This window comes from Heptranchias perlo, chromosome 10, assembly GCF_035084215.1.
Source record: "Heptranchias perlo isolate sHepPer1 chromosome 10, sHepPer1.hap1, whole genome shotgun sequence".
NCBI classification, from domain to species: Eukaryota; Metazoa; Chordata; class Chondrichthyes; order Hexanchiformes; family Hexanchidae; genus Heptranchias; species Heptranchias perlo.
In genome coordinates, this window is record NC_090334.1 from 6,971,808 (window position 1) to 7,032,755 (window position 60,948).

The 60,948-nt window shown below is 42.8% G+C and overlaps 2 protein-coding genes across 2 annotated transcripts; one reads left to right on the forward strand and one right to left on the reverse strand.

Annotated features, from left to right (window-relative positions):
* Positions 1–3,523: 3,523 nt before the first annotated feature.
* On the forward strand, positions 3,524–21,288 carry LOC137326663 (EEF1A lysine methyltransferase 3-like). The gene is made up of 3 exons (XM_067991965.1): positions 3,524–3,649; positions 8,091–8,202; positions 20,894–21,288. The coding sequence occupies exons 1-3, from the start codon at positions 3,524–3,526 to the stop codon at positions 21,286–21,288; spliced, it is 633 nt and encodes a 210-aa protein (XP_067848066.1).
* Positions 21,289–27,625: 6,337 nt separating this feature from the next.
* On the reverse strand, positions 27,626–45,259 carry LOC137326664 (EEF1A lysine methyltransferase 3-like). The gene is made up of 3 exons (XM_067991966.1): positions 45,134–45,259; positions 43,483–43,594; positions 27,626–28,020 (listed from the first exon to the last, which is right to left on the reverse strand). The coding sequence occupies exons 1-3, from the start codon at positions 45,257–45,259 to the stop codon at positions 27,626–27,628; spliced, it is 633 nt and encodes a 210-aa protein (XP_067848067.1).
* Positions 45,260–60,948: the final 15,689 nt, after the last annotated feature.

The following is a 60,948-nucleotide window of genomic DNA, read 5'->3' on the forward strand; positions in this document are numbered from 1 at the left end:
TCCTCTTGCTCTTAATGAATTCATAAAACATCTTTCGGTTTTCCTTGATTTTACTTGCCAAAATTTTTCATGCCTTCTCTTTGCTTTCCTAATTTCTTTTTTTAATTTCACCACTGCACTTTCTATATTCCTCTAGGCTTTCTGCAATATTGAGCTCTCGGTATCTGACATAGGCTTCCCTTTCTTGCCTTATCCTACCCTGGATGCTCCTTGAGATCCAGAGGGCTCTAGATTTGGGAGTCCCACCCTTTTCTTCGTGGGAACATATTTGCTCTGAACCGTCACTATCTCCTTCTTGAATGCCTCCCACTGCTCTGAGACTTTTGCTAAATCACATCTCAGCTTAGTAAAGCTGGCCTTTCCTCATTTGAGAACTTTTACTCCTGGTCTATCTTTGTCTTTTTCCATAACTATACTAAAACTAACTGAATTATGATCACTACCACTGATACACCTTCCACCTGTCGAGCTAAATTCCCTAAAACGAAGTCCAGAACTGCCCCCTCTCTTGTTGGACTTGCTAAGTACTGGCTAAAAAAGTTCCCCTGAATGTATTTTAAGAATTACAATTGTAATTAAAATATGTTGATATTATTCAGGGCAATGGGACTCGGACTTGACAGTGAGCCCCGAGTATAACCAGAAGAAGTAGGAAACGTTTTCTAAGATTGTGAAAGGAAAGTCACGGCGCGGATTAACTCTAGTCGACGGTTGCAGTTTATCACTGGGAGAGGCCTGAACTGATTGGCCGTAAGGGTCAATAATGGGGTATTAATTTTAGGGATATAGTTGAGGAAGATAAATACCGCCCCTCCTCCAAAAAATCATATCAAACTGCTCTGTCAACACTTCCAGTTCATGCTTTTTTCTCATTGGCCAACAATCATCATCTTGTGATTAAAAAAAACTCCGAGCGTTTAAATCTGGCGAGATTTTGACAGCTTAAAACCTGAGGACAAGTTCACTGTGCGCTGATCCAGTGCACTTCTGGTTAGTGGGTGAGGCACGTGGGCTGAAACAAAAGTGTTAAAGATCACTGTGCGCACAGTGAGGCATCTTTAAGTAAGTTTTACGACTTCCTTATTGTTTAATTTGGAATGATACTTTTATTCTCGCTTTTCCCCTGCGCTGCCGTCTCTCGGGAGTGCTCAATAAGAGCCGTTTACCAAGTCATTACTGTGAGTGAGAGACCTGAGACTCCTGGGAGTCCACAGTCTCGGGAAATAATGGAGGGTGAAAATATTTAATTAGTAGCATAACTATAGAATGGATAGATATTATTTGCCGTGTTAGGGCTATTAGAAGTAGTAATGTTTTTATTATTCGTATTATCGGGAGCATTAATATTATTATTAAAATGAATGTAAAATGTAATATTTCTATCAGCATTATTAAAATATATTGATGTATTAGTGTAAGAATTAGAATGAAAATGAATCATTTTATTGACAGTATTATTATTAGAATTAGTATCACTATTGTTATTATTGGGATAATTATCAATAACAATCTCCTTCCTCCGTGTAATATACTTGTTTTCGCTGGGGATGAACATTTAAGAATGAATTCTTTTAACAAACGTCTTCCCTCGTAATAACTCATCTACTGACACCGGGGGAGGCGTAAATAGATTTGAAAAAATAAATATTTTGATACGTAACTTTTTAGAGAAAGGGAAGTGTCAGATTAGAATATGTACAAGGAGGGAGAAAGATGGAATTCACCACTTTTCATTTACCGATTGGAAAGTAAAAGGTGAAATTGTTCGATTATATTTAGAGCTTATCTTCCTCAGTATCAGAATGTGGGTTATGACTGGAGGATGTGCGATTTAAATGAAGACAATTGACCAGATTATTATTGGAACCCTTCCTGTACCCAGGACCAGAGCTCAAATCACCCAGCTGCAATTGATGGATTTCTTGTAAAGTTTTTGAAATGAATTCAGTATTTGTGACCCCACTAGTCAAGATCGCAGTTTATTCTTTTCCATTTCTCCCTTTCCATTTCTTTCTTTATTTTATTTATCCTTCTATTTATCCACCGATATAATTAAAGGTTTTGCATTTCTGCAGGGAAACAAGTCTGCGGGCATAATTTCTAGGGTTTGGAAAGTGCCTGATACGTGGGGGAACACAAATTTTCTGAAATTTGAGCCAATGAAACCTGGATCTGCAAAAGCAGTAAGTTTTCGCCAACGTTTTTAAAGACATTTGAATTCACTAGCATACAAACAACGAACAACCACAACAACCCAAAAATGTAGTGAGCACATAATCTAAAATATATTGAGCTTGCTGTGTCTGGTGAGCTTATTCGGGGATCAGCCTCCTGCATCATGCAGTCACGCCTGCAGATTCACATTCCTACCACTGGACGGAGATCCATGCGACCCAGAAGCTGTTGCTCCCCCGACCAACCGCGCCATTAATGCACTTGTTGAGGCAGAAAGTCACAAAATCTATCGATCTCATATTAGAGCAACAAAATAATTCATCTCTGCGGGGGTCTCCTTTCTATCAAAGCTTCTTTCATTCACTGATGTTTTAATTCTAATTCTTTCTCATGATGTGTATATATCTGGCAAGACTGCATTTAATGCCCATCCCCTGTTACGCGGAAAAGGTTTGATGGGCCTTCCTCTTGAATCGCAGTCTGTGTGGTGAATCTGCTCCCACATTGAGCCGTTTGCTACAACTGAGTGGCTTGTCGGCCACTTCAGAGAGCAGTTCAAAGTCAACCACGTTGGTGTATCACTGGAGTCACCTATGGGCCCGAGCAGGTAATGTCAGCATGTTTCCTTCCCAATGGGATGGCTCCGTGATCACTTTTACTGATAAGAGCTTTTCATTTGCAGCTTAAAGAAACTGAATTGAAATTCATGCGGTGGGATTTAAGCTGTATTATTAGTCCAGTAACCGAACCTCTACACCACCACAGGCAAATCACAGACTCGAAGCTTAAGTACGGGCACTTGTGCAGAGGGGAGGATGAGAACATAGAAAATCAGTTGACATTTTCTCTTCAACTCGCCTTCATTATTTTAATCCATCACGGGGTCTTTGAATATTTCGATTTAATTCCCCGGCTTACAAATTATACTCTCTCTCCCTCAATCGTTTTCACATCAGCTTCTCTTTTCTTTCTTCTCTCTTTCTATCTCTCCTTTACTTTGGGAATTGGGCTACTCCCCCTCCTCCTCTACACGGGCTCCTTGTCGTTTGGCAAACCAATAAATTTAATTTAGTATCACACAGTTATCTGGGGTGTAAAGATGCCCAATAGATAAAGGTTTGTTTGGGTATGTAATGGTGTCACGGTCTTCCTGGGATATTCTGCGATTTAAAACGATTAAATAGTGCGCTGTCTTTCTATATCAGATTCTCCTTAACGTCTTTTTTTAATCGGAGATAAAAAAAACACTTGGAGTGGACACGTGGGTCTGAAACTGATAGAAATCCGCATCCGGAACTGAAGGGAATCTACTTGGACATCAGAGAGAGTCCGTTCGAAATCAGAGAGGATGAGCAGCACGGATGATAGCAGTCTCTCCTTGGAGGAGAAGCAGTATGAATTTTGTGGACATTCTTTAAAGATCGCTATGTTTCGAGGAACTTCTTTAGGCGTCTCTGCTTTTGTCTGGGGACCTGTAAGTCTAATGCCTCTGTTTCAAGTGTATTGTTTGGGTTTAAAAGTGAACTCCCGACCTATTGGAACGTATTTGCAATTGTCCGCTGTAGTTTTGACTAAACTCGCATGGATTGGAAGCGGGTATCGGTGCCAGCATATCTCCAGAGTCAGCTCCCGCTCTGATTCCGAGGCAGAATGGTACCGGCCCCTTCATGGAGCGTGTTCTTTCTCCACTTGGCAGCGTGGATCTCCTGGGCGGTGTATAATAATGATAATGGTCTGGGATTTCTAAACTGGCTTCCTTTTCAACGGTTGCGGCAGATTCATCGCAACTGAGGTATAAGAAATAAAGACTTGCATTGGTATGGGGCCTTTCACGACCTCAGGGCGCCCCAAAGCGCTTTACAGCCAATGAATTACTTTTGAAGTGTCGTCACCGTTATGGTGTAAGATACTGGACAGACATTTTGCGCACAGCAATATCCCAGAAACAGCAATGAAATAAATGACCAAATATATTGGCCAGGACTCGGGGAGAATTCCCCTGCTCTTCATCCAGTAGTGCCATGGAATCTTTTACGTCTACCTGAGAGGACAGATGGGGCCTTGGTTTAACATCCCATCCGAGGAGTGGCACTGACAGTGTAGCACTCTCTCAGTACTGCACTGAAGTGTCAGCCTCAAGTATCTGGAGTGGGACTTAAACCCACAACATTCTGACTCAGTATGAGTGCTCCCACTGAGCTACAGCTGACACCCACACTGCTTGCGATCTGAGAGTGCACATCTTAGATTCCACAGCTCATTGGTTTTTTTGCACGTGTTTTTTTATAGTAACGCTGTACACCAGGATTTCTGAAGAATTTCAATATCTCTGATCAACAGTATGGCGGACGTGTCGCAATTTGTATCCGACTGTTGTCGGCTGTAATTACTATTTACACTAGTTACTTGCACTGAAAAAATATTTGCACAGTCTAGGACCCACACAACACCACCGGCATAAAACAATATTGAAAGAGAAAAACTTGTATTTCGACAGCGCCTTGCACGATCAAAGGACACTCCAAAGCACTATACGAGCGGTGAAGTACTTTTGAAACGTTGACACTGCTGTCATGTCGGGAAACCCAGCAAGTCCCACAAACAGCAATAAGATAAAAGATCAGATAAGTGCTAGTGGCGATGGCTGAGGAATAAACATTGGTCAGAACAATTCCTCTGCTCTTTTTGAATGGCGCCATGTAACCTTTGGCATCCACCTCAAAGGGCAGACGTTTAATGTCTCATTCGAAAAAAGACATGTGACACGGGGCAACGCCCCCTCGGGGCTCTTTGAAGCGTTTGGCTGAATTATGATCTCAAGTCCTCGAGTGGGGTATGAAGCCACAATCCTTCTGAATCACAGACCAGGGGGCTGTACCATTGTGCCAAGACGCCAACTAAGCCGCTTTTGCCACCGAATATATGGAGCCTATTAAAACGGCAGCCTGCAATGACCACTTTCCCCTGTGGAAAGTAACCTTTTGATGTCCAATGACACAAATAGACCAACACCCTGTTGACCAGTGATGTCTTTCGGTTCTGTTAGGTGTCCTCTGATGAAATGTCTATCGCTGATATCATAATCCTGCTTCAACAGTACCATTCGCTCCCCATTCAGAGTCTACAGCCACTCGCCTCAGACTGGTAATGCAGTATAACTGCAGTCTAGGTCTTTATTTTTAAATTCTGATCTCTTTCCTCGGATGCCCACACTGTTCTCACCGTGTACCCAGCTGTGAAAGATGAATACATTATTTGTAAATACCGAACATCCTTTCTTACCCAGTATGTAAAAAGCCCAACAAAAGAGGAATCACTGCTGGATCTAATATTGGGAAATAGATACAGAACAGATAATAGAAGTATGTGTAGGGGACCATCTAGGCAATAACAATCACAACATAATAAGGTTTAAGATAAAGAAGGAGAAGGAGATAAGTAAGAAAAAGACCAAAGTAATAAATTGGAAAAATGTTGATTTTCAGAGGATGAGAATGAAACTAGGAAAGGCAGAGTGGAAAAAATTACTGATAAACAAAGAATCAGAACTGGAGTGGGAAACATTTAAAACAGTGATCAATACAGTCCACTCATAAGTAAGAACAAAACTGGCCAGCAGTGATACTGCATGGGTGAATAAAGAAATAATGGCATAATTGAAACTAAAGAAAAAGGCATACACTAAGTACATAAACAACAAAGGAGGATGACAAATGGGAATATGATAAGGTTAAGAAAGAAGTTTAAAAAAGCAATTCAGAAGGCAAAGAGAAACGATGAAATTAAATTATTAAGGAATATAAAAAGAAATAGAAAAATATTCTACAGACACATAAATAACAAAAGAAAAATCAGGATAGGGATAGGGCCACTAAGAGAAACACAAGATAAACTCACAGGTAATGACAGTGAATTGGCAGAAATATTAAATAATTACTTTGCCTCAGTAATTACCAGGGAGACTAACATGGTGGGCATAACATTAGATGAAGAGATCAAAAAAGATATAAAGATATTTAAGATAGAAAGGGGGGATATAATTGATAAACTAACCAAACTTAGAAAGGATAAAACCCCTGGTCCAGATGGATTGCATCCGTGTGTGTTAAAAGAAGTTTTGGAAGAGATATTAGGGACACTATTACATATATATAAAAATTCATTAGAAAAGAGAATAGTGCCAGAGGACTGGCGGACAGATAATGTTATTCCTGTACTTAAAAAGGGAGATAAAACCAGTCCAGGGAACTATAGACCAATTAGCTTAACGTCAGTGGTAGGAAGGATAATGGAATCGCTACTCAAAGATGTAATAGAATAACATCTAGAAACCGAAAATAACAAAGAAATTCAGCAGGGATTTCAAAAGGGAAGGTCCTGCTTGACCAACCTTATTGGATTCTTTGAAGAAGTAGCAGAAAGGGTCGGCAGGATAATGCAGTAGATGTAATATCTTTGGATTTTCAAAAGACCTTCAAAAACGTACCGCATTATAGACTCACGACTAAAGTCAGAGCATGCGGAGTCAGTGGATAAGTGGCAGAATTGATAGCAAGTTAGCTAGAAAACAGAGAATAGGGTTAAAGATAGGTACTCACACTGGCAAAAGGTGACAAGTGGTGTTCCACTGTTCACCATTTACATAAATGTTTTGGAAGTGCAATTTCAAAATTTGTGGATGACACCAAGTTGGGAGGTATAGTTAATATCCATAGATGGACTGTGACAAAATATAGGAAGACATTAATGAACTTGCAGAATGGGTGTGTAATTTGCAAATGAATTTCAATATAGAAAAGTGTGAGCTATTACATTTTGGTAGGAAGAATAAGGAGGCCACATGCTGCTTGGATAACAAGAGTCAAAATGGGGTAGAGGAGCAGAGAGAAATGGGGGTCCAAATGCACAGATACACAAATCACTAAAAGTAGTGACGCAGGTTAATAAGGCCTGAATAAAAAAGCAAACCAAGCACTGAGGTTCATTTCTAGAAGGATAGAATTGAAAAGCAGAGAAGCTATATTAAACTTATATAGAATCTTGATTCAACCACACTTGGAGTGAACAGTTCTGGTCTCCATTTTACAAAAATATAGAGGCATAGGAGAAGGTGCAAAAAAGATTTACTAGGATGATACCAGAACTGAGAGGTTATACCAATCAGGAAAGATTGAACAGGCTGGGGCTCTTTTCTCCAGAAAAGAGAAGACTGAGGGGTGACCTGATGGAGGCTTTGAAGACTATGAAAGGATTTTGTAGGGTAGACGTGGAAAACATGTTTCCAGTTCCGGAGGAGACCAGAACTCGGGGTCATAAATATAAGATCTTCACTAATGAATCCAATAGAGAATTCAGGAGAAACTTCTTTACCCAGAGAATGGATACAACGTGGAACTCGCTACCACAAGGAATAGTTGAGGCGACTAGCATAGATGCATTTAAGGGGAATCTAGATAAAGAAATGAAGGAGAAAGGAATGGAAGGATATGCTGATAGGATTAGTTGAAGTTGGGAGGGAGGAGGCTGATTTGGAGCATAAACAACAGCATGGACCTATTGGGTTGAATGGCCTGTTTCTGTGCTGTACATTCTATGTAATTCTATGTAAGGGGTGGGAAGGGAATGAATGGCTATAGTCGGATTGGAACACTCCATGTTCCATTATACATCTCTCATCTCCTGAATTCTCCATAGACCAACCCCTGCCCCACACCGAAATCAAGAAGTTGGGAAGGTGACCTGTGAGCAGGACTCTGTCAAGGCCGCTCTGACCTGCCCACATGAAGTTGACTGAGTGACCTTTCAACAATGACCCCATCCCCGGCAACAATCCTTTCCCCCCTCTTCCCACATTGTCCTAGTGCTTTGTGCACCTTGTAAATTGATTCGCTTTAATATGAATGTGTTTTTTTCAGGGGCTTGTCCTTTGTCGCTACTTTGAGGATGAGAAGTTTAATTTTACTGGGAAGAAGGTGCTTGAACTGGGATCTGGCACTGGGATTGTGGGGATTTTAGCGGTGCTGCTGGGTAAGTTAATTCTGCAGTTATTATTCATAGTATTTATCCCTTCAGTTAGTAATTAAAATGCTTATCCCTATAGTTATGATTCATAGTCCTTACTACAATAGTTACTGTTCACTGTGACTATTAATTTATTTACTATTCGTAGTGCTTAAAATTCATAAATATTATTCATGGTGCTTACCCCTCTAGTTGTTATTTATAATCTATAGGTACAATTATAGAGCTGACCCAAATAGTTACTATTAATCGCAGATATCCCTATAGTTAGTACTTGTAGGGGTTACCCCATAGTAATTATTTGTAGTGCATCGTGCTAAAATAACTATTTGTAGTTGTTACTCCGATCATTGGTTTTCGTCTTTCTTGCCTCTCCAGTGACTACATGCAGTCCATCCTCCGATAATTCCACTTCAAGGTGTTAACCCATATAGTCACTGTGAGGAACATAGGAACAGGAGTAGGCCATTCAGCCCCTCGAGTCTGTTCCACCATTCAATTAGATTATGACTGAACTGTATTTTAACTCCATTTATCTGCATTGATTCCATATCCCTTAATACCCTTATTTCACAAAATTAGATCAATCTCAGTTTTGAGTTTTACAATTTTACCCCCTGCCTCAACAGCATTTTGGGGAGAGAGTTCCAGATTTCCACCACCCTTTGTGTGATGAAGTGCTTCCTGACATTACCCTTGAATGGCCTCACTCTAAGTTTAAAGGTATGCACCCATGTTCTGGACTACCCGATCAGAAAAAATAGTTTCTCTCTATCTACCCTATCAAAACCTTTAATCAGAGAATGATAGAATTATAAAATAATACAGCACAGAAAGAGACCATTCAGCCCATCATGCCTGTGCCAGCTCTTTGGTAGAGCTGTCCAATTAGTCCCACTCCCCAGCTCTTTCCCCATAGATCTGCACATTGATTCCCTTCAAGTATTTATCCAAATCCCTTTTCAAAGTTACTATTGAATCTGCTTCCACCACCCTTTCAGGCAGTGCATTCCAGATCACAGCAACTCATTGCAATTTCTTTCCCTCATGTCGCCTCTCGTTCTTTTGCCAATCACGTTAAGTCTGTGTCCTTTGGCTATTGACCCTTCTGCCACTGGAAACAGTTTCTCCTTATTTACTCTCATTCATGATTTTGAACACCTCTACCAAATCACCTCTTAACATTCTCTGCATTAGCTTCTCCAGTCTCTCCACATAACTGAAGTCCCTCATCCCTGGAACCATTCTAGTAAATCTCTTCTGCACCCTCTCCAAGGCCTTGACATCCTTCCTAAAGTGTGGTGCCCAGAATTGAACACAATACTCCAGCTGATGCCTAACCAGTGTTTTATAAAGGTTCAAGATAACTCCTTGCTTTTGTACTCTATGCCTCTATTAATAAAGCCCATGATCCGATCTGCTTTTTTAACAGCCTTCTCAACTTGTCCTGCCACCTTCAAAGATTTGTGTACATAAACCCCCAGGTCTCTCTGTTCCTGCACCCCCTTTAAAATTGTACCATTTAGTTTATATTTCTTCTCCTCATTCTTCAAAGCAAAATGTATCAAAAGCAAAATGCCTTATATTTCATCTGCCACGTGTCTGCCCATTTCACCATTCTGTCTATGTTCTCCTGAAGTCTGTTACCGTCCTTCTCATTGTTTACTACATTCTGAAATTCGTGTAATCTGCAAACTTTGAAATTGTGCCCTGCATACCCAAGTCCAGGACACAATTTGCCCAGAAATTGCTGTCAAAATAACAGTGAGGCTGGTGGCATTATTTATGTGCAAAGCGCAGAGCAACTCCAGGCGAGCGCAGATGCGAGGTTAAACATGAAAATCCGGAAATTGTGCCACTCCACCGTTAGCTTCATGAAAATTGCATCTCACTCTCTGCCTCTCCATTCAAATGCATTGAACAGCATGAAGTTCCTGTACTTGCACGGCAGATATTAACTAAACTCACCATAGAAAGTTAGGGCTTGTCCATTTCTGTCTAAGTATCCTTTTTAACGGCATGATAAGTGATAATTACTGCCAAACAACCTCTCTGGCACTGAAAATTAACTGTTATAAGTGTGGAGTCACATTCCTTCAGCTTTTAATTGTTGTTAGAGATTTTTCTTAAATTTAAATAAATTATTTTAAACTGTTTTATTTGTCTCTTTTATCCCTCTCTCTCTTAATCCAATCTTTCTTTGCCTCTCTGTATTTCTCTATCTGTATCTGATTTGACATTGAATTCATTATTCTAACTTCCACTTCCTCGTTCAGACTCTGCGCTGCTCATTGCACAATCCTTCAATCTGATTGGTGAAGATGATACACAGTTGTTTCCCCTGTTTACACAGATCCCAGATGCCCTGTAGAGGGCGCTGCACCATTTCCATCTCCCACTTCCAGCAACTTCCATTGAAAGATCTCATGGAAATGAAACAGGCAACGGCAAGTCTAACTAACAGCGGGTGCCTTTCGTTGACCAGCTACAGCAAATTCTGGCCCATTATATATCAAAAAGAGCAGTAGTCCTAATACTGACCCCTGGTGAACACCAATGTAAACTTCCCTCCAGTCTCAAAAACACCATTAATCTCTCCTTTCTGTCCCCTGGCCAATTTTGTATCCATGCTGCCACTGTCCCTTTAATCCAATGGGCTTCAAATTTGCTAACAAGCCTGTTATGTGGTACTTTATCCAACGCCTTTTGAAAGTTTATATACACAACATCAACCACACCTCCCTCAACAACCCACTCCGTTACTTCATCAAAGAATTTAATCAAGTTAGTCAAACACAATCTGTGCTAACTTTCACTTATTAGCCCATACTTTTCCAAGTGCCAATTAATTTTATCCCAGATAATTTTCTATAAATGTTTCCCCATCACTGACATTAGGCTGATTTGTCTGTAATTGCCGGGTTTATCCTGCTCTCCTTTTTTGTAAAGGGGTGCAACATTTGCAATCCTCCAGTCTTCTGGCACAACCCCTATATCTAAGGAGGAATGGAAGATTGTGGCCAGAGCCTCTGCAATTTCCACCCTTACTTCCCTCAATAACCTAGGATGCATTCCATCTGGACCGGGTGACTTTTCTACTTTGAGTATTGCCAACCTTTTAAGTACCTCTTCTTTGTCTATTTTTATTCTATCCAATATCGCTACTACCTCCTCCTTTACTGCAAAATTAGCAGCATCCTCTTCTCTAGTAAAGACAGATGCAATGTACTCATTTCGTACCTCCACAAGAAGATCTCCTTTTTTGTCCCTAATCAGCCCCAACCTTCCTTTGACTGCCCTTTCACTATTTATATGTTTATAAAAGACTTTTGGGTTCCCTTTTATGTTACCTGCTAATCTATTCTCATATTCTCTCTTTGCCCCTCTTATTCCCTTTTTTAGATCTCCTCTGTACTTTCTGTATCCAGCCTGGTTCTCTACTTTATTATGAACCTTCCATTCGTCATAAGCCTCCTTTTTCTGTTTCATTTTAATCTCTATATCTTTAGTCATCCAAGGAGCTCTACATTTGGATGCCCTTCCTTTCCTCCTCATGGGAATGTGTCTACTCTGTACTCGAACTATCTCTTCCTTGAAGGCCTCCCATTGTTCAATTACTGATTTGCCTATCAATTTTTGATTCCAATCCACCAGGGCAAGATCCTTTTTCAACTCACTGAAATTAGCCCTCCTCCAGTGAAGTATTTTTTTCTGCTTGATTGTTCCTTATCCTTTTCCATAACTATTCTAAACCTGATGATATTATGATCACTGTTCCCCAAATCCTCCCCCACTGAAACATGCTCCACTTCATTCCCCAGAACTAGATCCAGCACTGCTTCCTTCCTCATTGGACTGGAAACACACTGTGCCAGAAAGTTCTCTTATACATATTTCAGGAATTCCTCCCCTTCTCTGCCCTTAATACTGTTGCTATTCCAGTCTATATTAGGATAAATGAAGTCCCCCATTATCACTGCTCTATAGTTCTTGTTTCTTTCAAAATTTGAATGCAAATCTTCTCCTCTATCTCGTTCCCACTTTTGGTGGCCTGTAGTATGCACCCAGTGGTGTAATAACTCATAGGAACATCGGAACATGGGGACATAGATATTAAAATGAAACAAAAAAGCTCCTCTATTGTTCCTTAAATATACCCAAATAGAGTCTTTGACCCCTCAACTGCATCATCCATTTCCAGTGCTATAAAAGTTTCTTTGATCAATACTGCCACCCACTTCTTTTTTTCTTCCCTATCTTTCCTGAATACTTGTAGCCAGGAAGATTAAGAGGGAAAGATTCGATAAGGACCGTTTTCGGGAGGGGGTCGCATGATGCGTTAGTACCCCGTGCCCGATGGCCCCTATGGAGGCAGCACATGAACTTCATGCTGCCTGCAACTTACCATGATATATCTGTACAGCCTCTCAGCAGCATGGGTAGCACCGGCTGCACGGACCATGATATCTCCTTGCAGCCAGCACTACCCGCGCTGCTGGGAGGCTGCACGGAGAATGAGGAACTTGGAAATGGGTTGTGCACAGCGAATATCATCAGCAGCCTGCACGTCTTAAAGGTACAGGTGCACATTTCAAATGGTAGATAAACAGCTTACTTGGAGAAGGGAAAAATGGCCACGAGGATAGCAGGACTGGCACGAGAGAGGGCTCCATGCTTCTCCGATGATGCTCTCGAGGCCCTGGTGGAAGGGGTGGATGAAAGGAGAGCCAACATACACCCGCAGGGTGGCCTGAGACCCTCCAGACAGCAGTTCCACAGGCATTGGCAGGCTGTGGCGCAGGAAGTCCACGTGGGTGCAGTGCCGAAAGAAGTTCAGTGATTTGACACGAGTGGTCAAGGTGGGTGAATGCAAGTGTCAAGTGGCACATCCTACCAACTGCACCACTGCTCCACGCATCACAGTCTCCGTCACCCACCCACCAACAAACACTGCCCATTCATACAAAATGCTGCACTCAGCATGCTGCATCTCACCCACACATAGTACCACATTTGCAGGCCACAGAACCACCGCTCACAAGTCACACAAACTGGCAGCTATTCGATTTTGCATTAGGTGGTGGTTTTATTTATGTAGTTGGCTGAGAGGGAAACAAATGTGTAATCAGATGGAGGGCGATTTGATTACTTTGTGGGAGCGGAAAGGTGGGGAGTGTAGGACTGTTGGTGAGTTGGGGGATGTAGTTCACATTATTGATAGTGAGCACGGATCAGGCGAGCATGCAGAGCCCTTGCAGACAAGGCGTGTGGTTCCTGTTGCACCTTTGTGTCTTCCTCCATCTCCTCTTCCAGCTCCACCCCCTCCTCCTCCTCAGCCTATTCCTCCTCCACCTCCTCAGCCTCCTCCTCCTCCACCTCTGGCTCAGGGTCAACTCCAATCAATAGTGGCAAAGGCTGGTCCCTCATGACGGCGAGGTTGTGCAGCATGCAGCAGACCACCACAAATCTGTCCACCCGCTCAGGGGAGAACTGCAGGGCAGTGGAAGCGTTGTTTGAGGAGGTCTATGGTGTGCTCCACAGTGTTGCATGTGGCAGCATGGCTCTCATTATAGGCCTGATGTGTACGTGTGCATGGGTTCCTGACTGGTGTCATGAGCCATGGCGTGAGGGGATAGACTTTGTCACCCTGTAACCAGCCTTTGACTTGCCGAGGCGGGTGAAAGATAGCTGGCCCGTTGGACTGCCGCATAACAAAGGTGACGTGACTGCTCCCAGGGTAGTGGGCATCGACCTCCATGATTCGATGCGTGTGGTCACACACCAGCTGCACGTTGAGGGAGTTGGTTGACGAAGACGGCTGAGTTGATGTGCGGGGCACACAGGGCAATATGTGTGCAGTCAATGGCACCCTGCACCATGGGGAAGCCAACAATGCTGTTGAACCCCCGTGCTCACTCGTTCTGATTGTCTCTGTGGAGAGGGAAAGTGATGAACCTGTTCCTCATCTGGTACAGTGCGTCTGTGACCTCCCTTATGCAGCAGTGCACTGCATACTGAAAGATGTTGCACATGTCACCAGCAGAGCCTGAAATGCTCCTGAGCCGTAGAAATTCAGTGCCATGGTGACCTTCACAGCCACAGGCAATGCTGTCCTCGCCCTGCTCTGATGCTGCAGTTGTGGCCGCACCAGTTGACAGATCTCGGTCACGGCTTCCTTGTGAACCTCAGGCATCGGATGTAATCCTCCTTGGTCACATTGAGGTAAGATAATTGGTCCCGGAAGGCTGTCATTGGGTAGGGCCTCCTGCTCAGTGCCTTATGCCTCCTCGTCCTCCATGACCTGCTATGCGTGGCCGCTCTGCATGCTCCCAGTCGTGCTCAATGCCCAGCAGACCGCCCATGGTTCCCAGGAATGTTGTTCAACCACGGTTTTAACTTTCCGAACCATAACACAATACCTGCCAAAGCACTCTCGAATGTAATGTAGGAACTCTCAATAAGAATAGGGAGCTTCAAAATCACTTCCTACTCCTCCAGCAGCAAGAAGCAATAATCCAGCAACTAACCTGCAACATCTGCATGGCCCCTTTAAATAGCGCTGGTGGGGGGTCCATCAGGCACTGTAAGACACGTTCAGATGGTCGTGGATAAAACTGTGCGTTGAGTTGAGCGTTAATGTCCAAAATTGTGTCTATCACTTTAAATCAGCGCTGGAAACGTGTGTGCGCATCCAAAGGCACCATCTTGGATGTCAGGGAGGCCGTTTAGCGCCGAAATAACGGGTGCTACACGGCCCAATTTAGCGCCAGTAGTTCCCAATCCTCCCCTTCTTTGAGTCATGTCGCTGCTACTGCCACTATATCACAGTCCAATGTGGTGACTTGTGTCTGCAGCTCGCCAACTTTATTTACCTAGCTACGTGCACATGCAATCCAAACCCATCTTCAACTGCCTCGCATTTGCCCCCTATCTGGTCCCTCCTATTTCTGAACTATTCTTTATTCTATTGTTATTTGTCTCTCCCATTTCTTTGTGCACCTTGTTTCTCCTCTCTAATGTTTTATCCTGATACCCATCCCTCTCCCAAATTCATTTAAACCCTCCTCCACAGCACTAGTTAACTTCCCCCGAGGACATTAGTCCCAGCTCTATTGAGGTGCAACCTGTCCATCTTGAACCCTCTTGCCCTAGAACTGATCCTAATGCCACAGGAATCTGTAGTCCTCCCTCCTGCACCATTTCTCCAGTCATGCATTAACCTGTTTTATCCTACTATTCCTATACTCACCAGCACGTGGCACTGGGAGTAATCCAGAGATCATTACCTTTGAGGTCCTGCTTTTTAACTTCCTCCCTAGCTCTTGAAACTCTGACTGCAGGACCTCAACCCTTTTCCTTCCTAAATCATTGGTTTTCACATGATTTCTGGCCCCCACCTCAAATGTTCTGCACCCTCTCAGTGATGTCCTTTACCCTGGCACAAGCGAGGCAACCCAACATACCGGACTTATGTTGGCGGTTGCCGAAAAGCCAGTCTGTTCCCCTAACAGTTGAAACCCCTATAACTACTGCATTCCTGTGATTCACTGTCTCCCTCCACCTCCCCCACCCCCCACCCCATGCAGTTCTTTTCCCCATGGTGCCATGCTCCGGACTGTGCTCCTTCAAGGTGTCGTCACCATCACCGGTATTTAATACTGAAAACAGGCTAGTAAGTGCCACACTACCAGAGGATTCCTGCATTGCCTCCCCCTTCCTACCCTGCCAGATGGCCAACCATTTACTGGGCGCTCTCTGTGGCTGACCACCTCCTGGAACATATGATTCAGGAAATTCTCAGCCTCCCTGAGACCTGAAGTGTCCTGGATTTCCCAAATGGAGCAGGAATTGCAGCCAATGGGTCTCAGCTGTCCCACCATTCCATTTAGAGTCTATTTATAATATATTCTTATTTATTACAATTTTGGATCACTTTAGTGTTAGTATCTCCTACTTCGTTTATTTTATCCCCTTAGATACTTATCCTAAATACTTAGCTGTAATTCCTCGGGCTCCACCCTCTGCGCTGGTCGTGATGTCACTTCTTCAGTTTTCCCCCTGTGCTGTTTATGTTCCTCAGACCTCCCTCGATGCTCTCTGCCACTCGAACTGTGCCTGTGCTGTTTATGTTCCACAGGCCTCCCGCGATGCTCCCTCTTAAATACCTCAATTAGATCACCCATTATTCTTCTATATTCAAGGAATTAGAAGCCTCGTCTATGCAACTTGTCCTCACAATTTAACCCTTTTAACCCCGGTATCATTCTGGTGAATCTGCACTGCACCCTATCTAAGGCCTGTGTATCCTTCCTGAGGTGCGGTGGCCAGAAACGAACGCAGTTCTCCAGATGTGGTCGAACCAGAGCTTTATACAACCAGAGCATAACTTCTATCCCTTTGTATTGTAACCCATGTGAGATAAAGGCTAACATTCCATTAGCCTTTTAAATTATTTTTTGTATCTGTCCACTAGTTTTTAGTGATTTATGTACATGGACGCGTAAATCTCTCTGCTCTTCCGCAGTTCTTGACTTCTTACCATTGAGAAAATACTCTGATCTATCTTTCTTAGGTCCAAAGTGGATGACCTCATCTTTCCCCACATTGAACTCCATCTGCCACAGTTTTGTCCATTCACTTAATCTATCAATGTCCCTTTGCAACTTTCTGCTCCCATCTAAATGCTTATTGTGCCATCTAACTTACTGTCGCCAGCAAACTTGGATAAACGGCTCCCTATTCCTTTCATCTAATTCATTTATAAATATTGTGAAAAGCTGAGGACCCAGTTCAGATCACTGGGGATCACCACTTGTCAAATCCTGCCAATTTGAGCACATGCCCATTATCCCTACTCTCTACTTCCTACCTGTTTTTTTATATTCGTTCACGGGATGTGGGCATCACTGACGAGACAAGCATTCATTACCCATCCCTAATTGCCCTTGAGAAGGTGGTGGTGAGCCGCCTTCTTGAACTGCTGCAGTCCGTGTGGTGAAGGTTCTCCCACAGTGCTGTTAGGAAGGGAGTTCCAGGATTTTGACCCAGCGATAATGAAGGAACGGCGATATATTTCCAAGTCGGGACGGTGTGTGACTTGGAGGGGAACGTGCAGGTGGTGTTGTTCCCATGTGCCTGCTGCTCTTGTCCTTCCAGGTGGTAGAGGTTGTGGGTTTGGGAGGTGCTGTCGAAGAAGCTTTGGCGAGTTGCTGCAGTGCATCCTGTGGATGGTACACACTGCAGCCACTGTGCGCCGGTGGTGAAGGGAGTGAATGTTTAGGGGTGGATGGGGTGCCAATCAAGCCGGCTGCTTTGTCCTGGATGGTGTCAAGCTTCTTGAGTGTTGTTGGAGCTGCATTCATCCAGGCAAGTGGAGAGTATTCCATCACACTCCTGACTTGTGTCTTGTAGATGGTGGAAAGGCTTTGGAGAGTCAGGAGGTGAGTCACTCGCCACAGAATACCCAGCCTCTGACCTGCTTTTGTAGCCACAGTATTTATCTGGCCGGTCCAGTTAAGTTTCTGGTCAATGGTGACCCCCAGGATTTTGATGGTGGGGGATTTGTTGATAGTAATGCCGTTGAATGTCAAGGGGATGTGGTTAGACTCTCTCTTGTTGGAGATGGTCATTGCCTGGCACTTTCCTAACCAATTCCCTACCCATATCAATATGTTGCCTCTAGTTCCATGCACTTTCATTCTTATGTGGAACCTTATCGAATACCTTCTGGAAGTCCATATAAATAATATCCATAGATGCTCCCTTGTCTACCACGTTCCTGACCTCCTCAAAAATTTCAAATGGTTTAGTTATACAGGACTTACCCTTTACAAATCCATGCTGGCTCTCCTGATCAGTTCATATTTGTCCAAGTGCTATTCATAGTGAATACCCCTGTAATAATTATTCATGACGGTTACCCCTTTAATTAACATTTATAGTGCTTAGTACTGTGATGAATATTGATTATCTTTACCCTACTTCTTTCTATGCGTATTGTACACTCCTATAATTACTATTCATAATGCTTATCCCGATAATTACTATGCGTTGTACATAAGCCTCCAGTCATTGTGTGTACACCCATAATTACTATTCCAGTGCATACCTCTCTAATTACTATTAATGATGGTTGCCGCTAAAATTAACAGTCTTAGTGCTTATATTGATTATTCGTAGAGTTAATCCCAATAATTACTATTTAGTTTTACCCCTACAGTTTCTATTCATAGCGACTAGCCCTATAATTACTAGTCACATTGTTTACCGCTATAAATATTATTCGTATGCTGACCTGTAAAATTGGAGTACATACCCTTTATCCATACTCTCTATCTCCTACATCCTAACCAATTCCCTACCCATGTCAACAAGTTGCCTCTTTCATTTTTGTGTACTGTCTCTTATGTGGAACCTTATTGAATGCCTTCTGGAACGCCACATAAATAATATCCATAGGCGCTTCCCTTATCAACCACGATCCTGACCTCCTCAAACAAATTCAACTGGGTTAGTTATATACATGACTTACACTTTACAAATCCATGCTGGCTTTCTTGATCAGTTCATATTTGTCGAAGTGTTATTCACAGTGAACATCTCTGTAATAACTATTCATGGTGGGTACCCCTATAATTATCATTCGTATGGTTAGTACTGTAATTACTTTGATAATCTTTACCCTTCTTTCTATTCATATTGCACACTATTCATAGTGCTCACTTTTATAGTTTCTATTCGTAGTGCATAACCCTCTGTTCGTTGTGCATATACCCATAATTACTATTCCAGTGCATAGCTCTGTAATTACTATTCATGACGGTTGCCACTAACATTAATATTCTTAGTGCTTATATTTACTATTCGTAATGTTGATCCCAATAGTTAATATTTCGTTTTACCCCTACAGTTTCTATTCATGGCGACTAGCCCTATAATTACTAGTCACATTGTTTACCACTATAATTGTTATTCATAGTGCTTACCGGTAAAATTACGATTCATAGTACTACCGCTATAATTACTATTCACAATGCTTATCTCTATAGATTCTATTCCTATATTTACAATCTTCTTATCGCAATCGTTCACTCAGGCGTTTAAAATATATTTAAGCTGAGTGCATCGAATACAAAATATTCTTGTCATTCAATAATTTGTTCAAAATATCGTATCTACAGCTCCCGTCGGCTCAGAGAATTCATCCACTGACTTACTGGGCCATATGAACAAGGAAAGCTGATTTGTTAGCATACGTCAGCCGGGGGTGGGTGAGGGTGGGGTGGGGGGGGTTGGGGTGTTACAATTGGCGCGAGTGGGGCGCTTCAGTTGACGGTGATCCGGGCGTCACAACTGGCGGTGATAAGCGCATTACAATTGAGCTCAGTGCCCTTGAGCTATGGTGAGGAAATTCGAGTTGGGCTTTCGCTTCTGACACTATCCGATGGGCCACCAACACCCACATCAACAGTGGTCGCTTAGGGCAGGTGTCAGAGCATAATCGGTCCTCCCTGGGCCCATATCCCAAAACGGAGTCAATGTTTTCAGGAGAGGTGAGAAGGATTAGAAAGAAAACTCTTGTCTTGTGGGACATGTGTACAAATCAGTGGATTTCCACATCCAGCAGCAGCACCACAGGAAATCACAGTGATCAACACAGGGATTGGTCGGGTCCAATAATACTCGTATTGCCTCAGTAACAAGGAGAAACGATGCAAACCATTACAGAATGACCCAAAAAGCATTCAATGGAATATTGTTAAGGTATAATTATTACTTGCACATTAATTCATACTAGACCCAGCTTCATATCCAAGGATCCAACGGACTGCTGGCGACCCAACTAGATTTCAGAGAAAGGATCCAAGTCGGCAATCTGCCAATAGGATGGAATTCGAAGTTGCTGGTAGATTAATGTTCCGTCACTAGATGTCACTAGCACCGTCCCTAATTGCTACACTCTACCCTAACCTATGGAACATGTCATCAACATTAAAAATTACAGCGCCAAACCTCCTGGGCTGGTCCCAGATTACGAATATTTGATCTTAATAATTTTCCCCGCAACACTCCATGGTACTTAATATAAGTGTCTTCTTAAAGCTACGTTAATGAAAAAGTTTTAACGGGAAAGCGAGTTCAGGTTCTAAATCTTTCCCTGTCCATTTTATTCTGTTCGCCTGAAAAAAAGATTGGATTAGGCAAGGCTAAATTATTCCGCGTGTTTAAAAGCTGGGCACTTTTTTTTAGCACCGAACAAGATATCTCTATATACGCAATGGCAAACTGGTAGAATTGTAACACTGTAAAATTCCCACAGACCTGAATGTTTCGAATTGATCAGGCGTTGGAGAAGATTCACGCTAAAGTAATGTGAACGCTTCCTTGCCCAACGCAGTACCCACTAGCACCGATTTCTGATCTTCCTGTGAAACCTACATTGCAGACAACGCATGTAGAACAGGCGCGTGTGGGTGATCTCAACTTACTGAATCCCCTTCAGGACATGTGCTCCGTACTCTGTGGGCCATTCTGCTTCTGTCTGGCTCTTTGGCTCAAGGCCACTGCGAATTGCCCAGAGAGATACCTTCTATTTAGAGAATTCTACTTTTCTTTCTCTTCCCGTGATCAGAATGTATGTTGCAACTCGTGCTGCGGAGAAATCGTAGGGTAAATGTGTTGGTTTTTTTTTTGCCAGGTGGAGATGTCACCATGACGGACAGAGCGTACGTTTTGAAGCAAATAGAACATAACGTGTCTGCTAACATTCCAGTCACCTCCAGACACCGTTCAAAAATCCGAGCCCTTGCTTGGGGTAACGATCAGAATAATTTTCCAACCGACTTTGATATCATCCTCGGGTCGGACATTGTGTACAACCCATCGCAATTTCTAAGACTTGTAATGACACTGTTGAATATCGCCAACGAAAAAACTACCATTTACCTGTCTTCGGATGTGAAGTACAGAGAGGGGGCCGCCAATTTCCACGAGGAGATCCTTCCAACGAGGTTCAACTGCGAGCTCATTCATACAAGCGGCAGTAACTGTATTTACAAAGTGACCAAAAAAGTTCGAAGGGATGAGGACTAGTATCTGATGCAGAGACGGAGAGAGTGCGATCAATGTCTCACTGAACACCACTCAATGGATTCACGAGGTTTATTAACTTTTTCAAAAGTCAGTTTGAATAAACAGCTTGTGTTTTCCCTCCTTTCGTTTCCTTTTCCAAGTTCCTTCCCCCCTTTCCCAAAAATTGATGATTCATACTGGCACATTACATTAATATATTTAACATGTACACTTACCCTTAGAGGAGATTAAGAATTAACGATTCATCCAGTGTTTATATAAGTAAAAGCCCATAAAGGGAGTGAGTTTGAGGCGTTAGTTTCACTGGCACCGAATAGCTCACATATTCACTCCCGGACAGCTCATACATTCACTCCCGGACAGCTCACATATTCACTCCCGGACAGCTCATATATTCACTCCCGGACAGCTCACATATTCACTCCCGGACAGCCCTTGTACTCACTCCCGGACAGCCCTTATACTCACTCCCGGACAACTCACATACTCACTCCCGGACAGCTCACATATTCACTCCCGGATAGCCCTTATACTCACTCCCGGACAGCTCACATATTCACTCCCGGACAGCTCACATATTCACTCCCGAACAGCCCTTGTACTCACTCTCGGACAGCCCTTATACTCACTCCCGGACAGCTCACATACTCACTCCCGGACAGCTCATATGCTCACTCCCAGACAGGCACATACTCACTCCCAGACAGCTCAGATACTCACTCCCGGACAGGCACATACTCACTCCCGGACAGATCACATACTCACTCCCGGACAGATCACATATTCACTCCCGGACAGCTCACATACTCACTCCCGGACAGCTCACATACTCCCGGACAGCTCGTATACTCATTCCCGGAGAAGCTCACAGACTGACTCATGGACGGCTCACATACTCCTGGACAGCTCACATGCTCACTCTCGGACAGTTCACACACTCACTCCCGGCAGCTCATATACTCACTCCCGGACAGGCACATACTCACTCCCGGCAGCTCATATACTCACTCCCGGACAGTTCACATACTCACTCCCGGCAGCTCATATACTCACTCCCGGACAGGCACATACTCACTCCCGGACAGCTCATATATTCACTCCCGGACAGCTCACATGCTCACTCCTGGACAGCTCACATACTCACTCCTGGACAGGCACATAGTTTAAATGTGAGGGTTTATTGAGTCACAGTAACAATATAACAGTACAAATTATTCGGTTCGATATTGGTGATGAACGTGTGATCGCACTGGTATGAAATTCAGTCTTTCACTGAGCTGTTCGCTGCTGTCTGTTCACCGCTGAGCTGTTCACCATTGAGCTGTTCTTCGCTGTCCGCTCACCAATGCTAAGTTTGAGTTCAGCCAGGATAACTCGGCTGCAGAGCTCAACACAGCCTCGACCCAAACATGGACTATGTTATTGATGATCATGGGGGGAAATTTCAGTTCCTGGAGACTTACCAGGGGCTGCACGTTAAAATTCGTCACTGAATTTGCAAACTCTGTGGGGGTCAGGAAGGCCTGAGTATATGGGACTCCAGTGGCATCGCCACATTCAGCAGGTGCACTGGCCTGGAGATCATTGATGCTCAGTGTCTGTGCACCCTGAAAAGAGATGTTTAAACATGTATATAGATTACTGAAACTGCATGAAATAGTTATGTGGACTGACAATCTGTCGCACCAGTCCCCACTCCATGGCACCAACTTATACCAGTTATTGTGATTCTGGAGTCATGCGTAGCACACTATCAACATGATCAGTAAAACCTCCAACCAAACACCCATCTGCTGAGGCCTCTACATTCAGCTGCCTCCCACATCGCTTTGACTCTGAAAACCCTCCATGCAAGGCCAAACCAGCAATTGACTCGTGGACCCCTTCAAATATGTCACCCTATGAACGGGCACCGGAGGGATGCTGAAGCTCCAGACTCCCCTCGCCCTCAACTCGGAGCGTGTGGTCTCAACACAAATTATAAAGCCTCCCAGTGAACAGTATCACCCCCACCCCAGCACAAGGCCTGTTTGATTTGCTCTTTGGTAATTTTACATTCTATCTCCAATTCCATACCGCATAACAAGGAGAGTAGTTGATGATACTGGTGCGGCAAGCAGTGCATGTCAAGAACTTGCCATATTTCTCACTACAGTCCTGGTCGTCTCAGCTTTTGGGCTGCCTATAATTTTTGCAAGAGCCCAGTTGGTGAGGATCATTGCCCTGTTACTTTACAAAATAGGCTCGGAACATTTGTACAAATGCAGGGGAGAAGTAACGGCAAATGTGTTTATACTTTTGTAGTCGCTACAGTAAAATGTTTTAAAATGCCGACCAATATATTGTAGATGCACTATTTTTGTAGCTGCATTTTTCACGTGATGAGCACATCCAGATTATCGGCAGATGAATCTTTACTTTCCAGCCTTTCCTGGCTAAAGTCAAGTTTTTGTCCAGGCTACCGCGTCATGTCCCTCCATTCTAATTAGTGTTTATAGTTTTCCCGACTTCATTTCTAATGTTTTGAACATTTGCATATAAGAACTGCAACCCCAATCCTTTTATGTTTCTCAGCATTCTTTTTCTTTCTTTTCTTATTTCCTTCACTATTCCTTTTATTAACCTTTCTTATTTGCCATACCCTTTTCTCCATACCCTTCTCCATTCTCCATACCCTTTTGAGATTACTATTTTAGAATGCTTTGCACCTTCACTGCACTCATTCTTAGTTCTTTCTCCTATGATCCGCTTCACAAGGATAAAGTCCTTTTGACATTTTTGTCTCCCTTACATGCTTCCCCAGGGCTGTGAATCAGCTGCAAGGTCCACTTTCGCACTGATGTTTAAAATCGCCTGCAGTGCTACTCATGGTAGTCTGGGCCCTGACCGGGGAGGAACAGGAGGCGTTCCTGGGGCTGAGGTCAGAAGCAGAGGTATATATAGGGTGGTGAGAGCAGCAGGGTCACTTCTGTATAAAATAAAGCATGTTTACATTACTATTTATTATAAACTAGCTAATCTGTCATGCAGGTATTGCAGGTAGATAATTGGGGTCTGGAGCATGGTTGTAATGTTTAGCTGCTAACTTGGCCTGATTCTTTAACTCAAGATCAGAAAAGGTAGTAAGAATTGACTGCTTTCCTTTTGTGCAATACTCTAAAAATAAACATTTTCCCTTGTGACGTGTTGGTATTTTGTGAAAAGTGTGACACTTTTGCTCATTCTTAAAACTTAGTGAACAGAAGTTACAATCTCTTGAATATACATTATTTGTATTCTATCAGCCAATCCAATAGGGAATTCAGGAGAAACGTCTTTATCCAGTGTGGTAAGAATGTAGAACGCACTAACACAAGTAGTTGAGGCAAATAGCATAGATACATTTAAGGGGAAGCTAGATAAACACCCGAGGGACAAAATAATGGAAGGATATGCTGAAGAGGCGTGGAAGGAGGCTTGTGTGGACCATAAATGCCAGCGTAGGCCAGTTGGGCCGAATGGCCTGTTTCTATACTATAGACTCCATGTGCCTCTGATGGAACAGGCAACTGCTAGTGTATCAAAAAATTCAACTCGGTTAATGTCCCCGGGATCAGGATTAGGTCCACTGCTCTTTTTGATATATATTACGGACCTTGATTTGAGTATAAAGGACATAAATTCAAAGTTTTCAGATGAAACAAAACTTGGAAATGTAGTAAACAACGAGGAGGATAGTAGCAGAGTTCAGGGGGACATAGACAGATTGATGAAATGGGCAGACACGTGGCAGATAAAATCTAATGCAGACAAGTGTGAAGTGATGCATTTTGGAAGGAAGAACGAGGAGAGGCAACATGGCACAATATTTAAGGGGGTGCAGGAACAGAGAGACCTGCAGTTCACATAAACAAATCTTTGAAGATGGCAAGACAATTTGAGAAGACTTTAAAAAGTATACGGGATCCTGGGCTTTATAAATAGAGGCACAGAGTGCAAAACCAAGGAAGTTATGCTAAACCTTTATAAAACACCGGTAAGGCCTCCGCTCTTCCATCTGGAGAGCGCTTTCGAACAGCCGGCACAGCACGATGGGCTGAATGGCCTCCTTCTGTGCTGAAAGGTTCTATGATTCTACAGTAAGCAAGTTCTGACAGTGTTTGTGACATTTCTTGCCTTTATCCTGTATTATTCGGCAATTATTTTTTCAATAAATTATCTGCATGGTGATACTTCGCTTCATGTCTGAAATAAGAATATTCTTGAGATCATGATATTCTTCAAAGCAATTCTATGGGTCGGCTCAGTAGTAAGGACATGCAAAAAATGATCCACACTTTGCGATATCAGGATGTAAGCCGAAAAGCTTAATTTATTATTATTATTATTATTATTCATGCTTTCTCACACAGTGGTTCTATATGAAGTCACGTGGTTTTGGAAAAACTAAAGTAAAGCAGTGATTATTTATTCTGCATTACCAGTTCTATTCAAGTACTGGAACAAGTTCAAACTTTGTCACCTTTTTATTGCTTGCAGTACAAAGTAATGAACATTTATAGACAACATGAATATACACCGGACCACAGCTGTTCGGATATTCCCAACAGCACAGGTACAACTGTGTTATTGCACTGCTGACACGTGATGCCCACGTGTACAGTGATTTCCATCTCTCAATTAAAAAAAAACATTCCAGTAGTTGAGAAATATCGATACTGGAGCTAGCGATGCTTGTCCAATGAACAGAAAGGAGCAAGGCCGCAAAAAGATAATTTTAACACCGGTCTAGTTTCAAAAAAGCAGAAGGTTCGCCTTTGTCCAGTTAAACCCGTTACCTTGGGTTTCCCCGGCATTCCGCCAAGGCAACCAGAAGAAAAGGCGTCAGGCGCGTGCTCACTGAAGAGCACTGCTGGAAAGAAATGCGGATTTCCGTTCCTTAAATGCATCGTGGGCAGTTTAAACTGGGAAGCTTTATCACAGACACCGGATTGGCTTTTCAGTTCCACCTTCACTCCGGGTATTCAAACTCCCAGAAGTTGAAGCGAGTAAAGCGGCATGTTACAGCTTGTGGGTTATAACTCAGAGAAATCAACAATAACCGGCCCACATTTTGACCTACAGAGATGGAATTCCAGCCATAAGGGCTGCTGAGAGTACCCGGGGGTTTGGCACCTGGAAAACGAACATCTTGGAATCAGATTCCGCAATGACGGAAAAGTGAAAAGTCCATTTAAGGCCAGAGGAAAGAGTGAAGGTAAGATTAGCGATAGATGGAGCAGGACGCAGGGTGGAGTATCGAAGATCAGGGGCGGTGGATGCTGGTTACATCGACAGAGTGAGAACGAAATTGAAATAAGGTTTATATCGGTCAGTTAAAGCAGTTTGAAGTTTATTGGTTCATTGAATGCAAAAAGGTGAATAAATATTAGAGGGTTAAAATGACGTAGACAATATTAATAACAAATAAATTGCCGCCCCGTATGAAATTCCCTTCTGCTATTTAACATGTGGTTTAGCCCATTTATTAAAAGGGTTAACCCTTTTTAAATAACATAAAGACTGAATTTCATACCAGTGCGATCACACGTTCATCACCGATATCGAACCGAATAATTTGTACTGTTATATTGTTACTGTGACTCAATAAACCTTCACATTTAAACTATTTGCCTGTCCGGGAGTGAGTATGTGAGCTGTCCGGGAGTGAATATGTGAGCTGTCCGGGAGTGAATATGTGAGCTGTCCGGGAGTGAGTATGTGAGCTGTCCGGGAGTGAGTATGTGAGCTGTCCGGGAGTGAATATATGAGTTGTCCGGGAGTGAGTATGTGAGCTGTCCGGGAGTGAATATATGAGTTGTCCGGGAGTGAGTATGTGAGCTGTCCGGGAGTGAGTATGTGAGCTGTCCGGGAGTGAATATATGAGCTGTCCGGGAGTGAATATGTGAGCTGTCCGGGAGTGAGTATGTGAGCTGTCCGGGAGTGAATATGTGAGCTGTCCGGGAGTGAATATATGAGCTGTCCGGGAGTGAATATGTGAGCTATTCGGTGCCAGTGAAACTAACGCCTCAAACTCACTCCCTTTATGGGCTTTTACTTATATAAACACTGGATGAATCGTTAATTCTTAATCTCCTCTAAGGGTAAGTGTACATGTTAAATATATTAATGTAATGTGCCAGTATGAATCATCAATTTTTGGGAAAGGGGGGAAGGAACTTGGAAAAGGAAACGAAAGGAGGGAAAACACAAGCTGTTTATTCAAACTGACTTTTGAAAAAGTTAATAAACCTCGTGAATCCATTGAGTGGTGTTCAGTGAGACATTGATCGCACTCTCTCCGTCTCTGCATCAGATACTAGTCCTCATCGCCTGGGGCTTTTTTGGTCACTTTGTAAATACAGTTACTCCCACTTGTATGAATGAGCTCGCAGTTAAACTTCTTTGGCAGGAGTACATCGTGGAAATCGGCGGCCCCCTCTCTGTACTTCACATCCGAAGACAGGTAAATGGTAGTTTTTCCGTTGGCGATATGCAGCAGTGTCTCTATAAGACCCGGAAATTGCGATGGTCTGTACACAATGTCCGACCCGAGGATGATATCAAAGTCGGTTGGAAAGTTATTCTGATCGTTACCCCAAGCAAGGGCTCGGATTTTTGAACGGTGTCTGGAGGTGGCTGGAATGTTAGCAGACACGTTATGTTCTATTTGCTTCAAAACGTACGCTCTGTCCGTCATGGTGACATCTCCACCTGGCAAAAAGAATCAAATAACAACACATTTACCCGACGATTTCTCCGCAGCACGAGTTGCAACATACATTCTGATCACGGGAAGAGAAAGAAAAGTAGAATTCTCTAAATAGAAGGTATCTCTCTGGGCAATTCGCAGTGGCCTTGAGCCAAAGAGCCAGACAGAAGCAGAATGGCCCACAGAGTACGGAGCACATGTCCTGAAGGGGATTCAGTAAGTTGAGATCACCCACACGCGCCTGTTCTACATGCGTTGTCTGCAATGTAGGTTTCACAGGAAGATCAGGTGAAATCAGATCATTCCAAAACCACATTCCATTACCAAATATGACCGGGAGCAACAATCCTTTCTGATCGCACCAGTCTGTTTCCTTTTCATGCAGTGGGCACTGCGTTGGGCAAGGAACCGTTCACATTAATTTAGCGTGAACTTTCTCAAGTCGAAACATTCAGGTCTGTGGGAATTTTACAGAGAGTGTTACAATTCCAACAGTCTGCCATTGCAGGCCGACTCAAACCGATTGACCCTAAAGCTGCTCTTTGATAACAGAAATTGAGTATTGCTGTATTTAACTTCGCTTCGCGTATATAGAGATATATTCGGTGTTAAAAAAAAGTCCCCAGCTTTTAAACACGTGTAATACCTTAGCCTTGCATATCCAATCCTTCTTATCAAATGGACAGGGAAAGATTCAGAACCTGAACTCGCTTTCCCGTTAAAAGCTTAAACAAGATACTTCTATTAAGTACCATTGAGTGTTGCGAGAAAAAATATTGAAATAACCGATCAAATATTCGACTGATCAAATTTGAGACCAACTCATGAGGGAGGTTTGGCGCAGCAATTTATAGTTAATTCTGTAATGGTTTGCATCGTTTCTCCTTCTTACTCAGGCAATACGAGTATTATTTGACCCGACCAATCCCTGTGTTGATCACTGTGATTTCCTGTGGTGCTGCTGCTGGATGTGGAAATCCACTGATTTGTACATATGTCCCACAAGACAAGAGTTTTCTTTCTAATCCTTCTCACCTCTCCTGAAAACATTGACTCCGTTTTGGGATATGGGCCCAGGGAGGACAGATTATGCTCTGACGCCTGCCCGAAGCGACCACTGTTGATGTGGGTGTTGGTGGCCCATCGGATAGTGTCAGAAGCGGGAGCCCAACTCGAATTTCCTCTCCATAGCTCAAGGGCACTGAGCTCAATTGTAATGCGCTTATCACCGCCAGTTGTGACGCCCGGATCACCGTCAACTGAAGCGCCCCACTCGCGCCAATTGTAACACCCCAACCCCCGGCTGACGTATGCTAACAAATCAGTTTTCCTTGTTCATATGGCCCAGTAAGTCAGTGGATGAATTCTCTGAGCCGACGGGAGATGTAGATACGATATTTTGAACAAATTATTGAATGACAAGAATATTTTGTATTCGATACACTCAGCTTAAATATGTTTTAAATGCCTGAGTGAAAGATTGTGGTAAGAAGATTGTAAATACAGGAATAGTAACTATAGAGATAAGCATTGTGAATAGTAATTATAGCGGTAGTACTGTGAATCGTAATTTTACCGGTAAGCACTTTGAATAACAATTATAGTGGTAAACAATGTGACTAGTAATTATAGGGCTAGTCGCCATGAATAGAAACTGTAGGGGTAAAACGAAATATTAACTATTGGGATCAACATTACGAATAGTAAATATAAGCACTAAGAATATTAATGTTAGTGGCAACCGTCATGAATAGTAATTACAGAGCTATGCACTGGAATAGTAATTATGGGTATATGCACAACGAACAGAGGGTTATGCACTACGAATAGAAACTATAAAAGTGAGCACTATGAATAGTGTGCAATATGAATAGAAAGAAGGGGGGTAAAGATTATCAAAGTAATTACAGTACTAACCATACGAATGATAATTATAGGGATACCCACCATGAATAGTTATTACAGAGATGTTCACTATGAATAACACTTCGACAAATATGAACTGATCAAGAAAGCCAGCATGGATTTGTAAAGTGTAAGTCATGTATATAACTAACCCAGTTGAATTTGTTTGAGGAGGTCAGGATCGTGGTTGATAAGGGAGCATCTATGGATATTATTTATGTGGACTTCCAGAAGGCATTCAATAAGGTTCCACATAAGAGACAGTACACAAAAATGAAAGTGCATGGGTAGGGAATTGGTTAGGAGGTAGGAGATAGAGAGTACGGATAAAGGGTATCTACTGCAAATGGCAAGATGTGTCTAGTGGTGATCCCCAGAAATCTGTACTGCGGTCTCAGCTTTTCACTATTTATCAATGATTTCGATGAAGGAATAGGCAGCCATTTATCCAAGTTTGCTTAGGACAGTGTTAAGTGGCACAGTAAATAGTGTAGAGGGGAGTAGAAAGTTGCAAAGGGACATTGATCGATAAGTGAGTGGGTAAAACTGTGGCAGATGGAATTCAATGTGGGGAAGGGCGAGATTATCCACTTTGAACTTAACAAAGATAGATCAGAGTATTTTCTCAATGGTAAGAAGCTAGGAACTGTGGAGGAACAGAGAGATTTAGGAGTCCATGTACAGAAATCACGAAAAACTAGTGGACAAATACAAAAAATAATTTAAAAGGCTAATAGGATGTTAGCCTTTATCTCACTTGGGCTCCAAACAAAGGGATGGAAGTTATGCTCTGGTTGTATAAAGCTCTGGTTAGATCACATCTGGAGAATTGTGTTCGTTTCTGGGCACCGCACCTCAGGAAGGATACACAGGCCTTGGATAGGGTGCAGTGCAGATTCACCAGTATGATACCGGGGTTAAAAGGATTAAATTATGAGGACAAGTTGCATAGATGAGGCTTGTATTCCCTTGAATATAGAAGATTAATGTGTGATCTAATTGGGGTGTTTAAAAGAGAGAATCTGGGTGGCCTCTAGAGCATTAATACAGCACAGGCACGGTTAGAGTGGCAGAGAGCATCGAGGGAGGTCTGAGGAACATAAACAGCACAGGCACGGTTAGAGTGGCAGAGAGCATCGAGGGAGGCCTGAGGAACATGAACAGCACAGGCACGGTTAGAGTGGCAGAGAGCATCGAGGGAGGTCTGAGGAACATAAACAGCACAGGCACGGTTAGAGTGGCAGAGAGCATCGAGGGAGGCCTGAGGAACATAAACAGCACAGGCACGGTTAGAGTGGCAGAGAGCATCGAGGGAGGTCTGAGGAACATAAACAGCACAGGGAGAAAACTGAAGAAGTGACATCACGACAAATAGTAGTTAAAGGGGTGTTAAGATAAAACATAAGAGGCATATATATATATATATATATATATATGCATATATACACATATAATATAAGTTTCTGAGCTTGAGGAGCAGCTGGATTCACTGCAGGGCATACATAGAACCATAGAACCATAGAAAAGATACAGCACAGAAGGGGCCATTCGGCCCATCGTATCCACGCTGGCTGGAAGAACAACCAAGTGCCCAATCTAATCCCACCTTCCAGCACCCGGTCTGTAGCCCTGCAGCTTACAGCACTCTAGGTGCAGGTCTAGGTACTTTTTAAAAGAGTTGAGGGTCCCTGCCTCTACCACCAATTCGGGCAGTGAATTCCATACACCCACCACCCTCTGGGTAAAAAAGCTTTTCCTCATGTCCCCTCTAATCCTTCCGCTAATCAACTTACATCTATATCCTCTAGTTCTTGAACTCTCCGCTAGGGGAAACAGGTACTTGCAGTCTACTCTATCTGGGCCCCTCATAATTTTGTACACCTCAATCAAGTGTCCCCTCAGCCTCCTCTGCTCCAAGGAAAACAACCCCAGCCTATCCATTCTCTCCTCGTAGCTGCAATTTTCAAGCCCTGGCAACACTCTTGTAAATTTTCTCTGCACTCTCTCCAGAGCAATTACGTCCTTCCTGTAATGTGGTGACCAGAACTGCGCACAATACTCCAGCTGTGGCCTTACCAGCGTTTTATACAGTTTCATCATTACATCCCTGCTTTTGTATTCTATACCTCGGCTAATAACGGAGAGCATTCTGTATGCCTGCTTCACAACCTTATCTACCTGTACTGCCACCTTCAGGGACCTGTGCACATGCACTCCAAGGTCTCACACTTCCTCTACCCCTCTCAGTATATTCCCGTTTACTGTGTATTCCCTTTTACTGTTTGCCCTCTCTATTACCTCACATTTCTCCGGGTTGAACTCCATTTGACACTTTTCCGCCCACTCCACCAACCCATTTATATCTTCTTGGAGTCTACAGCTATCCTCTTCACTATCAACTACACACCCAATTTTGTTTCATCTGCAAATTTGCCAATCATGCCCCCTACATTCAAGTCCAATTCATTAACATATAACACAAACAGCAAGGGACCCAACACTGAGCCCTGTGGCACACCACAGGAAACGGATTTCCATTTGCAAAGACATCCATCAACTTTTACCCTTTGCTTCCTGTTACTGAGCCAATTTTGGACCCAATGCGCCACGTTTCCCTGTATCCCATGGGCTTTTACCTTTCTGACCAGTCTGCCATGTGGGACCTTGTCAAATGCCTTAATAAAATCCATGTAGACAACATCCACTGCACTACCCTCATCAATCCTCCTTGTCACTTCCTCAAAGAATTTAAACAGATTTGTAAGGCATGACCTTCCCTGAACAAATCGATGCTGACTATCCCTGATTAAACCATGCCTTTCCAAGTGACAGTTTATCCGATCTCTCAGTATTGATTCTAATGGTTTTCCCACCACTGAGGTAAGACTGACCGGCCTATAATTGTTCGGCCTTTCCCTCGTACCCTTTTTAAACAATGCTACTATGTTTGCAGTCTTCCAGTCCTCTGGTACCTCCCCTGTATCTAGTGAGGATTGGAAAATGATCCTCAGAGCATTCGCTATTTCCTTCAATAGTCTAGGAAGCAATCCATCCGGCCCTGGTGACTTATCAACTTTCAAGGATTCCAATCCCTCTAGTACTTCCTCTCTCATTATGTTTACCTTATCCAATATTTCACACCTCTCCTCTTTAACTACTACATCCAGATCAACCCTTTCCTTTGTGAATACGGAGATAAAATAATCATTTAAAACCCTATCCACACCCTTTGCTTCTATATTCAAGTTACCCTTATCTTCCCTGATAGGTCCCATCTTTTCCTTAGCTATCCTTTTGTTCTTAATGTACTGATAAAATATCTTTGGGTTTTCTTTAATCTTACTAGCTAATATTTTTTTTCATGCCCTCTCTTTGCTTTCCTTATTTCCTTTTTTACATCATCCCTGTATTTTCGATACTCCTCTAGGCTTTCTACAGTATTTAGTTTTCTGTAACAGTCATAAGCTTTCTTTTTTCTGCTTTATCTTACCCTGTATACTTCTAGACAACCAGGGGGCTCTAAATTTGGCAGTGCCACCCTTTTTCTTTGAGGGGACGTGTCTGCATTGTACCTGTAGAATTTCACTTTTTAGTGCCTCCCACTGGCTTGCCATTGATTTCTCCTCAAGTAGTTGTGTCCAGTCCACTTCTGCCAAATCACCTCTTAGTTCTGTAAAATTTGCCTTCCCCCAATTTAAAACGTTTACTCCGGATTTAACTCTGTCCTTTTCCATAATAATGCTAAAACTAACTGAATCGTGGTCACTATCCCCAATATGGTCACCCACTGTCACTTCACCCACTTGCCCATCTTCATTTCCCAGGACTAAATCTAGAATTGCATCCCCTCTTGTTGGACTTGTCACGCACAGGCTAAAAAAGTTCTCCTGGACAACGATCAAGAATTTTGCGCCCTCTGTGCCCCTCACACTTTTTGAATGTTAGGGTAGTTGAAGTCCCCTACTATTACTACCCACTTATTTTTGCACTCAGAAATTTGCCTACATATTTGTTCTTCTGTCTCCCTTTCACTATTCGGGGGTCTATAGTACAATCCTAGTAGTGTGACTGCCCCTTTTTTATTTCTTAGCTCAACCCATCTGGCTTCGATTGATGATCCATTTAGCATATCATCCCTTCTCACAACCGTAATTGATTCTTTAACCAATAATGCTACCCCCCCCCCCACTCCTTTTTATCACCCACTCTATCCTGCCTGAAAACTCTATATCCAGGGATATTGGACTGCCAATTATCCCCCTCTTTAAGCCAGGTTTCCGTTATAGCAATGATATCATGCTGCCATGTGTCTATCTGTGCCCTTAGTTCATCTGTTTTGTTTGTAATACTCCTTGAATTGAAGTATATACCCTTTAACCCCATCAAATTCCTGTGCTGAACACTATTTAACCTTTGCTTCTTTTGCCTTTCTGAGTTGCTAACCACGTCACTAACTGCTTTTCTACTTCCCGTTTCCTGGTCTGAATTTGTCCTATCTGTACCTGCACTTTGGTTCCCATCCCCCTGCCATACTAGTTTAAACCCTCCCCAACAGAACTAGCAAATGCCCCTGTGAGGATATTGGTCCCGGTTCTGCTTGGGTGCAACCCGTCCAGCTTGTACAGGTCCCACCTTTCCCAGAATCGGTCCCAATGCCTCAGGAATTTAAACCCCTCCCTCCTACACCATCTCTCAAGCCACGCATTCATCGACACATGAGGCTCAGAATTTCCTGGATGGTACATTCCAGGAGTTGGTTACCTCACAGCCACAGAGAGTTCAGGACAGTAAGTGGGTGGTCTTCTGGCAGGGTAAAAAGAGGCAGGCAGGGCAGGAATCCTCCGGGAGTGTGGCACTAACCAGTTTTCAGTTTTAAATATCAGTGAGGGTGACAGCATCTTGAAGGAGCACAATCCGGAGCATGGCACCATGGGGCAAAGAACTGCGCAGGCGGGTATAGCAAAGTGTAGGAATGCAGTGGTTATAGGGGATTCAATAGTTTGGGGGACAGATGGGCGTTTCTGCAACCACCAACATGAATCCCGCATAGTGTGATGTCTCCCTGGTGCCAGGGTAAAGGACACCACTGAGAGGGTGCAGAACATTTTGAGGCGAAAGGGGTACAGCTAAAAGTCGTGGTTCATGTGGGAACCAATGACATGGAAAGGAAAAGGGTTGAGGTCCTGCAGTCAGAGTTTCAGGAGCTATGGAGGGAGTTAAAAAGCAGGACCTCAAAGGTAGTAATCTTTGGAATACTCCCAGTGCCACGCGCTAGTGAGTGTAGGAATAGTAGGATAAGACAGGTTAACACATGGCTGGAGAAATGGTGCAGTAGGGAGGGCTTCAGATTCCTGGGGCAGGAGGGATCTGTTCAAAATGGACGGATTGCACCTCAACAAAGCTGGGACCAATGTCCTTACGGGGAGGTTAGCTAGTGCTATGGGGAAGGGTTTAAACTAATATGACAGGGGGATGGGCACCAGGATGAAACATTAAAGAGGATAAATAAGGGGAACTGAGGGCTGGGAGAGACAAATAGCACTAGAATAAAGAATAGTTCAGAAGTAGGAGGAATCAAAAAGGAGATCTACGCATGGAGGCAGAGGGCATGGTGAGGTACTATATGAGTACTTTGCATCTATCTTTACCAAGGAAGAAGATGCTGCCAAAGTCACAGTGACAGAAGAAGTAGTTGAGATACTGGATGGACTAAAAATTGAAAACGAGGGGATACTAGAAAGGTTGGCTGTACTTGAAGTAGATAAATCACTCGGTCTGAATGGGATGCATCCTAGGTTGCTGAGGAAAGTAAGGATGGAAATTGAGGAGGTACTGGCCATAATGTTCCAAACATCCTTAGATACAGGGGTGGTGCCAGAGGACTGAAGAATTGAAAATGTTACACCCTTGTTCAAAAAAGGGTGTAAGGATAAACCCAGCAATTACAGACTGTCAGTTTAACCTTGGTAGTGGGGAAACTTTTAGAAACGATAATCTGGGACAAAGTTAACAGTCACTGGGACAAGTGTGGATTAATTAAGGAAAGCCAGCACAGATTTGTTAAAGGCAAATCGTGTTTAACTAACTTGATTGAGTTTTTTGATGAGGTAATAGAGAGGGTCGATAAGGGCAATGCGTTGATGTGGTGTATATGGACTTCCAAAAGGTGTTTGATAAAATGCCGCATAATAGGCTTGTCATCAAAGTTGAAGCCCATGGAATAAAAGGGGCAGTGGCAGCATGGATATGAAATTGACTAAGAGACAGGAAACAGAGAGTTATGGTGTACGGTTATCTTTCCAACTGGAGGGAGGTATAAGGTGTTGTTCCCCCGAGGTTGGTGCTAGGACCACTGCTTTTTTTGATCTATATTAATGACTTGGACTTGGGTGTAGAGGGCACAATTTCAAAATTTAAAGGTGAAACAAAACCTGGAAGTGTAGTGAACAGTGAGGAGGATAGTGATAGACTTCAAGAGGACATAGACAGGCTGATGGAATGGGTGGACACATGGCAGAAAAGTTCAAAGTGATACATTTTGGTACAAAGAATGAAGCGAGGCAATATAAACTAAAGGGTACAATCCTAAAAGGGGCTCAGGAGCAGAGAGATCTGGGGGTATATGTGCACAAATCGCTGAAGGTGGCAGGGCAGGTTGAGAAAGCGGTTAAAAGATCATACTGGATCCTGGGCTTTATAAATAGAGGCATAGTGTACAAAAACAAGGAACCTTCATAAAACACTGGTTCGGCCACAACTGGAGTATTGTGTCCAGTTCTGGGCATCGCACTTTAAGAAGGATGCGAAGGCCTTAGAGAGGGTGCAGAAAAGATTTACTAGAATGATTCCAGGGACGAAGGAATTCAGTTATGTGGATAGACTAGAGAAGCTGGGGCTGTTCTCCTCAGAGCAGAGTAGGTTGAGAGGAGATTTGATCGAGGTGTACAAAATCATGAAGGGTCTAGACAGAGTAGATAGGGAAAAACTGTTCCCATTGGTGGAAGGGTTAAGAACGAGAGGGCATAGATTTAAGGTGATTGGCAAAAGAACCAAAGGCAACATGAGGAAAATCTTTTTTACACAGCGAATGGTTATGATCTGGAATGCACTGCCCGAGGGGGTGGTGGAGGCAGATTCAATTGTAGCTTTCAAAAGGGAATTTGATACGTACTTGAAGGGAAAAAATATGCAGGGCTACGGAGAAAGGGCGGGGGAGTGTGACTAGCTGCATTGCTCTTGCCAGCACAGACTCAACGGGACGAATGGCCTCCTTCCATGCTGTGACCATTCTCTGATTCTATGATCAAACAGGGGGCAAATGCGAGGAAGTCTAAGATGGATATGGAGTGCATGTGCTTAAATATACATAGCATGGGTAAATAAAGTTAGTGAGCTGCAGGCACAAGTCGCCACATGGGACTATGATATAGTGGCAATAACAGAGACCTGGCTCAAAGAAGGGGAGGATTGTGAACTTAATATTCCAGGCTACAAGGTATTCAGGAAAGATAGGGAAGGAAAGAAAGGAGGGGCTGGCAGTATTGATCAAAGAAACTATTATAACACTGGAAAGGGATGATGTAGTTGAGCGGTCAAAGATAGAATCTATTTGCTTATAATTAAGGAACAATAGATGAATTATTGTGCTATTGAGTGTATACTATAGGCCACCAAATAGTGGGAAGGAGCTAGAGGAGCAAATTTGCTGGCAAATTACAGAACAATGCAAGAACTATAGAGTAGTGATAATGGGGGACTTCAATTATCCCAATATAGACTGGGACAGTAACAGTGTAAAGGGCAAAGAAGAATAGGAATTGCTAAAATGCATACAACGGAACTTTCTTGATCATTGTGTTTCCAGCCCATTGAGGAAGGAAGCAGTGCTAGATCTAGTTCTGGGGAATGAAGTGGGGCAGGTGGAGCATGTTTCAGTGGGGGAGCATTTGGGGAACAGTTATCATAATATCATTTGGTTTAGAATAGTTATGGAAAAAGACAAGGAACAATCAAGCAGAAAAATACTTCACTGGAGGAGGGCTAATTTCAGTAAGTTGAAAAGGGATCTTCCCCTGCTGGATTAGAATCAAAATTTGGTAGGCAAAACAGTAAATGAACAATGGGCAGCCTTCAAGGAGGAGATGGTTCAGGTCCACAGTGGACACATTCCTATAAAGCGGAAAAGAAAGGCACCCAAAGCTAGAGCTCCCTGGACTAAAGATCTAGATATTAAAATGAAAACGAAAAAGGAGGCTTATGACAAATGTAAAGTTCATAATAAAGTAGAGAACCAAACTGAATACAGAAAGTACAGAGGAGATCTAAAAAAGGGAATAAGAGGAGCAAAGGCAGAGTTCGAGAATAGATTAGTGGCTAACATCAAAGGGAACCCAAAAGTCTTTTATAAACATATAAATAGTAAAAGGATAGTCAGAGGAGGGGTGGAGCCAATCAGGGATGAAAAGAGAGATCATCTTGTGAAGGCAGAGGGCATGGCTGAATGACTACTTCGCATGTCTCCTCACTAGAGAAGAGGATGTTGCTAATTTCACAGTAAAGGAGGAGGTAGTAGTGAAATTGGATGGAATAAAAATAAATAAAGAGGAGCTGCTTATAAGGTTGGCAGTACTCAAAGTAGAAAAGTCACCTGGTCCGGATGGGATGCATCCTCAGTTACTGTGGGAAGTACAGGTGGAAATTACGGAGGCTCTGGCCACAATCTTCCAATCCTCCTTAGATATGGGGGTAGTGCCAGAGGACTGGAGGATTGCAACTGTTACACCCCTGTTCAAAAAGGGGCAAGAGAGAAAACAGGGAACTACAGACCGGTTAGCCTAACATCAGTAGTAGGGAAAAAGCTAGAGTCTATAATAAAGGATGTGATAACAGGACATTTAGAAAATATCAATGGGATTTGACAAAGTCAACATGGATTTATGAAAGGGAAATCATGTTTGACAAACCTACAGGAGTTTTTTGAGGATGTAACTGGTAGAATAGATAAGGGAGAACCAGTGGATGTGGTTTATTTGGATTATCAAAAGGCCTTTGATAAAGTCCCACATAAGAGGTTAGTGCGCAAAATTATCACATGGGATTGGTGGTAATATACTGGTATGGATTGAAAATTGGTTAACAGACAGGAAACAGAGAGTAGGAATAAATGGGTCTTTTTCGGGATGGCAGGCAGTGACAAGTGGGGTACCGCAGGGATCAGTGCTTGGGCCCCAGCTATTCACAATATATATCAATGATTTGGATGAGGGAACCAAATGTAATATTTCCAAGTTTGCTGATGACACAAAACTAGGTGGTATCGTGAGATGTGAGGAGGATGCAAAGAGACTTCAAGGCGATTTAGACAAGTTGTGTGAGTGGGCAAATACATGACAGATGCAGTATAATGTGGATAAATGTGAAGTTATCCACTTCGGAAGGAAAAACAGAAAGGCAGAGTATTATTTAAATGGTGATAGATTGGGAAATGTTGATGTACAAAGGTACCTGGGTGTCCTTGTACACCAGTCACTGAAAGCAAACATGCAGATGCAGCAAGCAGTTAGGAAGGCAAATGGTATGTTGGCCTTCATTGCAAGAGGATTTGAGTACAGGAGCAAGGATGTCTTACTGCAGTTATACAGGGCCTTGGTGAGACCACACCTGGAGTATTGTGTGCAGTTTTGGTCTCCTTACCTAAGAAAGGATATACTTGCCATAGAGGGAGTGCAGCGAAGGTTCACTGATTCCTGGGATGGCAGGACTGTCGTATGAGGAGAGATTGGGTCGACTTGGCCTGTACTCACTTGAGTTTAGAAGAATGAGAGGGGATCTCATTGAAACATATAAAATTCTGACAGGGCTAGACAGACTGGATGCAGGGAGGATGATTCCCCTGGCTGGGAGGTCCAGAACGAGGGGTCACAGTCTCAGAATACAGGGTAGGACATTTAGGACCGAGATGAGGAGAAATTTCTTCACTCAGAGGGTGGTGAACCTGTGGGATTCTCTACCACAGAAGGCTGTGGAGGCCAAGTCACTGAATATATTTAAGAAGGAGCTAAATAGATTTCTAGACACAAAAGGCATCAAGGGGTATAGGGAGAGAGCGGGAATATGGTATTGAGATAGAGGATCATCCATGATCATATTGAATGGCAGAGCAGGCTCGAAGGGCCGAATGGCCTACTCCTGCTCCTATTTTCTATGTTTCTGTGTAATAGTTAATATTCAGTGCCAGAGGGGTTGTTTGGCAGTAATTAGCATTTATCATGCCGTTAAAAAGGGTACTGAAATGGACAAGCCCTAACTTTCTATGGCGAGTTTAGTTTGTATTTACCGTGCAAATACAGGAAATTCACGCCGTTCAATGACATTTTCACAAATCTAATGCTGGAGCGGTGCATCTCAGACAGCAATTTCCAGTTTTTCATGTTTAACATCACATCTGCCCCCGCCTGGAGTTGCAGTGCGATTTGCACATAAATAACGCCATTAGCCTCACCGTTACTTTGTAGCAAATTCTGAGCCATTAATGACCTGGACTTGGGTATAAAGGGCATAATTTCAAAGTTTGCAGATGATGCAAAACTTGGAAATGTAGTAAACAATGAGAAGGATAGTAACAGACTTCAGGAGGGCATAGACAGACTGGTGAAATGGGCTGACACATGGCAGATGAAATTTAATGCAGAGAAATGTGAAGTGATACATTTTGGTAGGAAGAATGAGGGGAGGCAATATAAAGTAAATGGTACATTTTTAAAGAACATAAGAACATAAGATTTAGGAGCAGGAGTAGGTCATACGGCCCCTCGAGCCTGCTCCGCCATTCAATAAGATCATGGCTGATCTTCTACCTCAACTCCACTTTCCCGCCCGATCCCCATATCCCTTGATTTCCTTAGAGTCCAAAAATCTATTGATGTCAGCCTTGAATATATTCAACAACTGAGCCGCAGTCGTCTGGGGTAGAGAATTCCAAAGATTCACCACCCTCTGAGTGAAGAAATTCCTCCTTATCTCAGTCCTAAATGGCCGACCCCTTGTCCTGTGACTATGCCCCCTAGTTCTAGACTCTCCAGCCAGAGGAAACAGCCTCTCAGCATCTACCTGTCAAGCCCTCTAATAATTTTATACGTTTCAATGAGATCACCTCTCATTCTTCTAAACTCTAGAGAATATAGCTCCATTTTACTCAATCTCTCCTTATAGGACAATTCTGTCATTCCACGAATCAATCTAGTGAACCTTCATCGCACCCCCTCTAAGGTAAGTATATCCTTCCTTGGGTAAGAAAAGCAAAACTGTACAAAGTATTCCAGGTGTGGTCTCACCAAAGTCCTGTACAATTGTAGCAAGAATTCTTTATTCTTTGTACTCCAACCCCCTTGCAATAAAGGCCAACATTCCATTTGCTTTCCTAATTGCTTTCTGTACCTGCATATTAACTTTCTGTGTTTCGTGTACAAGGACACCCAAGTTTCTGTGAACACCAACATTTAATAATTTCTCACCATTTAAAAAAATATTCTATTTTTCTATTCTTCCTACCAAAGTGAATAACCTCACATTTCCCCATATTATGCTCCATCTGCCAACCTTCTTGCCCACTCACTTAATCTGTCTCTATCCCTTTGCAGACTCTTTGTGTCCTCCTCACAGCTTACTTTCCCACCTATCTTTGTATTGTCATCAAACTTGGATACATTGTACTCGTCCCTTCATCTAAGACATTAATATAGATTGTAAATAGCTGATACCCAAGCACCGATCCCTGCGGCACCCCATTAGTTACAGCCTGCCAACCTGAAAATGACCCGTTTATCCCAACTCTCTGTTTTCTCTCCGTTAACCAATCCTCTATCCATGCTAATATATTACCCCAATCCCATAAGCCCTTATCTTGTGTAAAAAACATTTATCTGGCACCTTATCGAATGCCTTTTGAAAATCCAAATATATTATATACACAGGTTCCCCTTTTTCTACCCTGCTAGTTACATCCTCAAAAAACAATAATAAATTTGTCAAACACGATTTCCCTCTCGTAAAACCATGTTGACTCTGCCTAATCATATCTGATTTTCTAAGTGCCCTGTTACCCCTTCCAGCATCTTCCCGACAACTGATGTCAGGCTAAATGGCCTGCAGTTCCCCTTTTACTCTCTCCCTTCTTTCTTGAATAAAGGGGGTGCAGGAACAGGGAGACCTAAGGGTTTATGTACACAAATCTTTGAAGGTGGCTGGAAAAGTTGAGAAACTGTTAAAAACGCAGATCAGATCCTGGGCTTTATAAATAGAGCCATAGAGTACAAAAGCAAGGAAGTTATGGTAAACCTTTATAAATCACTGGTTAGGCCTCAGCTAGAGTATTGTGTTTAATTCTGGGCACCACATTTTAGGAAGGATGCCAAGGCCCTAGAGAGGGTGCAGAAGAGATTTACTAGAATGGTACCAGGGATAAAGAACTTCAGTTATGTGGAGAGACTGCTGAAGCTGGGGTTATTCTCCTTAGAGCAGAGAAGATTGAGAGGAGATTTGATAGAGGTGATCAAAATCATGAATGGTTTTGATAGAGTAAATAAGGAGAAACTGTTTACAGTGGCAGAAGGATCAGTATCCAGAGGACACAGATTTAAGGTGATCGTCAAAAGAACAAATGGCGAAATGAGGAAAAATAATTATGCAGTGAGTTGTGATGACCTGGAATGCACTGCCTGAAAGGACGGTGGAAGCAGATTCAATGGTAACTTTCAAAAGGGAATTGGATAAATACTCGAAGGGAAACAATGTGCAGAGCTATGGGGAAAGAGCAGAGGAGTGACACTAATTGGATAGTTCTACCAAAGAGCTGGCACAGGCACGATGGGCCAAATGGTCCCCTCCTGTTCTGTATCATTCTATGATTAAAGGATTTGATAGGGTAGATAGAGAGAAACTATTTCTTCTGGCCAGGGAGCCCAGAACAAGGGTATATAACCTTACACTTAGAGTGAGGCCATTTAAGGGTAATGTCAGGAAGCACTTCATTACACTGAGTGTAGTGGAAATCTGGAACTCTCTCCGCAAAATGCTGTTGAGGCTGGGGGTAAAATTGTAAAACTCAAAACTGAGATTGATTTAATTTTGTGAGGTATGGGTTAACATCTTGAAGTGGAATTATCGGAGGATGGACTGCATGTAGTAACTGGAGAGGCAAGAAAGACGAATAACAATAATAGGAGTAATAACTACAAATAGTTATTTTAGCACGATGCACTACAAATAATTACTATAGGGGTAACCCCTACAAGTACTAACTATAGGGATATCGGCGATTAATAGTAACTATTTGGGTCAGCTCTATAATTGTACCTATAGATTATAAATAGCAACTAGAGGGGTAAGCACCATGAATAATACTTATGAATTTTAAGCACTACGAATAGTAAATAAATTAATAGGCACAGTGAACAGTAACTATTGTAGTAAGGACTATGAATCATAACTATAGGGATAAGCATTTTAATTACTAACTGGAGGGATAAATACTATGAATAATAACTGCAGAATTAACTTACCCAGCAGCACCGCTAAAATCCCCACAATCCCAGTGCCAGATCCCAGTTCAAGCACCTTCTTCCCAGTAAAATTATACTTCTCATCCTCAAAGTAGCGACAAAGGACAAGCCCCTGAAAAAAACACATTCATATTAAAGCGAATCAATTTACAAGGTGCACAAAGCACTAGGACAATGTGGGAAGAGGGGGGAAAGGATTGTTGCCGGGGATGGGGTCGTTGTTGAAAGGTCACTCAGTCAACTTCATGTGGGCAGGTCAGAGCGGCCTTGATAGAGTCCTGCTCACAGGTCACCTTCCCAACCTTCCGGTTTCGGGGCGGGGCGGGGGGCGGGAGTGTCTAAGGAGAATCAAGGAGAGGGGAGACATATAATGGAAAGTGGAGTGTTCCATGCCGACTATCACCACTCGTCTCCTTCCCGTCTCTTAGTTATTTACAAATAATGTATTTATCTTTCACAGCTGGGTACACAGTGAGAACAGTGTGGCCATCCGAGGAAAGAGATCAGAATTTAAAAATAAAGACCTAGACTGCAGTTATACTGCATTTCCAGTCTGAGGCGAGTGGCTGCAGACTCTGAATGGGGAGCGAATGGTACTGTTGAAGCAGGATTATGCTGTCAGCGATAGACATTTCATCAGAGGACACCTAACGGAGCCGAAAGACATCACTGGTCAACAGGGTGTTGGTCTATTTGTGTCATTTGGACATCAAAAGGTTACTTTCCACAGGGGCAAGTGGTCATTGCAGGCTGCCGTTTTAATAGGCTCTATATACTCGGTGGCAAAAGCGGCTTAGTTGGTGTCTTGGTGCAATGGTAGAGCCCCCTGGTCTGTGACTAACAATGAGCTGTGGAATCTAAGATGTGCACTCTCAGATCGCAAGCAGTGTGGGTGTCAGCTGTAGTTCAGTGGGAGCACTCATGCTGAGTCAGAATGTTGTGGGTTTAAGTCCCACTGATACTTGAGGCTGACACTTCAGTGCAGGACTGAGAGAGTGCTACACTGTCAGTGCCACTCCTCGGATGGGATGTTAAACCAAGATCCCATCTGTCCTCTCAGGTGGACGTAAAAGATTCCATGGCACTACTGGATGAAGGGCAGGGGAATTCTCCCCGAGTCCTGGCCAACATTTATCCCTACACCAAAAACAGATAATTTGGTCATTTATTTCATTGCTGTTTCTGGGACATTGCTGTGCGCAAAATGGCTGTCCAGTTTCTTACACCATAACAGTGACTACAATTCAAAAGTAATTCATTGGCTGTAAAGCGCTTTGGGGCGCCCTGAGGTCGTGAAAGGCCCCATACCAATGCAAGTCTTTATTTCTTATACCTCAGTTGCGATGAATCTGCCGCAACCGTTGAAAAGGAAGCCAGTTTAGAAATCCCAGACCATTATCATTATTATACACCGCCCAGGAGATCCACGCTGCCAAGTGGAGAAAGAACACGCTCCATGAAGGGGCCGGTACCATTCTGCCTCGGAATCAGAGCGGGAGCTGACTTTGGAGATATGCTGGCACCGATACCCGCTTCCAATCCATGCGAGTGTCGTCAAAACTACAGCGGACAATTGCAAATACGTTCCAATAGGTCGGGAGTTCACTTTTAAACCCAAACAATACACTTGAAACAGAGGCGTTAGACTTACAGGTCCCCAGACATAAGCAGAGACGCCTAAAGAAGTTCCTCGAAACGTAGCGATCTTTAAATAATGTCCACAAAATTCATACTGCTTCTCCTCCAAGGAGAGACTGCTCTCATCCGTGCTGCTCATCCTCTCTGATTTCGAACGGACTCTCTCTGATGTCCAAGTAGATTCCCTTCAGTTCCGGATGCGGATTTCTATCAGTTTCAGAGCCACGTGTCCACTCCAAGGGTTTTTTTTTTATCTCGGATTAAAAAAAGACGTTAAGGAGAATCTGATATAGAAAGACAGCGCACTATTTAATCGTTTTAAATCGCAGAATATCCCAGGAAGACCTTCAGCAAAACACAGGAAAGCTCTCTCCACTTTAACATGGATAGAACTTTCAAATAAAATAATCCACCAAATTCAGCATGAGCCCAACATTGTTCCTTGATCGTAACAAGGAGCGACGCTTTTTAACTCGGTGACACCATTACATACCCAAACAAACCTTTATCTATTGGGCATCTTTACACCCCAGATAACTGTGTGGTACTAAATTAAATTTATTGGTTTGCCAAACGACAAGGAGCCCGTGTAGAGGACGGGGGCGCGGGGGGCGGGGGGGGGAGTAGCCCAATTCCCAAAGTAAAGGAGAGATAGAAAGAGAGAAGAAAGGAAAGAGAAGCTGATGTGAAAATGATTGAGGGAGAGAGAGTATAATTTGTAAACCGGGGAATTAAATCGAAATATTCAAAGACCCCGTGATGGATTAAAATAATAAAGGCGAGTTGAAGAGAAAATGTCAACTGATTTTCTATGTTCTCATCCTCCCCTCTGCACAAGTGCCCGTACTTAAGCTTCGAGTCTGTGATTTGCCTGTGGTGGTGTAGAGGTTCGGTTACTGGACTAATAATACAGCTTAAATCCCACCGCATGAATTTCAATTCAGTTTCTTTAAGCTGCAAATGAAAAGCTCTTATCAGTAAAAGTGATCACGGAGCCATCCCATTGGGAAGGAAACATGCTGACATTACCTGCTCGGGCCCATAGGTGACTCCAGTGATACACCAACGTGGTTGACTTTTAAATGCTCTCTGAAGTGGCCGACAAGCCACTCAGTTGGAGCAAACGGCTCAATGTGGGAGCAGATTCACCACACAGACTGCGATTCAAGAGGAAGGCCCATCACACCTTTTCCGCGTAACAGGGGATGGGCATTAAATGCAGTCTTGCCAGATATATACACATCATGAGAAAGAATTAGAATTAAAACATCAATGAATGAAAGAAGCTTTGATAGAAAGGAGGCCCCCGCAGAGATGAGTTATTTTGTTGCTGTAATATGAGATCGATAGATTTTGTGACTTTCTGCCTCAACAAGTGCATTAATGGCGCGGTTGGTCGGGGGAGCAACAGCTTCTGGGTCGCATGGACCTCCGTCCAGTGGTAGGAATGTGAATCTGCAGGCGTGACTGCATGATGCAGGAGGCTGATCCCCGAATAAGCTCACCAGACACAGCAAGCTCAATATATTTTAGATTATGTGCTCACTACATTTTTGGGGGTCTCTGAGGAACCAATATGGGCGCTCAAGAGAACTTGGTTTACTTAAGGGATTTTATTAATTGTTGCGGTTGTTCGTTGTTTGTTTGGTAGTGAATTCAAATGTCTTTAAAAACGTTGGCGAAAACTTATTGGTTTTGCAGATAGAGGTTTCATTGGCTCAAATTTCAGAAAATTTGTGTTCCCCCACGTATCAGGCACTTTCCAAACCCTAGAAATTATGCCCGCAGACTTGTTTCCCTGCGGAAATGCAAAACCTTTAATTATATCGGTGGATAAATAGAAGGATAAATAAAATAAAGAAAGTAATGGAAAGGGAGAAATGGAAAAGAATAAATTGCGATCTTGACTAGTGGGGTCACAAATACTGAATTCATTTCAAAAACTTTACAAGAAATCCATCAATTGCAGCTGGGTGATTTGAGCTCTGGTCCTGGGTACAGGAAGGGTTCCAATAATAATCTGGTCAATTGTCTTCATTTAAATCGCACATCCTCCAGTCATAACCCACATTCTGATACTGAGGAAGATAAGCTCTAAATATAATCGAACAATTTCACCTTTTACTTTCCAATCGGTAAATGAAAAGTGGTGAATTCCATCTTTCTCCCTCCTTGTACATATTCTAATCTGACACTTCCCTTTCTCTAAAAAGTTACGTATCAAAATATTTATTTTTTCAAATCTATTTACGCCTCCCCCGGTGTCAATCGATGAGTTATTACGAGGGAAGACGTTTGTTAAAAGAATTCATTCTTAAATGTTCATCCCCAGCGAAAACAAGTATATTACACGGAGGAAGGAGATTGTTATTGATAATTATCCCAATAATAACAATAGTAATAGTAATTCTAATAATAATACTGACAATAAAATGATTCATTTCATTCTAATTCTTACACTAATACATCAATATATTTTAATAATGCTGATAGAAATATTACATTTTGCATTCATTTTAATAATATTATTAATGCTCCCGATAAGACGAATAATAAAAACATTACTACTTCTAATAGCCCTAACACGGCAAATAATATCTATCCATTCTATAGTTATACTACTAATTAAATATTTTCACCCTACATTATTTCCCGAGACTGTGGACTCCCAGGAGTCTCAGGTCTCTCACTCACAGTAATGACTTGGTAAACGGCTCTTATTGAGCACTCCCGAGAGACGGCAGCGCAGGGGAAAAGCGAGAATAAAAGTATCATTCCAAATTAAACAATAAGGAAGTCGTAAAACTCACTTAAAGATGCCTCACGCTGCCCACAGTGATCTTTAACACTTTTTTGTTTCAGCCCACGTGCCTCACCCACTAACCAGAAGTGCACTGGATCAGCGCACAGTGAACTTGTCCTCAGGTTTTAAGCTGTCAAAATCTCGCCAGATTTAAACACTCCGAGTTGTTTTATTGCAAAATGATGATTATTGGCCAATGAGAAAAAAGCGTGAACTGGAAGTGTTGACAGAGCAGTTTGATATGATGTTTTTTGGTGGGGTGGGTGGGGGAGGGGTATTTATCTTCCTCAACTAAATCCCAAGAACTAATGCCCCATTATTGACCCAGCGGCCGGTCCGTTCAGGCCTCTCCCAGTGATAAACTGGAACCACCGACTCGGGTTAATCCACACTCTGACTTTCCTTTCACAGACTTGGAAAACGACTCAAACTTCCCCTGACCATACTCGGGGCTCAATGTTAAATCCGAGTCCCACCGCCCCGAATAACATCAAAATATTTTAATTACAATTGTCACTCCAGGACTTCTCTCATCGTGAAGGCCCTCATGTTAAAATATCTCCTGTTGCCATCAATCCCCTGATTAAATAAATGAATAATTTACAAAGAAACAGAAATAACTTTAATATTTTAAAATTATTTTTGTTTCTTTTAAATATACATGTTGAACAAGTGCCTATTGATGATATTTTAAGGGGGCGGGTTTGGAAGGATTATTGTGCCCGCTTGTGTAATCGAGCTGATTTCATTCATAGTTGAAATTGAAGTTCAGTTGGGTTAAATGGGAAGTGCACTGAGTTGAATGGCTCCGTAATCCTCACATTTGGCACCATATCTATTAAGTTGCAAAATATCCATTTCATATTATGGTATGGAATGACATTCTGGCATCAGTTTCGTCTAAAATTTGATCTCATCCCAGATCTAGACAACATTTGGATCGATTGCTTTGACTTACACTCAATGAGCCTTGAAATCCAATCCAGTGTTTGTTTAGCTCGGGTCGTGGTGTATACACGTGTCACAAGTTTAAGGTCTTGACTTGGATATTTTCTCGTGTCGTGGTGTTAGTGGCTCCTGGAAGTGGTCCAATCATTTTACGTACATGGTTGAGCCCCTCCTGCTTAATATGTGTAACTGTAAGTAGTTTAAACCAGGTGTGTAACATTCGATTACCATAGTGATCTGACCTAGATCTTAGTCTCTTTCACACCTGTGCTTTTTCAAATGTGGACCGAGAAATCACTTGGTAAGAGAAGGGATGCGAATACTCAAGCTGCTTTATTTCACATTGAGTGCGCACCCGTTCTTCAATTATGATCAGATATATTTGGTTTAATCAGTTTAACTTATCTTTCTGAGTCATCTTAAGGAGTTGTACAACACCAGGTTATAGTCCAACAGCTTTATTTGAAATCACAAGCTTTCGGAGCTTTTCACCTTCGTCCTTGTCGTTGTACGACTCCTTACATTTGTCCACCCCAGTCCATCACCGGCATCTCCACATCATGAGTCATCTTACTTTGCAATCAAAATAACTCCTAACTACTCTCTGGAATGCTAATTTTCTTGCAACCTTTGTTGGACCCGACTGTGTTTGTAGTATTTTCTTTAAACCCTGACTCCTCGCTTACCCCATGCTGGACCTGACTGTTCGCACATCATTCCCTAAACAAAACCAGTGACTGTCTGTATCCCTGTCATGGCTTTTTATCCTCAGGCAAAAGGACTTTCCAACAGAATGAGTCTGAGGTGTTTATGGATTGCTGAGATAGGCTAATAAATTACTTATTATGTACAGTCTATAGGGAAAAAACATCAAAACTCGGTTATTTTGCAACTTTTCCACGTATGGTCTCAGTGCCTTTTAAAACTTGCATGAATTTACCATGCTTTAAAATACAACACCTAAAAGCAACTCTTTTTCCAAATCATTCCTGTAGAAAAAGTTTACAAATCCAAAACTTGAAATAACTTGCATTTATATAGCGCCTTTCACGACCTCCGGACATCCCAAAGTGCTTTGCAGCCAATGAATTACTTTTTAAGAGTAGTCACTGTTGTAATGTAGGAAACAGGGCAGCCAATTCGTGCACAGCAAGGTCCCATAAACAGCAATCATCTGTTTTTGCTGTTGGTTGAGGGATAATTGTTGGCCAGGACACGGGGAGAACTCCCCTGCTCTTCTTCAACATATTGACATAGGATCTTTTATGTTCACCTGAGAGGGCAGATGGAACCTCGGTTTAACTTCTCATTGGAAAGATTGCATCTACCGACAGTGCAGCACTCCCTCAGTAGTGCACTGAAATGCCAGCCTAGATTATGTGCTGGTCACTGAAGTGGAGCTTGAAACCCAGGACCTTCTGACCCAGAGGCCAGTGTGCTACCATTGAGCCACGGCTGAGAAGTTAAACTTTCTTTCCCTGATTCTCCCAGATACTGTTGGTGCAGTATTTGGCACGAGTGAATTTTAAACCGTTTTAAGGATATCCCCAAAACGTCCGAAAACAGTGTTGATCAAGTGGGAATGTCACATTAGTGTTGATCCAGTGGGAATGTCACATTAGTGTTAATCCAGTGGGAATGTCACTATGAGTTGATCCAGTGGGAATGTCACATTAGTGTTGATCCAGTGGGAATGTCACATTAGTGTTGATCCAGTCGGAATGTCACTATGAGTTGATCCAGTGGGAATGTCACATTGGTGTTGATCCAATGGGAATGTCACTATGAGTTGTCATTTTGACATTCCTTTGATGTACCTGTGAGGAAGGTGTCGGGACTACAGATATGATGCCATCAAGCAGAGTCCCAAGGAATTATGTTCTGGGCCAGGTGACTGATCCAGAGAGTGATGAACACCTTGCTCCTTATCACCCGGGGCCCATGCTAATCCTAAATCCGACATGAGCTATTTAATGTTGTCAGTTTCTTTAACAAATGACTCGACTTATCTGCAATAGTCACCGAAAGGTCAGTCGCATATTGACAGCACATCTCGTTGTTTGTACGGTCGTCATTTTGTGAGTGACGCAGAGGCATTGAGCAATTTTGTACACTGAGGTCACTAAGTATTGTTATCTTCGGTAGATGTCCTGTGCCTCCAGCACTTATTGTTCCAGATTCTAATGTTCCACAGTGCTTGTGTCCAGCTTTGTCCTTGGTCGGTGAAATGTTCACTTGGGATTTACCAACTCAGCCTTCCACAGCATAAGACAATACCTGTGATAATTTTGTTCGCTGTAACTGCACATCCCAGTCATTAACAGTGGCTGTGATGCCTGTGAACCTTATTCCGAAATGTTCTGATACGACAGCATTTCAGGACCACTGCGTCTGGAACCGGGTTTATTCCGCCTTAATTCTATTCCATTTTTTGCCGAATTTTAATTGGAAAAAGTAATTCATTAGCATTTACTTTTGCTTGCAGCCACTGAATGAAGAGAAACCCCATTATGAGTAACAGTTAGACCTCAGATTTACCCATTTGGCAGAGCTGACTGAACACCAGAAAGTCCTGGTTGGATGAGCATCGTGGGGTGAATTTCCGCGGTCGAGCAGGTGAACCCCAGCGAAAAATCCCGCCGATTTTCACAAATCTACCAACATGAGCCCTCTCTTTGGATCAGACTCTTTTGTGGGACCGTTTACTACCGATTATTCTCATTGTTACCGATGAGCAAAACATAAGCTGTCGTATCAGAGCATTTCGAAATAATGTCACAGGCATCACAGCCACTGTTAATGACTGGGATGTGCAGTTACAACGAACAAACTGATCACAGATGTTGTCTTATGCTGTGGGAGGCTGAGTTGGTAAATCCCAAGTGAACATTTCACCGACCAAGGACAAAGCTGCAAACAGCACTGTGGAAACTTTAGAACCTGGAACAATAAGTGCTGGAGGCACAGGACATCTACCGAAGATAACAAAACTTCGTGACCTCAGTGTAAAAAATCGCCCAATGCCTCTGCGTCACTCACAAAATGACGACCGTAGAAACAAAGAGACGTGCTGTCAATATGCGACTGACCTTTCGGTGACTATTGCAGATAAGTCGAGTCATTTGTTAAAGAAACTGACAACATTAAATAGCTCAAGTAGGATTTAGGATTAGCATGGGCCCTGGGTGATAAGGAGCAAGGTGTTTTTTCACTCTCTGGATCAGTCACCTGGCTCAAGGCATTATTCCTTGGGACTCTGCTTGATGGCATCATATTTGTAGCCCTGACCCCCTCCTCACTGGTATATACAAGACGTATGGAAAGTGACAAACCCAAGTATATATTTGCTGCTACCAGAGCGAAATGTGTCATTCCGACTGGATCAACACAGCTTTTCGGAGCTGTGGAGATACCATCAAAACGGTTTTAAGGTTCTCTTATGCCAAATGTAGCGTACAAACAGTAGTTGGAAGAATCAGGGGAAGAAAGGTGTAACCAAAAAATAACTTTGATTCCCACTGATATAGACCCTTCCCCTTCCTAAAGTACTGTTACTGGAGTATCACAGGAAACTTCCAAGCCTCATACACCCTGACCATTCGTCTCACTAAAACAATCGATTTTTCCCTCGCCTCCCTAGTTCCTGCAACCGCTGCCTCCTTCATAAACCTATGAATTCGTGTAATTTTGCAGCTGATCATATTGCAAGTGTGCTCCATCTACCAATGCTGCATTATTTCTCACGTTACGGTGTTCTTTTAGCATTTTTTCCACAGAAAGAATTTGGGAAAATAGTTACTTTTAGATATTGCATTTAAAGCATGGTGTATTCGTTCATTTTTTAAAAAGGCTCTGAGACAGCAGGTGGTAAAAATGCAAATAAACGAAGTTTTGATGTTGTTTCTCCGTAGACTGTAAATAACATTAGCCTGTCTCAGCAATCCATAAGCACTTCACGTACATTCGGTTGGGAAGTCTTTGATCGCTTTTGCCTCAGAATAAAAAGCTGTGACAGAGATACAGACGGCCAGTCGTTTCTTTTTAAAGAATGGTCTGCGGGCAGTTAAGGCCAACATAAGTTAAGAGGGGAGTCGGGGTTGAAAGAAAATATTACACGCACAGTCAGATCCAACAAAGCCTTCAAGAAAATCATAACCCCAGAGAGTAGTGCGGAGTTATTTTGATGAAGTCAAGTAAGATGACTCACTGATGTAGGGGAAGGGTAACACTTTGATTATTTTGTATTATTGCATAAAGACAAGTCCAAGTCGCTAAACGAAGTAAATCTGATCATATTGGATAAAAGAGCTTGAGAATCCGCACTGCTGGTCTTATCAAGTGTTTATTCGAACACATTTGAAGAGATTGAAGTACCAAAGGTGTGAAAGATATGAACATCCAGTTTAGATCGCTAGGGTATTATTTTGTTACACTTCTGCGTTACACTATCCTAAGTTAAATATTGTGCAGAAGGGGCTCACCCCTGTACGTAAGATGCTTAACTTCGTGCAGGAGCCACTAACGTCAATGTGCCACAGAATATCCATGTCAACACCCTAAACTTGGGACACGTGTATATATCACAACGTGAGCTAAACAAACGCTAGGTTGGATTTCAAGGATATTCGATGCCCTCAGGTACAGTTGAGTTAGACGCTGCTGTATGTGGTCTAAGCATCTTCCGTACAGGAGTGAACTCCTATTGCCCAATATTGAACTATAAGATAATATAACCCAGGCGTGCAACAGTAACATCCTCTAATAATCTGAACTGGATGTTCGTCTCTTTAACATTTGTGCTTCTTCGATATCTCGCAGGGTGGACTAAGAAATTACTTGGTAAGACGACGGATGCGAATTAACAAGCTGCTTTAACCACAGTGAGTGGGGAGCACACAGACAACAATTATGACCAGATTTGCCGTGAACAGAGCTAAAGAAATGCTCGGGTGGACTTCATGTCTATTCGAGTACAAGTCAAAGCAATATATTCTAATCTTGTATCGATCTGAGGCGAGGCCAACTTTAGGCGACACATATGCCAGAATGTTATTCCATAACTGTAATATTTAATAAATATTTTTCTGCATAATACATATGCTGCCAAATATGCGGATTACAGAGCCACTCAGCTCAGTGCAATTCCCATTTAACCCAATTGTACTTCAATTTCAACTGTGTCTAAATCATCTCAGTTATACAAGTGGGCTCAATAACCCATCCTAACCGATCCCATTAAAATGTCATCAATAAGCACTTGTTCAAAGTGTGTATTTAAAAGAAACAAATATAATTGAAAAGCTGCAGTTTTTTTTTGTTTTTTTGTAAATTATTCAGTTATCTAATCCTAAAACGCTTTACGAATATACGTACATACGAATTAAGAGCAGGAGTAGGCTATTCGGCCCCTCGAGCCTGCTCTGCCATTTGATAAGATCATGGCTGATCTGATTGTGACCTCAACCTTACTTTCGCATCTACTCACTATAACCTTTGACTCCCTTGTTAATCAGGAATATATGAACATACGAATTAAAAGTACTTTCAAGAGAACTTTCTGGATCAGTCTGTGTACAGAGGAAGGAAGCAGTGCTGGTTCTAGTTCAGGGAATGAAGTGGGGCAAGTATAGCATTTTTCAGTGGGGGAGCATATGGAGAACAGTGATCATAATATCATTAGGTATAGAATAGTTACCGAAAAGGACAAGGAGCAATCAAGCGTAAAAATACTTAACTGGAGGTGGGCTAATTTCAGTTAGTTAAAAAGGGATCTGGCTCAGGTGTATTGGAATCATAAATTAGTAGGCACAAAGGAGGCCTTCAAGGAGGAGATGGTTTTGGTACAAAGTATACACACCCTCACCAGGGGGAAAGGAAGGACATCCAAAGCTAGAGCTCCCAGGATGACTAAAGATATAGAGATTAAAGTGAAACAGAAAAAGGAGGCTTCTGACAAATGTAAAGTTCATAATATAGTAGAGAACCAAGATGAATACAGAAAGTGCAAAGGAGATTTAAAAAAGGAAATAAGAGGGGCAAAGAGAGAGTATGAGAATAGATTAGGGACTAACATAAAAGAGAACCCAAACATATTTATAAACATATAAATAGCAAAAGTGTAATGAAAGGAAAGGTAGGGCCAATTAGGGACAAAAAAAGGAGATCTTCTTGTGGAGGCAGAGTGTATGGCTGAGGTACTAAATGAACATGTCATACCAGTCTTCACGAGAGAAAAGGATGCTGCCAATGTAGCAGTAAAGGAGGAGGTAATAGCAATATTGGATAGGATAAAAATAGATAAAGAGGAGGTACTTAAAAAAGGGTTGGTAGTACTCAAAGTAGAAAAGTCACCCGGTCCAGCTGGGACTTAGGTTACTGAGGGAAGTAAAGGTTGAAATTGCGGAGGCTCCGGCCACAATCTTCCAATCCTCCTTGGATGGTGCCAGAGGACTGGAGGATTGCAAATGGTACACCCCTGTTCATAAATGCGGAGAGGGATAAACTCGGCAATTACAGGCCAGTCAGCCTAACGTCGGTGGCGGCGGGGGGAGGAGGGGCGGAACCAATAATCTGAGACAAAATAAATTGGCATTTGGAAAAGCACGGACTGATCAATGAAAGTCAGCATGGATTTGTTAAAGGAAAATCGTGTTTGACTAACTTGATTGTGTTCTTTGATGAAGTAATGGAGAGGGTTCATGAGGGTAATGCCAATAATATTATGTAAATGAACTTTTAAAAGGCATTTGATAAAATACCACATAATAGACTTGTTAGCAAAATTAAAGCCCACGGGATTAAATGGATCGTGGCAGCGTGGATAGAAAATTGGCTAAGGGACGGAAAGCAGAGAGTAGTGGTGAACGGTTGTTTTTCAGACTGAAGGGAAGTGTGCAGTGATGTTCCCCAGTGGTCGGTACTAGGACCACTTCACCTTTTGCTATATATTAATGACCTGGACTTAGGTATACGGGGTATAATTTCAAAGTTTGCAGATGTTACGAAATTCGGAAATGTAGTAAACAATGTGCAGGATAGTAATGGACTTCAGGAGGGCATAGACAGACTGGAAAAATGGGCAGACACATGGCAGATGAAATTTAATGCAGAGAATTGTGAAATGATACATTTTGGTAGGAAGAATGAGGAGAGGCAATATAAACCAAATGGTGCAATTTCAAAGGGGGTTCAGGAACAGAGAGACCTGGGGGTGTATGTACACAAATCTTTGAAGGTGGCAGGACAAGCTGAGAAGGCTTTTAATAAAAGCATGTGAGATTCCAGGCTTTATTAATAGAGGTGTAATGTACAAAAGCAAGGAAGCTATACTAAACCTTTGTAAACCATTGGTTAGGCCTCAGCTGGAGTATCGTTTCCAATTCTGGGTACCACACTTTAGGAGGATGTCAAGCTCTCAGAGAGGGTGCAGAAGAGACTTACTGGAATGGTGCCAGAGATAAAGGACTTCAGTTATGTGGAGAGACTGGAGAAGCTGAGGTTGTTCTCCTTAGAGCAGAGAAGGCTAAGAGGAGATTTGATAGAGGTGTGCAAAATCATGTTGGGTTTTGATAGAGTAAATAAGGAGAAACCATTTCCACTGGCAGGTGGGTCGGTAACCAGAGGACACAGATTGAAGGTAATTAGCAAAAGAACCAGAGACGAAACTTTTTTTTAGCAGCGAGTTGTTCTGAACTGGAATGCACTGCCTGAAAGTGTGGTGGAAACAGATTTACTAATAACTTTCAAAAGGCAATTGGATAAATATTTGAACGGAAAAATGCAGGGCTATGGGGAAAGAGCAGGGGAGTGGAACTAACTGGATAGCTCTTTCAAAGAGTGAGCACAGGCACGATGGGCCGAATGGCCTCCCTCTGTGCTGTATCTTACTATGAAACTATAAATTATAATCAGAGGATTGATGGCAACAGGAGTTATTTTAACATGGGAGCCTTCAGGGTTAGAAAAGTCCTGGGGTGACAACTGCAAATAAAATATTTTGTTGTCATAACAGGGCGGTGAGACTTCGATTTTAGCAGTGAGACCCGAGTATAGATAGGGGAAGCTTGAGACGTCTTCTAAGATTGTGAAAGGAAAGCCAGAGCGCGGATCAACCCTAGTCGACGGTTCCAGCTCATCACTGACTGGCCACTGGGTCAATAATGGGGTATTAATTCTAGGGGTTTAGTTGACAGATTAAAACCTGAGCACACATTCACTGTGCGCTGTTCCAGTGCACTTCTGGATAGTGGGTGAGGCACGTGGGCTGAAATAAGGAGAGTTAAAGATCACTGCGGGAACAGTGAGGCACCTTGTACATCTTCCTTAGTTTGCTCGCTTTTCTCCTGCGCTGCTGTCTCTCCGCAATGCTCAATAAGAGCCGTTTACCAAGTCATTACGGTGGGTGATAGTTTTATTATTAGTATTATTAGGAGATATTACTACTAATAGTGGCATTAGAATTGGTATTAAACTTGATAATTTTATTCTTAGCAATATTATTATTAGAATGGATATTGTTATTTCTGGGATAATTATCATTAAGAATCTCCTTCCTTCGTGTAAGATATTTGTTTTGCTGAGGATCAACACAGTTTAGGATGAACTTTTGTTTTAACAAAGATCCTGCTTCGTAATAGTTCATCTATTAACGCTGGGGGAGGCTTAAAATATATTTGACAAAAACATATTTCGAGATCCCATTTGTTTTATTTTAAGAAAGGAATAATGTTAAATTAGGATATGTGTAACAAAGCGAAGGATAGAATTCGCAACTTTCTCGTTCAATGATTGGAAAGTGAAAGTTAAAAAAGTTAGATTATCTTACAAACTTAACAGCTTCAGTGTCGTAATGTGGGCTATGACTGAAGGATGAGCATTTTTAAATTAAGACAAATTGCCAGATTATTATTGAAACCCTTACTATACCCAAGACCGGAGCTCAAATCACCCAACTGCGATTGATGGATTTTGTGTGCACTTCTTAAAATAAATTCACCATTTGTGACACCACTAGTCAAGATGATAATTTGTTCTTCTATTTCTCCAATTCAAATGATTTCTTTATATTTATTTATCCTTTGATTTATCCACTGAACAGCTTCCAAGTTTTGCATCTGGCATATACATGAGTTATGCAACATTTCTGCAGGAAGCTGTCTTTGGGGCAATTTCTACAGAGCCAAAGGTCTACGCGCCAATGTCCTCTGCACATGTTCCTCGCTGCTGGGCAACCCAAGACATTTTATTTACTACCACACAACTATCTGGAGTGTGAAGATGCCCAAGGTATGTTTGGTTATGTAAATGAAAATGAATTTCATTATGAGCATGTAAATGGCAAGTGAATTTCAATACAGATAAATGTGAGGTGGTGCATTTTGGTAGGAAGAATAAGAAGGCCACATACTCCTTGGAAAATAAGAGTCTAGATGGGGTAGAGGAGCAGAGGGATCTAAGGGTACAGGTTAACAAATTATTAAAAGTAGCCACGCAGGTTAACAAAGCCATAAAAAGTGCAAACAAAGCTCTGGGGTTCATTTCTAGAGCAATAGAATTCAAAAGCGCTGAAGTTATGTTAAACCTATACAGAATCTTGGTCAGACCACACTTAGAGTACTGTGCTCAGTTCCGGTCGCCATATTACAAAAATGATATAGAAGCACTGGAGAAGTTGCAAAAAAGATTTACAAGGATAATACCAGAACTTAATAGACTGGTACTCTTTTCTATAGAAAAGTGAAGTCTGAGAGGTGCCCTGATAGAGGTCTTTAAAGTTACGAAGGGGTTCAATAGGTTAGACGTAGAGAAGATGTTTCCACTTGTGGGAGGTCCAAAACTAGGGGCTATAAATATAAGATAAACATCAATAAATCCATTAACAAGTTCAGAAGAAATTTCAATACTCAGAGAGTGATGATAATGTGGAACTCTTTACCACATGGAGTAGTTGAGGCAAACAGCATAAATGCATTTAAGGGGAAGCCAGATAAACAAATCCCTCTCCATCCCACTCCCTACCTTCCTCAAGCCCCCCTCACGCCCACTCCCTACCTCCCTCAATCCCCTCTTTAACCCAATCTCTGCTTGCCTCAAACACCCCTCCGACTCACTCCCTACCTGCCTCAAACCTCTCTCCCACTCACTTCCTATCTGCCTCAACCCTCTCTCCCGCCCATTACCTACCAGTCTCAAGCCCCTCTCCTGTCCACTCCCTACCTGCCACAACCTCTCTCCTGCCCACTTCCTTCCTGCCTCTAATCCCCCTCCCACCCACTCCCTAACTGCCTCAAATCCCTCTCCCAACCACTCCTCGCCTGCCTCAAACTCCTCTCCCACCCACTCCCTACGTGCCCCAAATCCCTCCCCCACCCACTCCCTACCTGCCTCAAATCCCTCTCCCGCCCACTCCCTACCTGCCTCAAATGCCTCTCCCTCCCACTCCTTACCTTCCTCAAGACCTCCTCCCGCCCGCTCCCTACCTTCCTCAATCCCTTCTCTCATCAACTCCTTGCTTGCTTCAAACCCCTCTTTGCTCACTCCCTACCTGCCTCAAATCCCTCTCCCACTCACCCCCCTACCTGCCTCAAATCCCTTTCCCACCCACTCCTTACCTGCCTCAAGCCCCTCTCCCACTCACTCCCTACATAGCTCCCTGGGACTTTTCTGGGGTGAGGGGGAAGAAGACGTGGCCAGCACATTGTAAATCAGAAGGAAATGCAGGGGACTCGAGCCTCTCTCATTCTGGTTTCAAACTTAGTGTATCTCACTGCTAAAAAATAAGCACGTTTCTATTTATTCAAAACCAGCTTGCAATCTGTCTCGCTCCAAACATTACCCTGCTGCTGGCAGCTCAGGAAAATGGTACATGCGTGTAAAAGATCTTCTAGATAAATAATTGGGCAACAAGCAGGCAGAGAGAGTTGGGGAGCACTAATGGACTGTGCCATGGACTGGTAGGACTGTGATGCTATCTCAATAGTGCAATCAGGTGAGATAGAGAGTCTGGCACTGCCATCTCCGCACCCACTTCCCCGCACCCTCTCCCCCATCCCCGCCCGCCACACACCCAGGCGGAAGGGAAAAATTCCGAGGCTCAGTCGCCCCTGTCACAGGCCAATATCTCTCGCATTCTGCCCAGTGCTGGGCTCAGCTGAGACATTGTCAGAAACTTTGCAGCGCGCCAACTCTTGGTTGCAGGATAGAAAGAGCCAAAATATGGAGATAAAATAAAATATTAAAAAGCATGAGAAGATGATATATACATACATGCCGGGTATGGTAGCATAGTGGTTATGTTTACTGGACTAGTAATCCAGAGGCCTGGACTAATAATCCGGAGTCATGAGTTCAAATCCTGCAATGGCAGCTGGGGAATTTAAATTCAGTTAATTAAATAAAATGTGGAATAAAAAGATAGTATCAGTAATGGCGACCATGAAACTACCAGATTGTCGTAAAAACCCATCTTGTTCACTAATGCCCTTTAGGGAAGGAAATCTGTCATCTTTACCCGGTCTGGCCTATATGTGGCTCCAGACCCACAGCAATGTGGTTGATTCTTAACTCAGCTCTGAAATGGCCGAGCAAGCCATTCAGTTGTACAATCTCGCTACAAAACATCATAATAAGATTGAAATCAGACGGACCACTGGGCACCGGACACGACAAAGGCAAACCAAGCCCAGTCAGACCCTGCAAAGTCCTCCTCACTAACATCTGGGCACTTGTGCCAAAATTGAGAGAGCTGTCCCACAGACTAGTCAAGCAACAGCCTGACATAGCCATACTCACAGAATCATATCTTTCAGCCAACGTCCCAGACACTTACCATCACCATCCCTGGGTATGTCCTGTTCCAGCGGCAGGACAGACAGACCAGAGCTGGTGGTACAGTGATATACAGTCAGGAGGGAGTGACCCTGGGAGTCCTCAACATTGACTCCGGACCCCATGAAGTCTAATGGCATCAGGTCAAACATGGGCAATGAAACCTCCTGCTGATTATCACCTGCTGCCCTCCTAAATCAGTCCTCCTCCATGTGGAACACCACTTGAAGGTAGCACCGTGCATAGCAAGG

Excerpts from the sequence above, each read along its gene's own strand:
- LOC137326663 (XM_067991965.1), top strand. The coding sequence starts at position 3,524 with ATGAGCAGCACGGATGATAGCAGTCTCTCCTTGGAGGAGAAGCAGTAT. Across the intron at positions 3,650-8,090 it reads CTGCTTTTGTCTGGGGACCT|GGGCTTGTCCTTTGTCGCTA; the intron begins GTAAGTCTAATG and ends TGTTTTTTTCAG. Across the intron at positions 8,203-20,893 it reads GATTTTAGCGGTGCTGCTGG|GTGGAGATGTCACCATGACG; the intron begins GTAAGTTAATTC and ends TTTTTTTGCCAG.
- LOC137326664 (XM_067991966.1), bottom strand. The coding sequence starts at position 45,259 with ATGAGCAGCACGGATGAGAGCAGTCTCTCCTTGGAGGAGAAGCAGTAT. Across the intron at positions 43,595-45,133 it reads CTGCTTATGTCTGGGGACCT|GGGCTTGTCCTTTGTCGCTA; the intron begins GTAAGTCTAACG and ends TGTTTTTTTCAG. Across the intron at positions 28,021-43,482 it reads GATTTTAGCGGTGCTGCTGG|GTGGAGATGTCACCATGACG; the intron begins GTAAGTTAATTC and ends TCTTTTTGCCAG.